This window comes from Genypterus blacodes, unplaced genomic scaffold (assembly GCF_046128005.1).
Source record: "Genypterus blacodes isolate CSIRO-AG114 ecotype Tasmania unplaced genomic scaffold, CSIRO-AGI_Gbla_v1 ptg000064l_1, whole genome shotgun sequence".
NCBI classification, from domain to species: domain Eukaryota; kingdom Metazoa; phylum Chordata; class Actinopteri; order Ophidiiformes; family Ophidiidae; genus Genypterus; species Genypterus blacodes.
The window spans coordinates 149827-212500 of NW_027466876.1; the positions used below are offsets into that span (position 1 = coordinate 149827).

General features: G+C 41.7%; 2 protein-coding genes across 2 annotated transcripts in view; one reads left to right on the plus strand and one right to left on the minus strand.

Moving 5' to 3' along the window:
- Positions 1 to 5386: 5386 nt before the first annotated feature.
- Positions 5387 to 43182, minus strand: fndc1 (fibronectin type III domain containing 1). Its single transcript, XM_076154870.1, has 22 exons — positions 43110 to 43182; positions 35389 to 35583; positions 33455 to 33523; positions 28017 to 28262; positions 27753 to 27851; positions 27491 to 27608; positions 27153 to 27340; positions 25698 to 25805; positions 25397 to 25585; positions 22482 to 25097; positions 22133 to 22245; positions 21689 to 21800; positions 21254 to 21592; positions 20003 to 20077; positions 18886 to 19056; positions 15383 to 15619; positions 13089 to 13197; positions 8558 to 8637; positions 8144 to 8173; positions 7732 to 7893; positions 7506 to 7628; positions 5387 to 6181 (listed from the first exon to the last, which is right to left on the minus strand). Exons 1-22 carry the CDS (start codon positions 43180 to 43182, stop codon positions 6066 to 6068), a joined length of 5568 nt encoding a protein of 1855 aa, XP_076010985.1. The 3' UTR covers positions 5387 to 6065.
- A 3358-nt stretch (positions 43183 to 46540) lies between these two features.
- otofa (otoferlin a) overlaps positions 46541 to 62674 on the plus strand; it is a 61543-nt gene continuing 45409 nt past the window's right edge. The window contains exons 1-3 of the mRNA XM_076155129.1: positions 46541 to 46862; positions 51088 to 51146; positions 62080 to 62168. Coding sequence (XP_076011244.1) covers positions 46781 to 46862; positions 51088 to 51146; positions 62080 to 62168 — 230 coding nt within the window. The 5' untranslated portion in view covers positions 46541 to 46780. The remainder of the gene's footprint in view (positions 46863 to 51087; positions 51147 to 62079; positions 62169 to 62674) is intronic.

Sequence of the window (62674 nt, forward strand, 5' to 3'; positions counted from 1 at the left end):
AAGTCCCAAAACTGAACTGACCCACTTGCTCTAGCACTGCTGTGCACGATGAATGAAAACGTGCCACTTGAAGGCCTCCCTCCTGTTGAGCCCATTCATGTTTGATTGGCTACCTGCATAAGGGGGCAACAGCCACAGACTAAAACCAAAACCAAACAAACCCTCACAAGCGGGTGTGTCTAACCACGAATGAAGGCAGGGAAATTGCCTTGTATTGCATATAGTGGTAAGTGTGTCACAGAAGGAATGCAGTAATCAAAGACAACTCAGTTCAGGACCTTGATGTAGAGCCAGCATCCTGGCGCAATACCCCCAATGTCCAGCACTCAACTCTTTCACCAGGTTGGCTATGTCATCACTCTTCCCACTATCCAGATCCACCGGGCTGCCTCATAATTCCGCCATGGCCGATTCATCCAGGGCCATCCAGTAACTAAGTACACTGAACGCATTAACTCTACTCTGTGTCACTGGAATACCCGCTGTTATGGCAAGCAATAAAATGGCCTAATAGCGTTCTCCTCAAACTCTATAAAACTAGAATTGTTGTATAGGACAGAAAAAACAGGAAAACTGTTTTCCGTGTTGTTTTCTTTTCCTTTCTATGTTTAAACTTTTTTTGGAAACTTGGAACCATATGCTCATTGTTATGTCATCTGATACTGTCTTCAATAAAAATACTTGATAAGAAAGAGAGGCAGCACATAAAATCTGTCTGGTTTTGTTCAATCTGCACAGTGGTGCTGCACCATGCAAGGGTAGAAGTGAGTCAGTGTGTTTTTTGTGTGTTAAAACTGGGAAGTGGATTAGTTAAATAAAGATTTTGCCATGAAATACATCTCATAACATGAGAACCAGCGATGATAAACAAAAGTGAGAACAGATTAGCTGAAGGTGGATGAAATGATGTATGACATTATTTGTAACATCCTTGATTTTGAATATCTATTTATTTCTCTCTCTTTTCTTTCCCCTCTTCAACCCTCAACTGATTGTTTGAGCGATGATTTAAGCTCTCTAGAATGAAGTCTAAGTTTTTCCAGCCCAAAGAGCGTGTGACCCACTTCTATCAAAAAGAAACAAAAAGGCAGCATGTGGAAAACACTTAGAAAACCTGCATTCTTTCACAACCACCACTTTTTTTTCCTTATATGACTTTGATGTCCCTGTAATTAAGCACATTTTGTTGTTATATTCAAATGGAGGGAAATTAGGTTTTGCTAAATAAATACAATAAAGGCAAAGTAGCTTGCTGGCACAGAGGAGCTCATCTGACATTATAATGTAAGATCCACGTGTGGAAAGTCAGCCTGGCCTGGACTCAATCAAGCCAGGATGGTCTTTTGCCCTTTTTTTATATAAAGGATCTGCAGTTTGCTCGCTGTGCAGACCTTGACTTCTACTTGCATGAAAACTCTTACAGCAGATCTGACACATGCTGGAAAATAGCGGACATGTGATGTTTTAATGTCATTATGGATGGATGTCATAGATTTAACTTAGGCTCTGCAAAATGAGCTTCACTTCACAAAGACGATATTTTGTTTATATGTGTGGGTTTGTATGCGAGTCTGAGTGTTTGTGTGTGTGGGGAGGAGCTGTTGATGTGGATGGCAGTCACCTTTTCATTCTCCTGTCTCCTGAAGTCAGCTTTCGGTTTCACATCCTGACCAAAACACATGCAGTGACTCACAATTCAATTACACATTCAAAGTCCAATTCTGAAGAATGGTAAAGTAAATAGTTTTATGATAACCAAAAACAGAATGTGAAGGATTCATATTTACAATCCAAATGTGGTTCTTAATATTTTTCACAACTACACGCAATGGGAAGTTGATATTATCGAATCAAAATGATGTGTATTCATAAGCAACTCTTGAAAGAATTACAGGAAGTCTCTAAGACTGTGGACTTCTTATTGTAGTTTTTAGACATTCCGATCAGTTCCAACAATGTCTTACTCACCAGCATAATTGCTGACATATGGGGATGTGACAGCACTGCTGAAAAGTCATCTAGCAGGCCAAGGAAGACTGGTGTTCAGATACAGGTTGTAAACAAACTCGCAATTAAGCCATATTTAAACCAGTTGTTTGGAAGGAAAACGTAAAGTAATCATACCTGAAATGTCAATGTTATAGTCCGTCACTGTATAGAAATGTTTACATAGTTTACAGTCAAAAAATAAGTATTATTTCCTGTGTGCAAAGAAAACGTATTTGAACTTGTACTACTACTATTTCTGTTTATAAATTATCTGATCATCTGTTTACCGGTGTAATTTACGAAAGATATCACTAGATGGCGCATTGGTGTGGATGGGGATTCTATATGGAGAGCATAGTTACCGGTGCTGCGCATGCGCAAGCCAGGGAGCAAGACGTTAACCCTCCGTCCTCTCCATATTGATCCACAGGTACGATCATTTGTGCGTGTATTGTGTTGAAATTGGACCTACACGTAATGGGAAAGCAGTAGTAATGTTTTGTGAATGTTTTTGCACGTTTAAGACATGTTTTGGAGCCTAGTATCAAGTTACCAGGTGTTCCCATGGCTCATTAAGTTGCATTGGTAGTGTTGGTCTCTCTTAAAATGGCGGCACTGCGCCATATTGTTACTCGGAGGGCAATTGAGAGTTTTACACGTGGTGAGAAAAGAGTTTAAGGTAAATGTGTTATTTACTGTGTTTTTTTGTTCATGTGGAATGTATTTGAATTGTTTTGAATCACTTGCACTCCATTTGTTACATTTGTTTTTTAGCGTGAATGTTTTACAGTTGTATCGTTTTGGTTACATTAAAGGTCGAGTGAATTCCTAACGTGTCATGATTGGAAGTGAATTATTGGGAAGCACTCAAAATCTGAAAGTCTATGTATGAATGATCAACGGCTGGAGCAAGACGGCAACCCTCCTTCCTCTCTTTGTTGTGCGGTAACAGTAAAAAACGTACTAACTGAACTACCTTAAACTACTTTAAGCTTGATAGTAGCTTTTCCAGTAACCTGTTATATTTTTCCTTTAGTAAGAGTTGGGTCCTGTAGTGTAGCTGACTATTTTATCAAGAAAGTACATTTGCTATATCTAAACAACTTTCAATCAAGAGTTGCGTATAGCTTCAGAAGCTACTCTTTCAAAGTAGCTACCACAACACTGGTTAAGTTAATGCTCCTCCTGCTGCCTTTGACCAAATTACAAGGCCAGTGGTTCTCTCCCCTGGTCCTTGAGTAGCCACAATACAGAATATTCAACTGTGGGTAAACATAATTTAAAGATCTTGGATTACCTGGGCCATAGTGAATTTAATAATAACCTCAATAAGTTCCTGCAAGCAGGTTTGGATACCAGATGAAACCAATTAACTTCACAGTAGGGGGGGCTGTATATCAGGGGCTCACAGAGGACCAGGCTGGAGACCCCTGCTGTATAAAATCATGGACACATATATTTTTCTTGGGAGTCAGGATTCCCAAACCAGAGATACAATGTCTTATACTGGACTTATATTTGACAAGTAGCAAGAAAAAGGACTCTAGTGGGATGCTCATGTTGCTCCACTGGAGGTTGAAGTAACCCTGAGCAAAACATGCGAGTAGAACTTATAATGTTGGTATAGTAGGACAATATAAAGGTTTGTCACTTGAAATTAAGTTGATATAGTAGGACAATATGAAGGACTGTCACTTGAAATTCATTTTGGAGTCTACATTCTGCCCCAAACCCCCCCAAAATAGGCTTAATATGGCTTTCAACAAGACATGCTGGAGCCTTCGAGTGTGACAGTTACAAATGAAATTCTTTTAAATGGTCTCCCTGAAGTAGTTACTGCTGACCAAAATGTTATGGCATCAAAACCCCTTTGCAACGGATGGTTATAGTTTTACAGGGTCATAATGTTACTTTGAGGCACTGGATTCACTGGCACATTTTATTTTATTACGATGAAAGTCTTTTAAAGCCCTCAACCAAGAGCATTAGAATCAGATTGTGTTACTGAGGCCATGAAATAATGCCTTTGGGAAGCCGAGGTTGAGTTTGTTTCCTGTGTTCCTGCTTATCTCTGTATCTTATTGGTTATGGTTTTATCCTGATCAGGACACACACAAACACAAATCCAGGCTGAAAAGGCCCAATGGTTTCATCCATTTGAACGCTGATTGTGAATGTTTTGTTTGTCCTCCTAGCTCTTCCCTATCGCTTCCTCTTGTCCTTATCACTTCAACTCAAAGTGAATTGGTTTATTATGTAGTTTCTCATGCCAATGTCCATCTTGCCTCTTTTGGTTGGAATTTTTGTTCAAGTCGAATATTCCTATTCTCTGCTCAGGCACCGCAACAAGCAGCCAATCAAAACATTTTGGGTGCACAGAGAGGCACATCGCTCAGTTAAAAGCCACGCTAACAGATGTTTTCATCCACACCCTACCTGGGAAATATGCATGAAATCTGAGTCATCCAGCAAAGTGTTGACAAATCCTCTGCTCTCTTGCCAAAAACAACCAGTATCTCTCCATTACTTCCCCAATAGAAAATACTGTATTATGTTCCCTGAATGAGACTGCCATTGCATATCTGAACCCTTCCTGACAAATTACAGCCTGAGCACGGCAGATAAGGGATTGCAGGGTGGAATTTGATATTGTGCCCAGGTGGAACATAAAAGTTATATAAATTAACCCTCAGGAGTGTGAGTGTTTGCCGTTCACTAAACTTTTTATTTGTTACCTAAAAAGCTGCATGGTAAAATATGGACATTTAGGCCAAACTGAATTGAATGCATTTTAATTGTACCCCTCCCTCTGTATTTCTTTCAGGAGCCAGGATAGATGAACTCTTGACTGTCAAGGATAATGAAAGGTCGCTGCTCTATTGGATCATAGAAATCCTATTGGGTCCCCGGAGGAACGATGAAGGATCATAACAATGATGAGTGAGTCTTTGCTGTGCACTCGACCTGTGTCCCGTGTAGTATCAAGGGGAAAGCTTGGCTGCGACTGGAAGCCTTCAATTCGTCTTACTGAGGTAAGTCAGTGTTAATGAATCTGTGTTGTGTCTTGTTCTTGTCTTGTTGAAATCAACTTTGTGTGTGTGCATTAGCAGTACGTTTATATCCGCAGTAGCTGGGTTTATAGCACTGTCCATCCTACTGGCACGCTTAATGCCACAATCTCGTCCCCCTCCCTAGCACATTTCTCTTCAAAGTTTGTTGTTTCTCACATTTCATCGGACTTTTGACAGTTGCTACTCCAACTGGCTCATCCTGAAGCGTGTCTCTTAGTCAGATCTTCCATTAGGTAGACGAAGTACATCTGGATCACGTGTGGAATGTTGTGTGAGAAAAGTATGTGGCAGCGGGAGAAGATCATATGATTCATGTTTTTGGATCGCTGTGGTTTCCATAGCACCTTTATTCAATCTCCCACAGTTCCTGAGCAAATATTTGGTCTTTTATTCTTTGTCTGTATACATACAAAACTTACACGTTAACTTTTAACATAATCTTGTGAATACCAAAAGGCTTTAAAAAACAGTATGAAAGTTCAAGAACACAAATACAAAGTAGCTGTCAAAACCCATTACATTATGTTGTGAAAAATAATTCTCACAATTTCAAATGAACAGACCTATACACACCTTAAGTGCCCATTCTTACAGTTTGCTTTTCAGTTTGTGCTTTGGTCCAATGTCGCTGTGTGTGTGTGTGTGTGTGTGTGTGTGTGTGCATGTTGATGAGATAAATAACGCTGGGTTGGGACCTGTCTCTGGAATATTTGGGAATAGTACAAGGACACTTTCTGATAAGAGTTAAACTAAGCGAGAGCACACATGCTTCTTTTTCCCCTCATATACAGATTGCTTTATATAAAAAGTGCATTTTAATGAAATACATAGAGTTGTTTAAAAGTAATATATTCTCTTTTTGTGAAGCTTTAGTAAGTTTGTAGTGGTGTCTTTTGTTGTGGCAGGCAAAAGTCTGTTTCTAAAGGTGGGACCAGTGAGGGTGTGAGTCTGCAGCAGGATGCAGATGCGTTGCCCTTGGTAGCAACGTCTCCTCATTCCCCTGTGTTACCACTTCCCAGGGATGGGCACCCCGCATTCATACCAGCCAACAAAAGGATGGGGCGTACGTCGGCCAATAACTCCAAATGTCACAGGCTCCTGTCTGTATGCCCGATAATATCCTGCAACACAAAAAATGACAAATACTGATCAAAGCCATTCACAGAAATGAGTCAAGACATAATGCAATAATCACTGAACGTAGTTTATAATATAGTTTAGTTTTCGGGAGACAGACAGACACTTAGAACAACGAGGGGAGGATTTCACCAAAACTTGAATGCTTGTGTAAAATAAATGATCTCCAATGTCTGAGTGCTAGAAAAGAGTTTAACAGTCACTGAGATGCTGCAGTTTGTTTTCCACAATGACACGAGTGAAGAAACGTGAGTGAATGTCCATTGGACTCTGTTTCAGTCAAGTACCAGTAAATTTCGGTTGGTAAAAGTTGGCCGAAAAATTGTTATTTTCAGCAAATTGCCTCCATGCAGACCCTCTAATATGGTGAAACGTCACTAAAGAAATGCTCACGGCACATTTGTTTGCTTCATTGTAATCCCTTTTTTATAAACAGAGCAGTTAGATGTGTCATTGTGCAGCTCATTGTGATCAGCTGAGGTACAACAGTTTTGAGTTACGTGCAAGTCATTGATTGCACAGTTAATTGTGTGTCCTGTTGTTTACTGCTGCTACATTTGTGCAAAGGTTTCTCATCTTTTGGCTCTGGCTGCTTGGTGTGAGAATGAACATTAAACACAGGACAGCAATAACAATATTTGTGCAGAGCTAATGGTGTGTTTGACACCACATGAACTCTTTCAGGGAGCTCAAGAACTTCATTTTACTTTTTTAACTATAGTTCCCAGCCTGGACTTTAGAAGATGGAAAACCCCTGTATTATACTCTTTACCTGTGTTATATTCCATTAAAAGCTATTGATAAGTAGCACATTATCGAGCTTTATCGCTGGGAAATCAAACCTGGAATACATGCAGTAAACAAAACTTAGCTGTTCATTGTTAAAAACCCTAACTTTTGGATTTCACCCAAACATACCAACAAAGGACCATTTTCCCAGTCCCACATTCCCTGCTTGCAGCTACACAACCACATGATATTAATGTAACATTGACAAAAAAATAATAACAAATAAATAAAGCCTAGATGTTTGCTGTGGTGAATTATTTAGATTTATTCTGTCAAGATCTGAAACCAATTGCCTCCAGGAAGTTAGGACATCACTCTAAAATGGTCTGTAGTAATGTGAAGCATATGGGATTTATAGTTAATGGCCTAAAACGTTTAAAAACCACCAGTACAATCCTTTTAACTAGCCAGGCAGCCAAGAGGCAGACCATATGAGAAAATGAGATTCAGTTATGAATGCCACAAATGCAGCATGTGTACGCAATGTGTTGTTGTTGTTCTTCTTCTTCTGCTTCTTACCTTGTGCTGTAGGCAGATGGCTGGACAGGTAAGCAGGGCCCGTCCTCCCATCCCTGTAAGAGTCCACAAACTGGCAATGGTCCTCTCCCTGGCCAAAGGTGTCTGCTATACTGTAGAAGGGCTCTGTGGAGATGAAAGAGGCGGGTGGGTGATAAAGGCTGATTATCTCCAGGAACAGACAAGGGGAAAGGAAATAATACTGATTAGGGATTATGTGATACGATACCTCTAAGACCATCTCCCATGAAGATCTTGTATCGTAGAGAGTTACACAGAACCACGCCCACAAACTTCCTGTACCAAGTCCGTTTGACGTACTGGCTGCCCTTGCAGGTGCTGTGGGCCGAGTTGTACTTGAAGCTGAAGGGGATCCAGATTGGCTCTCCACCTGAGCAGACATCACATTATTGCACCTTGTAAATAAGCAATACAGGTCACCAACATGGTGTTGAAAGGGATTTACACAGGTTTGTTCTTAGCTTCATTTGGGGCTCTACTTTGAAAACATTGCAATGACTTAACCACTTAAGCTCAGAGGGAAAAACATTTATTTTACACTAAGATCGACTTGGCTGTGATAACACATGGATTGCGTGGACCTTAAATTGTAATTGTATAGTCAGTGTCTATGGACTTACCAGGTGGTCTTTCAATGAGAAGGGGATCGTCTGAAAGAAAAATGGGATCATTTCACCAGGGAGGAAAAGTGCACAGGCAGAACTGCAGGTCTGATGTCTTCACCTGACTAAAGGCATGATGGACCCATAATGCACCTAATGTAGTGCACATCTGGTAGCCTGTTTTCACTCCAAGGACGGTTTTGAATGTGAGACTCTTGCATTGTAATATCACCTTGAAGTGTTCTGTGAGTGCTTGCACAGTGCACATTTTTGCAGAGCACAGAAAGGAAGTCTAATGGACTTATGGCTGAAATGTAATAAATAATGCATCTAAGGTTTACCATTACATTTTAACAGTCGAATTTTGGCCTCGTATATCTGAATTACATTCACTTGAATTGGCTTTCTCCCAGGTGTTGACAGAATACGCACCTGATTCAGTCACATAGGTCAGTGTATCGCTGACTGGTCCCAAACCAAACACATTCTTGGCCTGGACTTTGAAGTAGTACCTGAGTGAAAAACAAGACAGAACACAGGGTTTAATGAGAGATTTAGTGCCATTCTGCCAGTTTAGCTATGAGTAGGTGAAAGAAAGGAAAACGTTAATCTCCCTAACAGATGACTGAGCACACTTTAGAGTCAGACTGATTTAAGAGGAGTCTGGTTTATATTCCTGTGAATCCAAAGTAAGCACAGCACAATAAAATGGCTATATGGATCGTGTTGACGACGGAAGGAGAGCGAGAGAGAGCCGAGAAAAGGAAAGACATCTGGACACGAGTAGATTAACAGATAGAACGAGGAATAAGAGGATCAGAATGAAGGGCAGAAAAAAGGGACATGGAAAAAGTCAAGTGTGGGGAGGAATGTGGAGCGATGAGTGAGAGGGATGGATAAATGAGACGAGGTTGAAAGAGATGCAGACTCCACATAGCAGAAGGAGAAGTTTTGCTGTATGACTCAAGATCAGTGGACAAAGAGCAGAACAGAGTCTGGCAGTGATCTCACTGTGGTTTAACCCTCTGGAGTCAAAAGTCATTTGCAGATTTCATTATCCATTGAATTTGGCGTATTTGACTCCTAAAAAGCTAAAAAAAAAGAACCTCTTTACGAGACAATTGTGTATAGAAAGTATCAAATTTGAGAAGATGCACCTGATTTTAGAAAAGCATGGGAAACAAGAAACTGGAGTTATTTCCAAATTAATTGAACAAACTAAAAGTAATTCAGATAAACAAGATAGATTGAAAGGAAAGGAAGTGAGAAATGTCCTGGTCAAAGTCATGTGATCTGTTTTTGAGTCCTTCACACTCTCTCTCTACATTTCTCCAAGCTTGAGAGCTGATCGAATGACGTGACGTCAACTTCACAGACGCTGTGTTTCTTTTTCTAACAAAATTACTTAAAAGTCACCTTATTTAATCAACACACCGAATGTAAAAAACACATTTGTGTGTCTTGACTCCTGGCCTGTGCTGTCACGGCTCCTTTTTTCAGACCAACAGCTTTGGGGGGCCAAAAAAAGTAGCTCGGAAAACAGTTTTCACAGCCAAGCACCAGTGTTTTTGAGGTGGAAATGTACTGAACGATCCCTAGTGTGACCAGCATCAGCCTCTGGTGGAAAAGAGATATCTATGCGCCACAAACAAGGCCTCCAAGACTGTTGTTTTACAGGCCGATTCTCAACCTACATTTGCAATCCTGTCTGGTGACGTATTTTTTACAGTACAATTTAGGACAAATTCTCTGAAAGGCAAATTTGACTCAAGAGGATTAAACACTGTGGAGTGAAAACATCATGATGACTTCAAGAGCCTGTAAACCTTTCGACTCGAGTATGTGTACATGTATGTGTGTGTCTTCATTCATGCAACATTGCATATGCATATAATCTTCACTCTGCAAGGTCACATACAGTAAGTTCACGGTCTGGTAATTCCTAGCCGAATTCTTTCACCACGAGGCCTGGGTCCAATCATTACAGCCACGTGATAGCTTTGACCAAAATAAACGTATATCATCAGAGAGGAGGCGGGTGGAGGTGGGGGTGCAGCTGGAGAGTGGTGATGTAATGAAAGAAGAAATAGGAGAAGAAATTATAGCAGGTCGAGAAAGTAAATGGGAGCCAGCATATAAAAAGCAGATAATAGACCGCAAAAGTACTCGAAGACTACGTCAAGCCGTATGAAAGTTTGAATCCAGAAACCCCACAGCATCATGGGTATCGCTCTCTTCTCTTCAGATGAAAAACTATATGGCAGCTGCTGCACGTGCTGTAGGTCTTCTGCAGCGCTCAAGCCGAATCCAGCCTGGTTAGATTACATGCCCTTCAGCAAGCGTTTTTCACCATGAAGTCATTAGAGAAGACAGATGCCTCAGAGCTGCAGCGTCGCCCCACTGAAAACACATATATGACATTAAAACTTAGCTCTATTTCATTTTCAACACAAAATCACAAGCGAACCAAAAGCAACAAAGTTCATCTACGTCTGGCCCATCAAAGCTGTAGTTTACTTAATGCTAACACTACAAACTGATTCAGATTCTATTCAGACTTGTTTGGAACTGAGTCTGCACCCAGGTATGATTTTTTGTGTTTGGACCTGCCCAAACAAATCTTACCAAGGGAGGAAACACACCATGTGACATTGGTGTGATAGCAGAAGAAAGTTAAGAAGCTTCAGAAGCACAACACATGTATTCAAGTGTGTGTAGCATCATCCTTCAGTCTCTGTCTATGTCGGTGATTTATGTTATGAGCAGGAAGAAGCATGTGAGTCTACGTGTATGTGTGTTTAGTAGCTCAGGCAACCAGGACGCTGGGAAAACATTACCAGGCACACAGCTCTGTTGTTTGTCTTTGGCAGGTCTTTGGTTCTCGTAGCCACAAATGAGACATCTATAGTCACGCGTGACACACACTCATCCTACACCTCCACAGACTCGCACATCTGCAATTAGTTAACTGCCAGTCCATGTTTTTGTTATGTTTATAGTAACCAATAAGTGAGGTTTTCCACAGCAGCACAATTCAGTTGTGTGGTTAGCTGTCACTCACAAGACAGAACGACTTTAGGGTGTCATAGAGTTACAGGATGTCAAAAGAAAATCCCCCGGCTTTTGTATATTATTAATATCGCAGAAGACATGAGGTGCAGTGGGTGAATGACAGAGAACAACAATTAAAAGTGAGTTGGAGCTTGTTTGAACAGCAAAACCCTCAACCTCTGAAGACCTTTTCCTCATTAAATACAGTTACAACTACAGAAGACTACAAGTATTAGAAACAACACATTGGAGGGAAAGCTAAAGAAAGAATGTGGTATATGTGATCAATTCAAGAAAAGAGATTTGAGCCATGTATTTTGGAAAATGTTCTTAATGTTGTACTTGTAGTAGAAAAAAAAAATCAATAAATAATCATGGAATTTTTTGGTACACTGCAATAAGACGATATTAAATAAATTGACTGATAAAATGTGAGCTAAGATTTGATATTAATCTGTTCAACACATTTAAGAGAGGGAGAATGGTTTGCATGACACTGTTTGACGCTCCTTCCTGACATGATAAAGCTGGCAATGTGTTATGAATTACTCCTAATACGCATAAACAACCAATAGAGAAATAGATGAGGAAAATATATGATGTAACATCTGCTTTGACCTCCTTCAATTCACTGTGCAAAAAGGACCTGTACTGCAGTGTATACAGCAGTAAATGGAACTACACGGAGGTTTAAATTAGTTTTTGGTAAGAAATCAAAACATTGCCTTTGATGTCTTGAATTCACATGCTTCACCCTGTTTTCCATGCATTTATTTTGAAAACCGTGACCCAAAATTCTTCAGACACGGTTTTTGGAAACATACTCCAATAACTGGAACAGGACCGTGTGATTGTATCTGTGTGTTTAAGTTTGCTGCAGTTATGTTCCATTGTGTTTTCCAGAATCTCAACAGGGTTTCCAAACAACTTTGATTGACGTTTCTTAACCTGCTCCCACTATCCAAAGTGATTCTCTTCACTGTGAGGAGTTTCTCCTCTCATACAACGATGCCAATATCACATTGCATCTCTGTTATGCTCTGATCAACATCAGCCCGCTTTGATAACACACTTTTTTTAAACAACAAACCGTAACAACACCAGCAAATATGTATACATGCATGCATGAAGCCCCATACACACGCATGGATCAGACACACATTCTTTGTCTTATGCAGTGAATGAAGAGATAATTGTATAAACACAGTAATAGAAATAAACACTTCCAAGCACCTGAGCCCGCGGCAGACAACTAATCACAAACATTACACACGGGTCAGGGTAAAGGATCACACTCCCAAGCAAATCTCTGTTTGTAAGGTCACGTTCTTGTTTTTCTATGACTCCCATGTGTGAGATGATAATGTGAATCACTGAATCCAGAAACGTTGTGTCTACTGGTGTGTGTGTGTGTGTGTGTGTGTGTGTGTGTGTGTGTGTGTGTGTGTGTGTGTGTGTGTGTGTGTGTGTGTGTGTGTGTGTGTGTGTGTGTGTGTGTGTGTGTGTGTGTGTGTGTGTGTCAACCTGCCAGCTCTCCCATGAATAAACACAACCAAACACACACTTAAGGGCCACATTTAAAACCTTTGGCATGTTAGTGCGTCAGGCTGTCTGACAGCAGCAGACCAGTTTGACCGCCACACAGTCACTCCCACATTATTGTTCCATACCTTCCCTAAATCTCATTTCACGGCAAGGCAACGCAAAGTAGTGTGTTCCTGTATAGTCTGCTCCTCTGAAATGGGCTTTGTGACATTCTGTTCCTTAGACAGTGTACTGCAGCGTTTACACTTTAAGTATTGATACCCATGTCAGATATTTGATTCGGATTTAAAAAAAATGTTTACATAGTTTAGACGTGAAACTAACTGAGACGGGGGTAATCAAAACACAGCAGCACAGAGATTATTACCTGGAGTTGGGTTTGAGATTCTCCACAGCCAAGTGTGTCCCACTGGAAGATTTGTCAGACCACCTGTTATTGAGGACATCATCATACGAAGCACTGTAGACCTTGTAGCCTGCACAGAAGAGTTTATCAGGGGTTATAGGAGTTGTTTTTATGGAAAACAATTGCATAAACATTGCTAGATATCAGTCTGAAAAAGTGCCATTTCATGAGCATTTCAGGGATTTTAATGTGTCAATTTTCACCTAAAATTCTCAGTTTTATTGTGTTAATTTGTCTCTTATTGAGCTGTGAAACTCTTTCTTCAATTAAGTAAGAAGGTTCTGTCATTGCACTGAGATTATTTCAAAACGTTTAAAGGAAATTTCTAGAGACATTACATTACTCAATCACTTCAACACGTTAGACATAAAGAATATCACAGTCCCCAATATTAGGCAGGGTCCCTACGCTGGACTGTTGGTTAAATTCCTGAACTCTTCCAAGGTGTAACAAGTAGAACAACGTCATTTCAAACACGCTTAAGAATTACACAAACTTGTAAGATCACCATACACACAAGCACGCCCTGGTTTCCTAAGTGGATGTGAGAGCAGATCTTGAGGAAATGAAATAGTTTCTCTAACTGACATTTCACTGTTTTATTCTGAAGAAAAACTGCAACCTGGTATTTTCTGCATCTTGTGCTGAAAGCTTTCCAACCTGGCTGCCTCTGTGCTAACCTCCTCTCAGTCACGCACACTAATCTTTCAAATCTGGTGAACAACCTGAGTTCATAGAGCCCCTTGGTCATTTCCTTCTAATATAATGGAAACTAGCGCCACTGCATATCAAACTCATTCCTCATTAGATGTTTGAGGAGTTTTCTGTTTTTACTGGAGCCACACCAGCACAGCTGTCTGCTGACAGGAGATGAGAGGAATACTAGCACAGACACTTTTTTGTTTTCATGCTCTATTTTTTCATTCCTTCTACATTCTGCATTGTTAAACTGAGGTTTCCATGCATTAGCCTGTAGCTGCTTGTCTTTGCCATCTGCCTCTGTTGTCCTCCCTCTCTCCTCCTCTCCAATTCATGCATAAACTCACCAAGACAGTTGGTGGTGGATTCGCACGAACGCACCACTTGGGATTCTCAGTGAGACATGTTTGGATTTTGACCACAACCTTCATGAGACCGCTTGCTCATGTAAGGTTGTAATAGCAAAACACTTGGTTTCAGGTAAAAAGTCAGAACATTTTTCTTCGTCTCTTGGGTCTGAGTGCTTAAGAGTTATTTCCATACTCTTGTTTTGAAAGCAGTGATCCATAAGCTGTGAGACATGGCTGTTTGAAACACACCCTAATAACTAAAACAGTGATTATATTTACATTTGTACATTTACATATATGAGCAAATGCTACACACAAACAATTCAACAAATTCCCACAAAACTTCCGGGAAATAGGAATCAAGTGGATAATAATGATGAATTATGATGAAATAAAATGATTTTCCATTCTTCCTGATATGTCTCAGGATCCATTTGTGTCTTAGTTTGTCAGTAGCTCTTTGAACAACAAACCAATTCATTAACTCCACAGCTTTTTTTATTGAGTACAGGCTTGTGAAGCATGTCAAGGGATTGTCAATTGCCAAGACAAGGACTTTAGACGTTAGACATTATACAAATATTGAGTGAGAAGGGAAACACCAAAGAGAACAGATGGAAAGAGAGGGACACAGTACAACCCACCTATCTGTTTTACACATCAGAGGCGAGGCCGGCACAAAGCCAAAGACAACACACTGCTGACCAGGCCGCGATCGCTGATAGTCTACCATGTGTCACACTGAACTGTAGGCCGTTATCTCTTCCCCTTTTTCCGTATGTCTGATTCTAGGTCATAGGAATTTTGCTTTTCCCGGAGAAACCTCCGTGGGAGCCGAGGAGCCCAGTTCCATGTGTTCAACAGTTTGTCTTTTCATGATTTATTTAGAGTAAACAGCTGGAGTGAGTTCTTGAAGTATGACACTGGAAGAGTGATGGTAACATGAACCAAAACATGTAACAACATGTCTTCAATGACGTACAATGGAGTATTCAGGTCCCATGCAAGGAGTAAACCTCGAAGGGAGTAATTTTGGATCATTGTGATGATTTTATGAGGTATGTTTTTAAGTTTCTCTTAAGTTTTTTTCGCTTAATCGCACAACCACATGACAACCTGTTTGAGGAGTTGTCCCATTCCAGTCCTACATTAACTCTCGAGCAGTTTGTTTTCATTTATTTAGGTCTTTTCTGTATTCTGTCTCACCTGACACCATGTCATCTTTCAGTGGACGGCCCCAGTCCAGGATGATGAATGAATGGCAGCCTTCCATGGCAACCACAGTGAGGTTATGGGGCTTGTTTTTTGGAGGCTGGTTCTGATTGCCAATCTCAATGTCTTTCTGCATCAGGCCCTCCAGCACGTCCACCTGAAGGTAGTCCAGAGCCTCTGTTAAAGAACAAGGAGCGCCCGGGTCCTTCTGGATGTAGTTGACGTAGGGAGCTGATGGCAAGAAAAGGTAACAGGATGCAGTGTTATTTCTTTTCTCCAAACTATATGAATATGAGGAGATTTCATGGTTCATTACATTTTGTCCCCGTTATTTAAACCTATACTCTCAATCATAGCTAGTTTGTTCTGTATCTTGGACACAGACTGGTGTCTGTCTTTTTCCTCCCCCTCTCCTCTCGTCTGTGTTTTTGTTTTCTGTGTCTCAGGCATTGCCAGCTGGACCTACAGCTGCGTTATCCCACAACTCCTAGTCTGACTGGGATTTGGAGGGAAACAGCGGACCCTGGAGTTGCTCCCGCCTGCCCAGATGATTGGCCCTCTACACAGAGTGGAACACGTGTCAGTATCTACACATCAACACACACACAGACACACATCTGCGCAGAGTTGAGTAGAGACTATTTCAAGCTCTAACGCAATCTATGCAGTCACATGGCTTATGTTTTACACATTCATTCGTTGAAGTATGTGATCTGTCTGGTTACATTTAGTTCCTTTATGGCTGCTTTTCTCTGTCAGAATCACAATGCTGCACATTATGACTGTTCTTCTGATCACTTTAATATTCATTAAGTGTCCAAAATGCAGACAAAAATTGGCCTGTTTGAGCCTGACTTGGGTTAAATATGACTGGAAAAGCTCAACAGGAGAGGTTACATAATGTCAATTGTCACTCTAGTAAATCAAAAAGCCATATTCAAATAGTCTAAAAGTACTCATTTTCTTATCCAATCCTTCTGGAACTCGAAGCAAATTCACACAACTGTAACAGATTATTAGTGAATACTTAGAATCCTTTGGCCCTTGGCTTGTAAAATTCAAACCGAGTGAAGACCGGCCACAGAGGCGAAGGGAAGTCTCTTTGAGAGCAGACGTCAGTGGACTGGCACGCTTCTGAACTGGACCTGAACGTATTAAACCAATAAATATGAAGAGACGACGTCTCCACATGAAGCCAGCAAAGGCGATGCACTCTTTGCTGATGTCAGCATGCTAAACTTTATGATTCCCAATTCTTTCTGCTCTTGTTCGTTTCATCTTAGCATAAAGTAATAGCTTTCACATGGCTCGATTTGAGGTGTCTGATTACAAGATAGTCACTGTTTACTAAGATAGATGGTGTCTAGGGTTAGCCATGTAATTATTCAACTGTTGCTTCTGGCACGATGATCCTGATAGTTCTGACAATTGCAGTGATAACGACACATAAATCTCCTCCCTTAGCAGGCTTTGAACATAATTCAATAAAAAGTGACTATTTGCATCTGTTCAGAGCCATTACTCAAAGAGGTATGCACAGTTATTGGCCACTTACTGTATCTGCGTCCAGCAAAACAGTGTAATTTCTCCATCGTCTCAGTCGGCTCCATTCAGTGCAAGGGAACAGCTGTACTACTCTGAGCTTCCTCCTGATGTTCAATCCCATTTTTGATGCTTCTATCGGAGATCTCATTCTTTCAGTCACTAACCGGTGATCATGACCATATGGGATGGTTGGAACACATATCGACTGGTATGCTGTGAGCTTCACCTTAAGACTTACATACGTAGCTCTCACTTCATCCCGACACTCGAGTGCAGATGCTACAAATCATCATCAATCTCTCACTCCAGTCCACCCTCGCTCGCTTCTTTCCATGGGATAGTAATGCTCTATCTACCTGACAGGACGAATCCTGGTAGCATGGCCTCAAATTTGAAGGTGCTGACCCTCATAGTAACAGCTTCAAACACAGCTGCGAAGGGCCTTATTGGAGGCTAGAGGTCACAGCCAAATGACATCAACACAGCTATACCAACACAGGCTCCACCTTGACAGCTCTGCTTTAAATTCATCAATGCCCCATTCACCACCATTCTCAATACCTCATGACAGATGTTTTCTTATTGCAGTCTACTTGTAAGAGCAGCAAATTAACATGAATCCCAGTATCTACAAAGATAAAGCCAACTCAAACTTTCCACGGATAAGTGATCATGGCGTAAGAAGAATAATCCGATGTGACTTGTATTGTTATGAAAAATAACAATAATATGTAGTGTTGGTGGGTTCTTCTCTTTAAAGTTATGCTGCTATGTTTGCCAAACTCCATGGTTCATGATAGAATACATCATGGGATTGGATCATAGGACTATGCAGCACAGCAACAACCAGAAGAAAGTGGCTAATGAAGCGCAGTAGAAACTACCCCTATTTTTTGATGTCTCAGGATGCTTCACAGTGACAAATCTCTTGCTTTAAAGTTCCATTATATAAGAAGGTAATTCAATAGCTCAATAAATTAGTGGATTTACTATCTCATTTATCTTCGTGTAAATGTTTAAGCAACACTTTGTAATTAGTTTATTTTACAGTTTTTGCTCTGAACAAAATTGAAGCCAATGTCCATAAAGGCTGTATTATGAAAGGTAACTCTAACATTAATAGCAGTAGTTTTTAGACAGTTCTGAGTCCAGTAGAGCTGGATTTATTTCTGTCAATTTTCTAGTATGTTTATGCAACCAGATGAGGTGATATGTTTAGCAGAGGCCAAAGCAAGCACATAAGAACAGTAAAACCACAGCATGGGGCCAATGTTTGCTGGGGTCTGCAGTCTGAATACCCTCAAGTCTGTCCTCATTGAACCTCTGTATGCTATCAAATAAGCTGAGATGGAAACAAACTTTAACACAGGGATTCCCTTATTGACATTTCTCATTCATATGCGGTTGTTCAGGCACCATACTCCGACTGTAATGGTGGCCGTATTATGATAAGGTTGAAGAGGAAAGAAAACATAAACTTACTGACTATTTTCTTTGCCTGTAAATGCAAACTAAACAAGACGCTAAAATATTTATGGTATTGCTGGGAAAACAAAGATGGAGGTGGTGATTTATTACTTGTACATAAAAGATAACAGAACACCATAAGAAAACAGAATGTCATGCTTTGTGGCTTGTGCTTTGCTATTTGTTATGCTGTTAGGTAAATAAAATATCATATTTTCTCTTATTTTAACTCGATTATTCGGGTTATAAAAATATGCAAATTCCTCCATTGGTCCCAATCATAGCTATGGTAACAATTTGCATCCCTTTTTGATACCACTTGGTAACCATGTTCAGAAGAGGTGCACTTTTGGAGACCCCTCATGATAAAAGTCTTAGAAAACTTGCTTCTTTAAGTGTAACAACACTTTAAATACATTTGCACAGCCATCAGAGGAGTGGAAAGTAGTTTGTTGAAGTAAGGTAAAGAAAATCATTTACTGTACCTGTGAATCGCGTCTTCCCGCTGAGGTCAAACGCAGATAATGGGCCTTTGTTTGAAGATGAGGTGTCTGCAGTCGGGACCTCGGTGGTAGTGGTGGTGGGGGTTGTGGTTGTGGTGGTTGTAACGGCTATAGTGGTTGTGGCTGGCAAGGTGGTCTTGGCAAAGAACTCGTCTGGCAACAACACACATGCCAATGAGATTTGGATTCAAATACATTTATGTTATTTTAATGCTCACTCATAACATGTCATGTCACTGCCATCTTTCATCAATCCACTCAAACTGTCACCACCACCAGTCAATGTTATAAGAGTGTCAAGGGATATAATTAATGGCAGGCAAATGTGTGATCTCAGTGCAAATGTGCCTATTTTCCTTCAACAACCCTAACACATACTTTCCATGTGAAGGAGGTTATGAAGATGAGGACAGAAAGACAAACAATGTCCAGGCCTGAAAAATGAGCAGGGACTCAGTGGGTGAAATTCAATTAGTTCTTTCCTCTGCATTCACAGTTTTTTAGCCGTGCAGTATCAATGGAGCTTGACATTACATCATGGTCTCCACACGCTCATACGCTCCACATGCATGAAGCAGGGAAATGCTAGGAAGATACGCTAACACTCAATGGGATTTTTCTAGCAAAACCCCAAAAGTAAAAAAGAATATTAATTGCTCACAGGCTGCACATTCCCTGAGGCATTCAAGCACCTGTACTGAAATTACAAAGAGCATAGGCTAACTTTTACCAAATGGTGCACTAGTCCATAGAGTCCATGTTTGGCTAAAGCCAGGGGTCCATCTATTAGATTGCAAAACAACAATGGCGAAAAGCAAATACATGACATAAATCAGCATTCTCTTCGGCTTAGTAATGGAGTTCAGAGACAGAACATGTCCAGTTTTTGGAATAAAACAAGACCAAGCACAGCTTGGAGTGGAAAAAGTCCAAAACTCCAACACAGACCCTCGATCAAGCCAAACAAACATACAAGAAGAAAAACTGTACAAGCAAGGCAAAAAGAGAAGAGAAAAGGAGCAAACAGAACTGTTAAAGCAGTTACGTCCATCCCAGCCTGGTGGCGGCAGGTCAATCCAAAGCCAAACTCAGCCAATACCTTCCTGAACAGCTAAAGCATCAGGCAGCACGTTCCCTGCAACCATGAAGTCCGTTTCCATTCCTGAGGATTCCTCTGTCAGGGAAGCAGCACAGGCTGTAGCATCAATCTCAAATGACTGTACTGTACTAATACACCTAAGCAAAGCATAGACACCCAGTCATCCATACAGTATGTGCAAAAGTACAAAAAGCAACCAAATACTTTGTACAAACTAACACATACTACCTAGGTGATAATGTTATAAAAATGGTTAGATAACATGTCTTGGATGAAACCCAATTAATTAATGAATAAAAATGTCTTCCTACAAACATCAATCTCAACCTTTGCTCAACCTTTGACGCTTCAATTATTACTTTTACAATGAATGCTTAATGGTGAGGTTATGCCCACCTTTAATCATTCATTTGTGTCTTTCAAATTATACAAATCATGCAAAATTAACACTGTTTTAAGGGATTACAAGCTTTACCTTGTTTTTACCTCTGGATTATGTTTTACTGTTTGATTTTCTTTCAAAATCAGTACTTTTATAGTTTTTATGACTTTTTTTGCTTTTTTGTGTGTGGGTTGTCACTGTCGGATAACTCTGTGTCTAATGCCTTGTGTGTATGGAGCAGTAGACAGCAGTGTGCCCCTGACAGTTGGGAGTGTGTTTAAAGCAGCTTCACTCTGGCCACAGCCAGGCCCCAGATGTGGAGCCTCACATGTGGTTCTTGTGGTTCCACATACACACACACACCAGATCACACAGAGTTATAGGACACTGTGGGAGCAGACAGGAAACTCGTATGGCCTTTGCTGGGATAGATGTGACAAACAAGATTGAGAGACTTTGTGAAGTCTGACTTATTTACATTGACTCCTCTGGCTCTTGTATGTTTTACTGAATGTGACCTTAGTGTGGCTATTCACAGACACTGCAGTGTTTTCTGTTATTCTTTCAGCAAAAATATCTAATTTTTGCATTTTTACATTGCACTGCATTAAGATTTTAGACAGGATGGCAAACTGCCTTATGGACATCTGGACCTTTCTATTAAGATACAAATCAACAGAATGAGTGAATGACTCCACCAAATGGAGACACAAGAACAAAACAAGAAAATTCTTACACAAATTCCACATTGTTGTGTTTTTTCTCTTTCTTTCTTTTTTTTAACCAAAAAAGCATAAATGGTTTTGGACTACAGAATGCTAAGTCCTTAATGTTTTATACATTACAAGTGGTCTTTGTCAAAGGCTCACCTTCTGGGTAACAGTCCAATATTCCTTCTGAATCCGGTATCGGATATCCATATTCATCAGTTTTAGAGAAGGTTCCAGGAGGACAGGTTGGATATGGGGGTGGAGTCGTAGACTCTTCTAGCCATTCTATGGTAGTTGGTTCAGGTGTAGTGGTCAGAGCTGTTGTGGTGGTGGTGGTAGTAGTGGTGGTGGTCCTGTGGTGAGGCTGGTCCAACCCAACTACAGGTTTTCCCCCAACCGTGAGGACCTTGTCTTTGGGGTTGACCACTGGTCGACTGTCTCGGTTGTGACCAAACAGAGCCAGACCTTCCCCATTTACCAGTGGACTTCCCATGTGATCTGGTGTTGTGTGGGAAGAGTAGGCAGGATATGTAAGAGACAAACCCTTACCTGTGTTCAAACTGTTTGTGTAATGCAAAAGCAATTGAACTTTACCAAAAATGGTGCGTCCATCTTCTCCAAGCACCACTCTCTTGGGTCTCCCCTGAGAGTCCTGAAGAATTTGTCCGTCCTGGTTCATAAGAACCCCCTTCTCCAGGTCGACAACCTGAAGAGAGGGACATTTTTGACAAATCTATAGAGCAATATTTACAGGTAAAGCTAAATGTGCCAATCACGACTATGAGATTGAAGTGATTTTCCTGAGTTCACGAGTTGCTACTTTATTTGCTTTTGCTCAAGTTTAGTTTGCGGAGTTTAGTTTGGTTTCATATAAGATAAGATGCATGCAATTCACAGCAAATCGCATGCGATTGAAATTTAACTTGCAACAAGATAACTGTCACACATTCCTAGCTGAATTGATGATTAATTTGTTTTGTTTTTTTATTTTCTGTCAAATCTAAGATACCAACTTTGTGCAGATCTACACATACTTACCCATTTGGTTCCATCAGGCCCAGTGATGAATCTTTGACCATTGGACTTTGATATTGGATTCTCATTCCCGTCTTTCTCATTTGCTGCTGTCAGGTTGGGTCGACCATTTTTACCTACATTTTTGTATCATCATGTATAATGAAAAGTAAAAAAGTTACAAAACACTGTCCATTTGCAAAATGTTTTGACCAAGGGTTGAGAGAGAAAGATTTTCCATAATGAAGAAGTGCATTCTCCTGTTCTCCTTTTGTCTCTTTCCCCCAGTTTTGTGTGATGCTATCGTCATGCTTATCCTCACATCTAACACCTAACAACTTCCATTCACACACACTACACTCTATGACTTTACCGTGTCCATTGGTAGGTTTCAGTCCACCTCCACCGTTAGGTTTCCCTCTGAGGTTTGGATAGCGAGACCTACCCCCCTGGCCAACAAGGCTGTCTCTAGGTGATGATGGCAAGGATGATGATGGTGAAGATGATGAAGACGATGAGGTGGACTGAGAGGTGCCGCCAATCAGCCCCCCTGTCTTTGTCACAGTAGTGCTGCTGCCAACCCCACGATCTGAGGTCAACACAGTCTGGGGCACATTTGCAGAAGAAGGAGATGAGGAGGAGGAGGAGGAAGAAGTTGAGGAATCAGATGTTGCGGAGCCCAGCCTTGTGCTCTGTGCTGGCTGTGGTCTGATTGAGAACCTGGAGCTGCCAAACTGCCTGTTGGCCAGGGGAGAAGACCGTACCCTCCCGTTACCCCCAGCAGCAGGACGCCGGTACAATGGAGTTATTCTGGATGATGAGCCACTCCCAGTCCTTGATGAGGTTTCCCTCGTGTCCACACTCTCATTGTCCTCTGGTGTTGTGTGGGAGTCACGTGAAGTTACAGTAGGACTTTTGGAGGCTACTGTGAAATCATGGACTTTTTCATTTTTTCCAAGCATTTCTGTTCCCCGCTCATCATTGTCCTTGCTGTGATCATTATCATTTTCATTAGAGGTTCCTCTGTGGATAGACCGACTAGAGTCTCTGTTTCCACTTGAGGAAGGATGGGAATTAGAGTTTGAAGAAGTGGATGCTGAAGAAGAAGAAGAAGTGGAGGAGGTAGAGGGGTTTCTATTGCCAGTAAAATCTGTATTTTGATTAGTTAAAGGTGGCTTCAATGAACCCACCCCTGCCTCATGTTTTAGTGAGTCTTGAGTTACAGGAGTCTTTAAATCTTCACTGGTCTCCTGGATTGACGACACTCCTGCAGCACCTGCGACCCCTGAGACCCTAGTTGGTGTTCCCCGCAACACAGGTCTGCCTGACCCCACGGAGGATGATGTCCTGCTCAAGGGGGCCCTACCATCTTGCCTGGAAGATGACACCCTTGTCCCTGAACCAACCCTGTTTTGGTAACGACTAGCTAGCCAAGGGAATCTTTCAAGCAATGCAGGACTAATTCTGGAGGAAATAGCTGGTTTGTTATGACTGTTCTCCTCCTTTATTTCCTCCTTCCCCCTCTCTACGTCTGTGAGTCGTGTAGGTGCTTTAGATGTGGTGGAATCGGTGCTTGGAGTCAGTTCAGCACTGTTGGTAGCATCTGTGTTCTTGTAATTATTGTCATCTTTTCCTTCCCTGTATGTTGTGTCTTGCTTATCTGTCGTGTGTGAACTGTGTGAATCCTGTGTGTTGTGTGAGGTTGCAGAACTGTGAGATCTTCGGTGTGAATTCGATTGAGAGGAGCCAGAGCTGGATGGCTGCTCTGAGCTTCTCTCTGAAGGGAGTGTTTTTGATGTTGTGGGGTTGGGTAACCTCGATTGGGAGTTGGTTGTTAATTTGTCTGCATTATGTGTGTCTGACGTTGCTCCATTATGTGACCTTCCTGCTGATGTTGACCTAGACGTTGCCGAATTGAAGGTATTTGATGTTTCATGGTTCGGAGAACTGGCTGGCAAATTAGCTGAACTACGTGTGTTTGTTGCTGCTTGGTTCTGACTTCTGCCTGGAAGGTTCGACTGGGCGATAACGGGTGACGTTAACCCCGGTTTATAACCATTTGGCAATCGAGTTGAATTACCTCTTAACAAAATCCCATGATTCCTTCGTCCATAACCATATCTGAAACCATGCCCGCTGGAGCGCTCTGCTGCAGAAGAACCTCGACCTACAGGTGGAGTCCCTGTCTGCAGCTGTGAAGAGGCTTGCTTTGGGGCTGGAGTAGAGGGTTTGGTATGTGTTACGCTGGGTTGAGAGTCAGAATGTTTGCTCTCTCTGTATGTAGAAGCTGTATTGTCCTTTTTACTCTCAGCTGTCTCTTGAATTTGAGAAGAAGGAGATTTTGAGGTAGTGGAAGGTGAGGAAGTGGAAGGAAGAGAAGCAGAGGAAGCCTTGGAGGAATTGTCTCCAGAAGAAGAAGAAGATGAGGAGGATGAAGAAGAACCCTTAGAGGTGGGTCTTTGATGGACCCTGATCTTAACGGGCCTCCTGGGTGGGGGATTGAGAGATTTGTGAGCAGGTTTAGTTGGAGAAGGAGTCACAACTTTCAGACTGGGAGTCTCAGGAGTCTGAGGTTCAATCTCTTCTTCCTCAGATTCTGGAGTAACATCATTATCTGGTTCTTTTGTCTCCACTACAGCTGCTGCTGTCGTAGTTTCTTCTGCTGGAGGTGGTGCTGTGGTTATAATTTCCTCCTCCTCTTTTTCTTCATTGTCTCTATCTTCAGTTCTTCCTCTGGACAAACTACCTCTGTTCGCGCCATTCCTGACAGATCCTCTGACCGAAGAGAAGATGCTGTGATAAGAGCGAGTCTGGGAGAGGGGGCGTACACGCCTGGCTGATGAAGCAGGAGGTAGCTGAGGGGATGTGGTTGGTTCTTCTGTCACCTCTGTTGACTGGAGGTCAGTTTCTTCATTGTAACTCTCTTTCTTTGAAGGGATGTGGCTAGTTCTGTGGCTGGTTTTTGAGGATGCCGAGGCAGCACTGCTGGCTAGCAATAGACAAAAAATATTAGTTGAATAAAAGTTAATTTAGATCGGTAAGAGTCAGAGAAAGGGTACATGTACAGTATGTTTAGATTAATGTAAAAACTTGGATTATATTGTGATTAGACAATAATAAAAAAATGTTCTAACATCGTGCAAACTCATGTAACAGATCCAATGTGTGTAATCGGAGCAAGCTAATCCTCATACTTGGAACAACTACATGTAGAGTAGCTTCGGCTCCACATTTATTCCCTATCCCCCATGTCCTTTTTTGAGTACATTTTTGAGTTAATTTGCTTACTTCCTGGCATGGCAACACTTAAGACTTTGCTCTGAGGTCCCTGTCCCCTCCTGTTGGTAGCTCGGATTTTAAAGATGTAGCGGTCTCCAGGTATGAGGCCTTCTATGGTGGCGGAGCTGCTGCTGCCACGGTATGTCACACTTTTCATTCCAAATGGCTTCATAGCAGGAGCATAAGACAGGATGTACTCTACAAGTAGGGATAGAAGAAATAGCAGTTTTCTAGATGAGTGGTGTGACTACGGGCCATTAACATTCCAATAATAGTATTTGCAAATCTGAACTTAATCTCCTCATCTGACCTCTTATTCTCCCATTGGGTTCTTCGGGTGGATCCCAGGTTGCAATAACAGCAGTTCCTTTCCCTCGCAATGGCTTGACTTCAAAGTTCTCTGGTGGACCAGATGGTGCTTGGAAGTGAAGAGAACACAATTGAATGTAAACAAATAAAAACATTAGCACTGGAGGCCACATCATGAGAGAACAGAGTGATGGAAAGTGCTACTTAAGAACATGGCGTCAAATTAGGAAAGTATTGCTGTCATACATTTTTCAGTAACCTCCCCTTGAGATCATCTATGGAGATGTAGAAGTGATGGAGATCTGAGCCATATAGTAAATGCTGACATCCCAATGACCCCTGGCTCAGGAGCTGCCATGACATAGTATAAAAGCTGCAATCATGACAGAAGCAGCCAACACTAGTATGAAATATCCAGTGGGAGTTGCACATACTGAACATCTAGAAATAAATAAGTGGCGAAGACTAAACAGACAGGGTTACGCAACATTTAACTCTGTTATGCAACTCTGAATTCAAGGAAAATGTAAAACTGAATATAGACATATTTGTTTGACACTAGAGGAAGTAATGATAGAATGCAGGCCTGTTGAGCCCCATATCTCATCAAACAGGCATTTAATGCATGATAGAGATTACGTTATTATTCTTTCCTATTGGACACCTGGGACATGCTCAGAGTGCACAGGTTGACACTTGAGGAAGAGGCACAGTGCAAACACTGGAACGTTTGTGAGATAGCACAGATTTCCATTAAATAAAGTGATTAATCAACTCAATGCGCTTATTGATCCAATTTACTGATCACTAACACATGTGAGGTAAATCCAGATTAAAACATCATCCAGATGTTTACAATCAAACTGAATAGCTGTTAATTTCTGTGTGAAGGCATTTTATGACTATCTTAAAATCCCGGAGTCCTCTTTCAACACAAATGCTAAAGCAGGCAGCTAACATCATTTTATTTCAGTAACCCTGTTCTCTCTGCCACATGATGACCCATTTGGAGAGGTAGCAAGATGAAATGCTGAACAAAGTAACACTTAGTAAGGAGGGTTTTTGTCTGTGTGGTATACATATAATAAGTAACACTTCAAACACCCTAGTGACCATTCTTGGTCTATGAGCCGTAAATATGAGTGAAAGACATTTTTTGTTGCCCCTAACACAATGTGCCTACAAGAAAAACAGATGATGAAGGTAATTGTTGAATAACATTAGATCGTAATGTAACACTAGTCCTGGCAGAACAATATGTAAGACTCTGCAACACTGCAGCTGATGCATGATTAATATTATTAACGAGTGCAGCTGTAGATGTAGACCTGTTTGACGTGATACAGAAAAACAGAACAGACTATAGTTAGCAGTTAAATTCTAATCAGAAATGACTATCAACTGAACTGCGGTTTATAAAATCACAAGTTATAAACTGTTCTTTGAAAACACATACCAGACTCAGGGGTCCTCTGAAAGACGGACACGCTCCACTTGCCGTGGTTTTCTCCCTGAGAGATTCTGACAGAGAACTCATACATGCCATCGGCTGACAGTGTGTCTATCATCACTCTCCTCTGGGGGCTCTCCTTATACTCCCACCGTGCTGATTCACCCTTCTCTCTGAATCTAACTGTGTAGTATCTGGGTCAAGAGAAAAAGGAAATATTTTATTGCATTTGCAAGCCTTACATTTGGGAAACTCATAAAACACCAATTGAAAGGTTACAACACATACTCTCTCTTTTTCCTTATTAGTACACACACACACACACACACACACACACAGCCCACCTGGATCCCCCAGGGGTGATCTTCCCCATTTCGATAGGAGGGTCAACCCAGGAGATGAGAACAGACTGAGGGGACATGACCCTCACACCGATGTCCTGGGCTTCATACTCCGGTGGCTCTGAACACACACACACACAGAGAAATCTCACTCTGTATTCTCAAAACTAGACTCATTTTAAAAATGACTCAAAGTACTACTACATTAGGTTGAGCAGGTGGAAAAGAAAAGCAGTGTAGTGATTCATTATAGACCTGTAGGTACCTGGTGTGGCTGTTTTGGTTGCGACCGCTCTGTTGACGGGTCTGCTCTGGCCTGATGCTTTCTGTGCCTGCAGTGACACCACATGAACGGACTCAGATGCTATGAACAGAAAGGGATACCAAGCACGGCCAGGGTTTACACTATGGACACTAAGATAGTACAAACTAAATGTATACATTTACCTCAATGTAAAAATAATAATTTACTACAGCCTAAAGCTTTGCCTTTTAAATCTAGTATTGTGTAGAATGTGGGTTGTCGTACTTAGTTTGGCGGTATTTCGGTTCCTTTGGTCTGACTGAGGCTTGGTGTTGTGGTAACGTCTCCTCTCCAGCGGGGGAGTTCCTGCTGAAGCTCTCTCAGGCTGTCTAGGGCCGGAGGAGGACTGAGGGGGCCTCGGGTGTGTCCTGGCTGTGGACACACCTGATGGGCGAGCTGTTCTGTCCACTCGGTTGGCCCGCTGAACACGAGGCTGATTTCTGGCTGCAGTTCGTGGAGACAGGGCCAGACCTGTTGGAGGACGATGGTGGAGTCAAAGTGCAACAAAGTTAAACATATTTTTATTACCACGACTCATTCATTGTTTGGGTTCTGTGCAGTTTGCTGAAATTGTAACTGCTGTGGAAAATCATTGAACGTAACTGCCCCCCACTCCAAACAAAACACATTACATTAACCGATAAACACATAATTGCAGGTCTCGTTCATCAAACAATGGCTGGAAACTTGCCCAGCTGTCACAACTGTGCTGTGGGACCACACCATGCCCCCTGTCATCGACTCCAACCTCTGCTCTTTTGCTTCCTGCTATAATTGGTTCTAATCCCACTCTAGTGGTGGCTCTGTCTTTGACAATGACTCAAACAACCAGATGATTTTCCTCATCTTGGCCCTCTGGCTGCAGCGCTCAGTGAGGAGTGGCTACATAACGAAAAGCTCCCCTGTCCCTTTCACTCATTTGTCCTCTCCTCCCTCTTTCCCTCCCTAATCCCTCTCTCATAATCACTGACAGATGAATAGGCTCTGTTTCCCATCAGGCTAACTGTACGCACGTATGGGTGATTCCTGACTCGTCTGCTGATGTCATAAAGCAGATTTGACTAAAGACAAAGGAGTTACAAGATCAAATATGATTTTAAAGGAGAGTTTTAGAGGTTTTAAATTTCTTATGTGGTGGTGCCTTTCCCTTCCCACAATGCCATAGCAAATGTGTGGTGGAAAACTAATTTGAGATGGGACAGAATGGATTTTAAAATGACAAGAAATGGGAGAGAGGGAGTTCAGAGTAAAACAAACAAGTAAAATAAACTTAGACACTAGAAAATGTTCAATCAAGAAGTGGGAAGTTTTGTATCAGCAAGACTTGGCAGCTTGGTGTTCCAGTTCCTCTGTGTCTATCCTGCTGTCTCTCCTGCCAGCACAGCTGAGTGGATTATTTCCCTTTGGACCTGAAGAGAACTGGCCGATACAGATTAGCTATTTGCAGTGATGACTGTTTGGTGATTCTCCAACTCCATGTCTCCTTTTCTCCACATCAATTTTTTCCTCTCCAAATTCCTTATTTTCACATTTTCTCTCTATGGTTTTCCATTTGCATTTCCTTCACTAAGCAGGCCTGTCAGGTCTTCTTGCTTGCCTGCCAACCTGACAGCATATCTGTCCATATGTCCATTAAAGGTGTTTTAAGTACAAATCTTATTCTACAGTAATAAACTAAATTCCCAATCAGAAAAATGAAAATGAGTTTAGCCGGACAGATTTTTGCAATACTTCTATTCACCTTGTTCTGAATGTGCATCCAGGCCTGAGCTGAGGTGAGACAACACCCACTGACACACCCCCAGGTGGGTCTAAACAGGCATGTAGGTTGGTAATGTGTGTTGGGAGGTCAGGTTCAGAATCTATGGGTTTGTCCTACTGCATTTCCATAGATGTCAATCCAGTTTTAGCAATGGTCAACACAAAGGACTTACTTACTCTAAAATAACAAAAAAGTAGAAGAATATGTCCCCTTTGAATGATGCAAGAATCATCAAACAGACAATGAAACGTGTCAGTTTTCTGAATTTCCATCTATTTTTCTAACGTCAGTGCTGTTGTCAAGATGGTGTAAAATGAACTTGCAGAGACCTTCGACTTTGTTGAAACAGGCTATCCAACATTATGTTTATTCATGTGTCGTTTGTCAATTGTACCTCATCATTGGGTGGTAATGAAGCTAAAAGCACAATCTGTATTGCATTAGCTCACAGCAGTAACATAATTCTGATCATAACAAAAGTAGACACAAAGTTCATTGTGATGGATGGCATGTCTCAAATTCCATGGATCTACAGTTTGATTTGTAGACCTTAATGACATTAACTTAAGCCAATGTTGTAATGCTGTTATAGTTTTGAAAACAGCTTGGGTTTGAAATTGTGCAAATACACACATTTAAGCAATTATTACATCGCATGCATTGTTACAACTCTTGCATAATCCTGTGTCACCACCCACGTTTGCATCTCCTCATGCTGCTTTGACCAGATTTTCATGATCTTATTGTCATTTAATGGATATTTAAACATCAATCTTCCTCTACTCTGCTGTAGCACCACTGTGCACATTGAGAGAACCCAAGCAAAAAGCCACCCTGTTCTCATTGGCATACTTTGTCAGGCCTGATTTGGCAACACCCATAGACTGCAAAACAAGGATGCATGGTCGAACCCTCACCCATTAGTCCCCAGAAATGTGGTGATCAATTCAAATAAAGAATGACGATTACCCCTCCTAGCCCAAGCTGTAATTTGGCGAACAGTCAAAACTCTTGTGGGCTGTTCACAGCCAAACCTTTTAAAAAGGCTACAAGATCCCCCACTGTATGCTCAGTCAGGCTCCTCCACTACTCAGACCAAGTCTCAGCAGACTGCCGCTGTTGCATCACGCAGATACATGCTAGTATCAACATCTTTCTTCACTGCTTCAAGTTTAAGATACTGTACTACAATTGCCATAATTTTTAAACTAAAGTAACTTTAAGCTCTTTACTTACACATTGTTTCTGTCAATTCCATATAACAAATTCCTGGTCACTTTTCATGTTCTGTGTTTTTGTTAGTTAGTTTTGAAGTTTTTTAGTTAGTTTAGTTTTTGCTCATATCTTTGGGCCTTCAAATGTAAGATTTAGTTTCCTTGCTTAAAAGTACAGATCAGTTCTTAAACAAGTTTTTCCCTTTGAAACCCCCTTCGTTTCTCAGTATACCGACTTTTATCAAATTAGCTCAGCTCACAATTTTCTGATTGAGTTATGACTATTTGTTTTATCAATCATTCCAGAAGAAATTACTTTTAATTGAACACAGTTGTCCCTACTATATTACCCCATAAAATTAGGGAAAATAACAAAAAACATAATATGCCGTCTGTAACTGCTGACTGAAAACAGAAAAAAGCATATGGTTTTAATCAACGAGCTTCTGATTTTCCTTATTTTCTCCTCCCTTTCTCTCTCTCTCTCTCTTTCTGGAAAAGTGTCACAGTGCATAGTTTGGCCCAGGTTACAACGCCGCGGACCGCTAAACCGTCCATTCCACAGTTTGCTCCCTGCCAGATCCTTGCTGTCTTTCCTGGAAGCTCGATGGTCTGAGGTGCTTCCAGACAGTCATGCCGAACTACAGTGGACACCCACCACAATGTATGCGGGCGGAGACGTGCGTGTGCCGCAGGGTAAACTGCCTGACTTTACACACCCTCTTCTTGGACATTACCTCCAGAAACAATCTAAGCTGCTGCCATAATTTGTTAGAATTTGGTTTGATGATGATGAGGGAGAGCCAGTCATTTTCAGCCTACCTACTGTTCAAGTTAAACAAACGTTTCTTAGAATGAACTGGCGGAAGAAATAATCAATTCAGACTCAGTAACTTAGAGCCAAAGTAAGCAAGCATAGCCTAAATGCCAAAAAAGGGGTTAAAGTGAAAAAGGCAAAATCTTGCTTTTCATTAATTTTTGTCTTTTGCTTGCCAGACTTCCAGTATAATAAAAGGATAAAATATATACAACAGTCCTATTTCCATTCAATGCTTTATTTTAAAGCATCTCTGAAAGAAACACGTATCCATCCACATCCACTTCGGCAGCACTGCTGTGGTTTGGGTCTAATCTGACACTAAGCTTTCAGGGCAATAAAAGACCTTTATGGTTACTGGATGCATCAGGTTGTCAAGTTCTGAACCTTGAATGAATGTTGAAAGATTGTTCAAAACATACTCTCAAAACTATAAAACGAGGGATAAACTTGGAATATTACTGGAGTTAATTACCTAATGTACTAGCTCTATCTAAATTCATAATGCTGAATTGCTGGTTGCAAGGTTTTTACTTTTCTCCAGGCTTCAGTCTTATGTTACATAGCCCGAGAGCAGCAGTTCTTTGGCTCCATATATTGAGGTTTAATGTAATACATTAGTTTTGTCTCCAGAGAAGCTGTGCTTCAAAGAAATTCAACAAACTGCAGAACAGCACTCTGGTTTAGTGGTTTACCCTGTCATCTCACAGTCAGGAGGTCCTGGGTTCAGTTATTGGTCTTGATTCTTTCTATGTCTAGATTTTGAACGTGTTTCCTCGAGACGCCCCTGCCACAGTGCAAACATGCCAGTCAAGAGGTGCAGAAACGCATGATAACTCACAAGAACAATCTGAGAGTTAACTGTGTGATAGACACACTGGCCAGCTGGAGTCTTCCACTGGAGGAATGTTTCAAAGCTGTGGTGCTTTTGCTATGGTCTGACTCAACCAATGAGTTGTTACGTTTGTTATACTCTGTTCGGTGTGGTTTTAGACAGAAGAATGATAATGCTCACTCAGCTCATTGGTCAGAATAACTGGGGTTGGAGCGAACATGAAAATGAAAATAGGAACCAGTTTATTGTGCTGGGTTAGCAATATGAGACGGTAACAACAAAATGATTGGCATAAGTTTCTCGTTTCTTATTTGGGCCATACACCAAGCAATTCTCTGCAGCACAATGCTGAATTTAAATGAACCTCAAGACAACGTGGAAGACCACATATTGCTTCACATTAGGAGACAACCTGCCTCTAGATGGGTAAAAAAGAGGATGGAGCACATATTTAGGATATCCATTGACATGCTAATCTTCAACGTGAGGAAAATTGATGTCTTCCAACTTTTTCAGTAGGAGTCCGAGTTATAGTTTACTCGGTAACCATGCATACCTAACTGGCTCTCTGGCTTCATATCAACCAATTTGGATTGTCTTCTACAGTAGTTTGTCCACAACTTGAGCTGTGCCAAAGTGGAAAATGCACCAGAGTCCAATTCAAATGCAATAGACCGCGTAGCTGTGAAAATGCCTTTGAATAATAGTCTGTATTGATCCAACAACAATTACAAAACCTGGCTAAATCATGTGAATCTATACATCAGGCTACACGTCTACACTGCTGCTGTGTTTCCCCCGCCGATCCCACAGAGACAGAAGGTGCAATGAAGAAGAAAGGCAATGAAAGGAGAGTGAGACATAGCTCTGTGAATGATTATCACGTTAGATAAACTTGCTCCTTTTACGTCTATGATGACAGCAGATCATTTCAGGCAAACTGCTTCATTTCAGCAGAGGATTTTTACATGGCTGTTCACTAACACGTACCGCTCCTGTGCGTTGTGGGTAAAGATGCCTTGGGATCAGGTTTACTCGCTGATGAGTTGCTGACAGGTGCACCGCCCACCACAGCAAAGCCATCCAGGTTAACCCATTCAGGATCTAAAGAACATGTAGGTTTGCAGTTTACATTATTACATTATCAGTATTCATTGGTATGCATGCATCAAAGGAGAGATGTGTCGGCACTCTATTAACTCTTTGGAGTCTAAAAGAATTTATGAAATTAGAGTTGTTATTGTCTTTAACACATAAAAGCTGCACTGTAATAATCGTTCAGTAGACACATTGTGAAGTGGATCACATATCCATGATTTTCTTTTTCCACATTAACCAGAATCAGATTTTTGAGAGACCAAGGTTTGTTTAAGACTTTTATTCATTTTCCAAATTTCTACAATACTTTTGGTTTCAAGAATTCAATTTCCTTCTGATGGCGAAGAACTATTAGGAAAATGACTATTAGGAAATTGAGACTTTGTCCAAGAAAATTTTCTGTTTTTTTTTTAAGTTTTGCAGCATTTTCTAGAATCAAATAGAAAAGGAAGAATCAAAAAATTGTTTTCATGTTGTAGAAGTATAAATTGTTGTACCGACTTGTTAAACTACCCGTTACTCTACTCTACTACACTATTAGTTTTACAGGTGCAAAATGAAAACAATTCCAATTCCAAAAGTTCAACTGTACAATTACACAAAACTCCAAAGGGTTAAAAGCGCATTTTTCTGCTTCAGAAAGAGAAACGTGGGTGTGTTTCTGTCTGTCCCTCTCCTTTTACTGTCCTCTCCATCTTATTTCCTCATTGGCCCTCATAAGTCCTCTTACTTTGTTGCTCTAACAGGGGCTGAGCAGACACATTAATGAGGTGAAGGCCGGCAGCGTGGTGTTATTTATGATAACTGATTTTGCTTGCATGCTGCCGAGGGAACAACACAGATCGATCTGCAAGGAATTTCTGGAAAGTCAACACCGAGACACAGCTTGGCTGCCAAAGATTTATGGCACTCTGCACTGGAGCTGGATAGACCACAAGGCTGCCACAGCAACACACTGGGCAGCACACATACAGGCACAGAGCGCTCTCTCTCTCACACACACACACACACACTTACACTCAGACACGGCATCTGCAAATGCATATTTAAATTCATTAACACTCACATATGCACATAACATAAGACAATGCATGAGTGCAACACTTGGCACCGCCCTATTTCACACCACAACACACACACACATACAGTGACCACAACACAAGGGATTGTGTTATAGGAGCTGGGTTGGGTTTGGTTGTGGAAAAGAAGGGTTGGCTGCAGACTTTGAGCCGCTGATGAAGTATTACTGTAAGATGCCAAGGACAGAGGAAAATGGAATAATGACAAAAGCAGGCTAGACTGTGTCAACACTGCAAACTCAGTGTGTATAGAGCTGAAGGCCCAGACCAGGGTTCTATTAAGCCGGCTTAGGAACTAGCAGAGAGGCTGCTGAAACCTAAATATAATGTCCTGTGTTAAGATGTAAATATCTACTGTCTGCTTGGCCGGGACGGTGATGGCCACTCATGCACACTTCCTTCACCAGAGCGCTCTGTTCCCACACATACAAGTGCGTACAATCAATAATTGTACACAGCTTTGCTTGTCCCCTCCTCATGCTTGGCATTTGTCTTGAAAAAGTGCAGAACTCTGGGATTTGAAAACACGCTCCAAAGTTTAAGCCAAACCTTTTCTTTTTTCTTCTTCTTTTCCTCCGTTTATTTTCCTCAATTATTTCTTTGGTGCAACAGTGCTACCAGCACTCCTCATGTCCCTGAGAACACACATACTCATTTGTTCCCAATTCTAGTGGTTACATCACTAAATTTCAAACAGCCCCACAGCGTGTTCCTAACTCGGATGAGCTCATATCTCAAGTCCTCCGCACTGATTTTCACCTCCTCTTGTCTGTCTGTCTCTTTCTCTCTTACCTACATCCTCCAGTGGATGCGTGTGGTTGTCCTTGCCCATTTTAGCAAAGCGGTGAGACCTCATGGGTTTGCTGGAGCTGATGCTGAAGCGTTCCACAGGTTTTCCATCCAGATGGATCGGAGGCTCCCAGCTCTCCCTCAGGCTTTTTTCCACAGATCCTTGTTTCCCGTTGTGTGGCCTCAGGGGCTTTTCTGCTGCAAAACAAAGAGGACTGTATGAATTTCAGGATGTTTATTTAAACAGTCCTCTGCCCATAATGTAGTTTTGATTGTCCCCAAGTGCTCAGTGTGAAAGCCTATTGTCCTTACACGATGCATACCACTGAAGCTCTGCAATTCATCAATATAATTCTACTTCAAATTCACCAAGACAATTGTTTCCTCTAAATGTATCAAACTTGGCATTTAAACTGGCACTGATTCTGATGATGAATGAGTTTGAGTGCAAGACAAGCCTGAAAAGTAGAAACTAATCTAATGATTAAATAAATAAACGAGAGTCTGGTTGAATGCTAAAGGAAAGGCACAATTACAAATCTTCATTTTCACTCTTGGCTAGATTCATTCACAACAAAACAGAAGCCATGACACCACTCCGTTTGGGGAACAATCTCTGTCCTTGTTTCAGTTTGCACCCAGTTTGCACGATGTGTTACAGGGATGATAACATAACCTTCCAACACACCAATAACAAAGGCAGATAAACTTGTGCTTTTAAACTGGCTCCATCAGCTTCGTCTTGACACGTTCATCCATTTTTCTAGTTGTCACGGTGATTTTGCTCCTGACCTCACTTGCCATCACAATCCCTTTCATTTTTGCATCCACATGTGTAGTTCACATCAATAATATATATAATTCAGGCCTTACTTGTAATTGCTAGACTCTAATTACAGGAATAGAGGTTTAACTGGATCACAAGGCGTTTTAGGCGTGTCTTAAAGTATTGTAGAAATCGTTGGCATGCCAGTCATTCAAGGCTGTAACATGTGATCGTCAGCATCGTAGTTAGGTCGTCTCGTAAACAGCTGGTCCTTATGACTGCCTGTGCTGACCAAAGGTTTACAGCAGCAGTTTTGGTTTAGCATCACCACAAAATCATTCTTTATCACTTCTAAATTCCTATTGCCTGCAGGTGTGAGCCCAGCTGGATCTGCACTCTCGCTTTGTTGCCACAGGAGTTTGGCAGATAAGCGCTGCTCTTCAGAATATCAACATGCTCAAAGCTTGTCTCATGGCTCGACTCGAGGCTCGTCTCAAAGCTCGTCTCACCGCTGCTCCTGGGTACTGATGCCATCAATCCTGGGATACAGACTGACATCACACGGAGACTGAGCGCAGGGACAAGTGTGAGTGTGTTTACACAAAAATTACACAATCTCTGCTCATTATTTGCTCATTAATGCAAGATTACGCTGGTGTCACTTTTATCAGCTGTTCCAGGCAGACTGCACTGACACAAGTCTGGACACACTTCAATCGCTTCCCCCCTGTTTCCAATAAAGCTGTGTATTACGTAGGAGGGGATCTGCTCCGCCGTCCAGACATCAATCTGTGATTTGGCCTCTTTGGAAAATTTATGATCCAAGAGAAAAGCAGATATTTCTGATTAGTTCAAGGCTCTTTCAAGAGCACTGCATGCAAAATCCCCAAACAGGAATAAACAGTTTGGAAAGCAGGTAAGCAGCTGAGTCGCTGCGACATCATAAACATATGGCGGCAGGAGAGAGAGAGAGAGAGAGAGAGAGAGAGAGAGAGAGAGAGAGAGAGAGAGAGAGAGAGAGAGAGAGAGAGAGAGAGAGAGAGAGAGAGAGAGAGAGAGAGAGAGAGAGAGAGAGAGAGAGAGAGAGAGAGAGAGAGAGAGAGAGAGAGAGAGAGAGAGAGAGAGAGAGAGAGAGAGAGAGAGAGAGAGAGAGAGAGAGAGAGAGAGAGAGAGAGAGAGTTGTAGCTATGCAAAGAATGAAGGCAAGAGGCCTGAGGGGTCATTCTGACTGACTGACTGACAGACAGACAGACAGACATGGTATAGGAAGCATGTGCAGGTAAGCCCTGAGGTCAAAGTGTTCCTGTAAAACCGTTCTAGAAAATACTTGCACTCATCGAGTGAGCTCCACTTTTACAAGAGCCTCTCACCCAGTCACACACACTGACCCACCATTCACCTCCTGTGAAGTTTGCCATTAAACCCTAATTACTGCCTTCTACCCCAAACTCCCCTTAATAACGTGTGTGTGGAGGAGAGGGTCCGCTTCAGAGTAATGACAAAAGTGCCAAGTTCCTGTCACTCTGCCCTAGCCTAGCAACAGCACTGCTACACAAACAATGGCAGCAGAGGCTAACCTGCAAGCTAGCTGGCACATTTAAAGTTAAATTGCACATTTACATTAATTGTGAAATGCTAGATAGTGAATAGGACGTCTTCATGGATGTCAATGTTGAAGTCTTTGCACTTTTCAGTTTGAAAACAATGACACATCGTCTTGTTTGGTAAACACAAGAGGGCAACGCTAGTCTGAATGTTGGCAAGCTGCTGCCAACACTTAGTGATACAAAGTAGCTAGGCTATGTGAAACAGCTGCTAACAGCATAGTTACCTAGACGACTGATCTGTTATCATGTTCAGCAGTGATTATTAAGAAAATACTTAAAAGAATAAAACTCTCTTATTGTCCAATCAGAACTGTGTAACATAAATTTCAATTTTGCATTATGACCAGAAATACATTTCACTGCTACTTACAACCTGTGAAACAAACAACCTGTTTTCATTCAGTATTCACAGTAGTGCTGAAACAAGGGGAAAATGAAGCGGATACAAGGTTTCAGAATAAGAACATGGAAATCTGGGTGTGTCATCTTGGATGGGAATCCTTCTTCCACCACTGCAAGTCAGTGATATCAAAGTTTCCACTTTGATAACTTCGATTTTTTTCCATCATTGCATTACAACAACAATGCGTCAGATGACACATGAAACCTCTTCAATCATGCAGGTGTTTCCTTTATGGATTTCCTCCATGTTTGTTGCTGGTATTTGGGTTCTTTATCTCTTGCCAATAAAAAGAAAAATACTTGAAATCCAAACTGCAGATCTATTTTTTTAGATTTCCACTTCCTCATTCTCATTTGGGGATCCGTTTGGATCCCTTTGCAATAATTTAGGACAACACATTGATACACATCTGCTCCCCTGTGCTGCAGCAGTGTTGTGCACGATTGGTGAAAACAGGTCATTTTAGGTAACGGCTCTACTCAAAGACCCCTTTCCAAGCAGACCGCTCTGCTCTCTTTGGCCAGTTATCAGCACGGTTCAGGGCCGGTGGGTTGCTCTTACTTGATGCATTTCTGTAGATTTCAGCCTCAAGTTAAAGATAAAACACTAAATTACACTGAAATTTTTTGGGAAAATAACACAAAGCACTATCTGGCCCCTACATGTTTAACAATAAAACTGATTTATGTAATTGAACACAGTTTTGTCAATATGTAGCAAGTCACAAAATTCTTGTTGCACCCCTGTCAGTCCCTAAGGTCTCTGACTTCTGACCCTCACTTTAGTCTCTCCAGTATTCCATTCTGCCATAAAGCTACAAACAAGACTAAGCTTAGGACCAAGGATGATTCTTGACCTCTGACTGCTGTCAATCACACTGGAACACCTGTCGCCTGTATTCTATGGTTGATGGTTAAGTCTTATTGAGCAGCTCAAAGTGACTAAGAACTCATTTTTGTTTGAAATATCTTCCTAACATGATGCTGATTAAGCAAATAAAACGATGTTGACTTTTTTTTCAGCAGTTAAGGATTTAGATCTAAACAAATTCGGTGTCCATTTGCACCAACATTGCACAGTCGATTTGCATGCTTAATCTTTTTACACATCTGATTTCAAGGTAATGAAATTCATAGGTAAACGTCTGGATTTAAACTAGCAGTAATAGGCTCAATCAGTTGGTTTAGCTATGTGCTTCTTGGGTGCTCTCTAGTTACAAAAGATATGGAAGAACCTCACTGTTTCTGTTCTAACTACTGTTGATTTTTGATTTGGTAAGGTAAAAATGTTTTCAATAATATTTAATATTATGACAACACAGTATTACTGCAAAAATCTAATGGATTTAGTATGCAGCCACACTTTAATTAATAAATCTTAATTTTTGAAGAAATTAGTGCAAGAGTGCAATCTTTCTAATTTCTTCCCTGAAAAATAATAATATCCAATTACAAGGATTTCATGTGTGAAAATCCCTCATTGACAAATAATTGTTAGTCATTAAGTCAAAGTGATTTTTGTTATGAATTGAGCCATTTTTGGATTTTAATTCTGTCACTCTATACTCGGAATCATTTTACATCTGGGACACAGCTTTTGCGTTCTGACATCTACTTTGCTGTGACAGGTGTGATCACACGCCAGGTGCAACCTGTTTAAACAAATGGAACAGTGATGACATCATGACATAAGACATGCCGTTGCTGGCAGGTTTGAAATATAGCCAAGCTGGGGGTCAACCAATGTTAGGTGATCAAACCTCAGTTTATCTTGCATTATGGAAAATATTAGAAATATTAACTGTGCCCTCCTTGACGTCACTCTCATATTTTCCCTATTTAAAAGAAAGAATTCCTAAAGCTCTCTGTAAGATCTGTCATGGGCTCATCCTGCATAATTCCAACATGTTAAGTGGAAATTAAATTCCACTGGCCTGCAGGGACATGAATCCCTCTTTCCCCTGACTCCCTCTCCAAATGATTCTCAATTCTCACTTTGCAGCAGTCAAACGATTGTGGCTGTATGTAAGAAATTGACATCATCAATCATAATCATGAAAAATCTTTTTGTTGTTTTTACACTTCTCTCATCTATAGTGTCCAGATATTCCCCCTATATAAAGTTTGAAGGCTTTAACACTCACAAAACTAAGGAGCTCAACGGCTTTATGCGTCTTTTCATAAATTATATATCTTTACTATATTTAGTCTTGTGGGTAACATAAATGTCTATAAAAAAAATAAAGGATTTTCTTGAGAAATTCTGCTTAAGTGGCCAAAAACAAATATAGAACAAAATTGTAAAAGCATGTTAATTCTCAAAAATCCATCTGAATTTGAGTCTGGAAAAAGAATATAATTTAAAAACAATATCACAAAATCAAATTGCAAGAAAAAAAAAAAAAAATCTAAATTGAACAATTGAAAACAAGAACAATCACTGTAAATGATCATTCCTTGATGATTTCTTATGAATCAACCCAAGAAAAATAACCTTTGTCCACATTTTCTGCGATTTGTGAATGCTTTCTTCAATTTTACTGAACTTACTTTTTTTTTTAATAATTATGTCTTATTTTTTTTTTAATCATGATTTGATTTGCAGAAACTAACATTCTGTGTCGAAATGTCAGATACTCAAAAGCCAAAATTTGTCATCCTGCCTCACACAGTGCAGCTTTTTCAATTGCAAATGGAAGCCAGTAAACATTAAAAGTGTAAAAAGGACTTCAGAGGGTTAATGTGCTACTAAAAACCTTCCAAAACCAACATTTTCCCATGAGCCTAATATCCTCACCAGTTTCGAAAGATTTCAGACTGACAAGCTGATGACATGCTGGTGGAGAAAATAAATGAGTTACACTCTGCACTCCCTCAATAACTATTGTCAGAACGCCAAAGTGGAAGGTACTTAAATGCAGAGCGAATCAGGGGCCAGCAGCAGTGAACTGTGGCTACATCAACTAGCTCCCAGGTGTGAATGTATGTAACTATATATACAGTTTAATGTAAAGCAGAAGCATTACATGAGCTGTCAGTGAAGGCTCCCTGAATGAGGTACAGTGGAAAGGACAACAAGACACAGAGGAGAGGATCACAACAAATAGCAGCTGACTAGCCATATACAATGACCTCATACACTAAGTACTTACAGTTGACAGCAGTCAACCTTTCTAAGCGGCTGCTCAGGGCCCCGCAACCACCAGGGGGATTGGTTTTCTTACTCACAAACACATCTTGATTGAAACTATTCAAACTCTTTGGAGTGTAGATGCAAAGGGGGATGTTTGTTTATGACGTGAGCACTTTTGGCAAGAATCATGTCACCTCAATAAATATGTCTGAAATGAGGAATGAGAAAATACTAGGAAAGAGAAAAGAACATGACAACAGTAAGTGTTCTCTTTCTGAGATCAGCATCGACCTGTAACCAGCTGCCATAGACTGATGTGATAGCGGCTTTAATACAGTGTGGGAAGACAGCTAACTTTACACCGATTGAACTGAAGTGGCCGCAGGTCCATCAGAGGACTGACCCATAAATGCAGACCAGCTCATTCAAGCAACTCAGTTTCCAATTCACCCGATCTGTGTGGCTGACGCAGGAAAAACATCCAAACACCACACAGAAAGGATGGAGGGTTGGATGGATGGATCTAGATAGACTGACTTAATTAGTAGTTAGATGTTCAGTGAACTATGATATATGACACTGTGTTATCATTTTATTAGTGGTTCCTTAACTGAAATTGGCCCTGGATAACAGGGAACAACATGGAAAAGATCACATAACAAAATAAGTGGGCTGACTAATGACAGAGAGAGGAGAGGGGAGAGAGTGTGGCTCAGATTATTCCCTTTCCAAAATGTCAGAGACTTTATGGCACTTCTGAAATTTTGGATATTTTTACAGTCTGGAGGATGTGGGCATCTTTCCCTGAAAATTGATTTCACAAGCAGAGACCGGACTGGAAAGAGAGTGCAACGTAGGTCACTGTAAGTCTCTGTATTCATCCAAACTGCTCTGTCCATCATTCATCCAGTGATGGACAGAGCAGTGAGTACAGTATTAAGCACATAGAGTGGGTGTAAAGTGAGTTGGGCTATTTTTTAACCAGAAAATACTTATGAGAGAACCCCATTTGTAATAATTTGTCTGAATTTCCAATCATCTGGCGGACCATGTACCACCACATGTTGAGCACCACTGGTTCAAGGCATTTTTTGAAACCCATGGAGCAGAACAAAGCTTCAGTTTAGTTCCAGATACCTCAGGCGTAGTTTATCCATTCCTGACTAATGGTTTGTGGTTAGTACGAGAGGCAAAAGCATGCAGCAGAACAACACTCAGGATGTGTGTGAGATGGACAGAAATCTTCATCACATGTCAGCATGCAGCCTGATCTTTGTCTTTTTTTTTCCTCCCCTTATTACCGATCATTCCCTCCAGGATGTGCCCACTCTGATGTAAGGACATATTCCATGACTGCTGCTGGGAGTCCTGCATCATATTTTCCCTCTATGAAGTAACAACCGTGAAAAGATCCACTGTCAAAATCCAAAATTGCTCATTTAAAAATGACTCCTTCACATCTGCAAACAGTAAATCAAACCAAATTAAATACTCGATTACACTCTTAATAGCCACAATCACTCTATTCTTCATGCAAAATGACATCTGCAACATCTGGTGATGTGGAACAATCCAATGCTCACACGCACAGGACTACACATGCGCACACATGACGCGCTTCCCCACCTTTAAGTGCTGAAATAAGACTTAGGCTTCCTAGTTTGGGTCAAATATACGCAACATAACAAATACTTCATCAACTTTTCATCTTGTTATTATAGGAATAGGCACCAAGCAAGAGTAATGAGCTATCAAACGCCAACACAGCGGTAATATGCGTGCACCTGCTCTGGAGAGTACAGATCTCCATTCTTACCTGTCCACCCGCACCCCGGTGCGCAAAAGGTAACGAATAGCGCCAAGAGCGTCCTGCTTGCGCCTAATGCCATAGTGAGTATGGTGCGTTAGTGCAGCGGAGCGCAGCAGCTGGATGCGGGGGGCTGGGACACCGCAAAACCTCCTCCCCTCCCACAGGTCTCACTCACTGCTCCGCTCCGGCGGGATATCTGCGCGTCCGGACGAGAGGAGGTTCAAGTCATCTTAGTTCGTTATTGCTCTTCATTGAATTGTTGCCTTCATTTGCAACCCAATTAGGTAATAGGCTGCAGGAGGAATTTTGGCGACGTGTGTAGTCAAAAAAATGGATTAATCTCTCCTTTTCTTGTTCCTGATTCATGACTTTATCAAACTTGTTTAAATCGAAAATTTTTTAATGATATTTTTACTGCAACGAGTGAGTGAGGGGGGAGAACAGATCAAAACCTCCAAGAGCCCGATAATAAATGACCTAATTTGTGGAGACGAGTGCAATTACATCAAGTTTCCAGTGGATTTTATATTGACCACTAGAGGGGGCAATAGGATGTTTTGTTTATTTATCGTTATTTCAATCAGCTTGAATTTCCATCATTATATTGAAGTTAAACAGAGTAGTTATGAACTAAGCAGCTGGTTTCATAGTTGCATTATATTCTTCTATTCGTGCACAATTATGATGGTTTAGATTTCAGAGAGGATCTATGAGCTTGACGATGAAATCGGACTTTGTCGGCTTAAAACTAAATGGAAACGTGAAATGTTTTAGCAAGTAAGTAATAATTATCATTACGCTAAAGTTTGGCCCAGAATTCTGTTATGGTGAGTTATTAGTTTTGCTTGTAAAACTTGTAAGCGTATATTTTACATTTATTTAGTGCAGGATAATTTCAGTATGCAAGTATTTAAAGCTAATGTACATATTCCACAGTCTGAATATACTCCATATACTACATAAAAAGGCACTGCCCAAATGTTCCTCCAGGTGTCGTTAGGTGTTTACATATGGCTGCTCTGCCATCTAGCGGCCTTTGTTGAACACTACAATTATTGCTAATGTCAAACACACTCCCTTGCCTCCATATATCATTTCATTACATGGATCCATTTACTTATGAATGTATTTAACTCTCAACATTGGCATTTTACGCAGCAGTTTATCTTAATTTATACCCCATTATGAATCTCCACACTTAGTTCTAGTGTGGGTTTTACTTTTCTTTCTGAGCTGTAATGCATTAAATTCCAGTTAACCTCAGTTTTAAATAAAAATGACATATTTAGAGGCAAAGATGGGCAATTTGTGCCATACGTCCATACTACAAGTACACGGGCAACACATAATCTGTCCTTATAGAGCCTTTTGATTTTAATAACGTGCAATATTTGAATAGTGAATGCATAATTTCCCATTATGGCCAATATGTAATGAAACCAAATGCCAGATTTATTAGCGCTTAACACAGAGAGTGAAATCTCTGTTATACAGAACAAGATGTTGAATATGGATGGAGAAGCAAATGACAATGTGTGATTACCATACTGAGTGAAGAAAGAGCAGCTGGAATTTGGGTAATAGTCCCCTGTAGACGAAGCATGTGCCTCAGCTGATCACCTGAGGCTATATGTGTCTATTGGTGCTTACGAGGTAATCATTGTCCTTGGGCAGTAAAAGAGAATCCCCCCCAAAATCAATATGCAAGTGGTTCTGTGGACAGCTTACAGTGTTTTTAGAGTATGTCCTGAACCCTACAAAGGCTTTAGCAGCAGATCAGAATATGAAGTGATGAGGTCAGAGGCAAGAGTTTTGATCAAGTCGAAACGCGAGAGTAGAAACAGGTTTTGTTTCCTCTGCCAAGGAGGTGATGTGTCTGTCTGTTTGTCTGTCACTTGGTTGGTCTGAATTGATGAACTGATTGTCACTCAGCTTGGTGGAAGGGTCAGCCAGGGGTCAGGGAAGAACAACATTACATTTAGGTGCCAATCAGAGTCCAGGGGCAGATACAGATGTCCCTTTAAATAATGTAAGGTTCAAGTAATGCAGAGAGAGAGAGAGAGAGAGAGAGAGAGTGTGTTCTGGTTTGTGTCAGAGCTTATTTGTGAGAGTGAAGAGACAAGATGTTTGGCATGTAAACATCCATCATCTCTGCTGATACATCTCTGCTGATCTCATTTCCAATTTGAAGATGCCCAACAGTCAGTGAGTGTGTATGTGTGTGTTTGCTAAATAGCAGTTAATCACATTTATCCATCCATCATCGATTCCCAGAAGATGAATCAGTGATGCACATCCTTTAGTACGTCTGTTTGGTGCCGTGTTCTCTGAAGTGGTTCACACAAAGATGGTACAAATGAGTGACGGGCTCTTTACCTCCACCATCATCCCTGTAATGTTCCATCTGTAAAACCAAACAAAAGTCAAATTTAAAGATACGGTTGAAGGAACTCTGTTCTTTTCTCGGAACAGATCCACGCATGACATCACAGGGTGCACTGTTTTTGACCATCATGCCACATTACCCAGGCAGAAAGACCAACGTCTGCCCAGCACCACACCAGGACAGACCATCAAAACTCATCTGACCTCTGACCTTAGCCTTGAGCGACCCAAGAGAAAAGGAGAAAAGAGTTGGACGTGGCGTTGCCTGGTAACAGCGTTTGTGTGGCATGGCTCAGGATGGTAGAGTGGTTGTCTAGGGACTGGAAGGTTCCTGATATGATACCAGGCTCCTCCCTCCTCCTGTCAAAGTGCTGTTGAGCAAGACACTGAACTGGTCACTGCCATCAGAGGCTGAAAGTGAGGTCATTCTTAAGTGCTTTGTACTTTAAGTAGAATCCATATACTGATCAAGACTTTATGATAGTCAAGTGTGAGAATTTCTATTTTTTCCAGATTTCCTTTATGGTCCCTCTCCCTTTACTTGAAAATGTCTGTAATTGTTATAGAACTTTTTATTTATTCCTTAGAAAATCAATCATTCAATACAATTAACAAGCCATTACTCAATTTAGCAATATTTTTTTTTCTCAATTTTTCCCATTTCTGGAACATTCCAAAGATCGTTTTTCTTGTTTTTTACATTTTTTCCCCACTTTTTTTTTTCTGCCAATCATATATCTCTACCATATAGATATTTCTGACTTATAGAAAGTTACATTTGAAAAAAAAAAAGATGAAAGTACAAAATAAATAAATCTTATTCAGATCAAAGTCCTGATTAATCCCAAATCTTCTTCTGTTTTGTGAAGACGGAACACGGTGTGACACCCCAGAGTCCCTCCATGTCCTCCCGGGCTCGGGGTTGGACAGAGAGTCTCGTCCCCCCCTCGCCGCCGGAGCCGGAGCCGGAGCTGCTCCCCGCCCTCCTCCGTGACGAGCAGAGGAAAACCGAGCGGCAACCCGAAGACGCGCGGCACAACCCGGGCAGCAGCGTCAGAGGAACTGGGGTGGTGGTGGGTGGAACGCGACCACCGGAGCCTGACCCGAATACACACACTCACACACACACTCACACACCCACACTCACACACACTCACAGGGCTTCATTCATGGGAAACAGCTTTGACGCAAGCAAGAGGCTCGGCTGTAGCTCATTAAGCACTGATTGCGGCGAACAACCATCAAGTTTAGCGGGAGTGGAGTGACTCGCTCCCCCGGCACAGCGTGGACCAATGATGGCGCTACTGGTTCACCTGAAGACGGTCGCCTGCCTCCGGGGGAAAGGTGACAGGATGGCCAAAGTTACGTTCAGAGGTAAGGTTGTGTTCCGTAGCCGGTGTTTGTTTGTTAAATCGTTTGTTACACGGTTTTAAATCTGCGGTCCTGACTGCGTTACAAAAAGTTTGTGGACCCTCGTGATGGACGCGTGTTTCTCTGTAGTGTTGCACTGCGTTTATTTGTAATCCAGTAAAGCAAAGTGGATCATCTGTGTCCATCTAATCCGACTTTATATCTGTAGTGATAACTGCGTGATAACTGCGTGATCAACAGCTGCACAGTGGGATTAAGCGGGTCTAAACAATGTGCTTGCACGGTTATGGGATTATTGGAGCTGTTTCATCGTCACAACGTTCAATAACACGAAGGTGAAAGATCGCTAATGACGACACACATACACCCACACACACACGGACGCCACGCGCCCCTGTGACATGAAAGTGATCGATCGCTTTTACAGTGATTTTTGTCATTATTCTCCTGATACAGTAAGGTCAAAAGGCCGCTAATGTCACGATTGACTGAGAAACCGATGTGAACGAGTGAGTGTGTGTGGGTGTGTGTGAGAGGTTTTATAGCCCCCTGGAGATCAACACCAGAACCCGTCCTCTGTGCTCTTTGTGGCTGTTTGTGTGAGTTTGTGTGTGTGTGTGTGTGTGTGTGTGTGTGAGAGAGAGAGATGCGGGGGGTGTTTGGATTTCAGCACCTTGGATAGCGATCATACTCCGACAGCTTAACCCTGCATCCTGTCAGAGAGAGTGTGTGTGTGTGTGTGTGTGTGTGTGTGTGTGTGTGTGTGTGTGTGTGTGTGTGTGTGTGTGTGTGTGTGTGTGTGTGTGTGTGTGTGTGTGTGTGTGTGTGTGTGTGTGTGTGTGTGTGTGTGTGCGTGCACGCCCATCAACTCCACGATTTGCAGTGAATTCACCAGGGTCTTGGTATTACATGTCCAATACCTCTCAAACTCACGGATTACAATCAACTCCTCCTCTCCCCCATGGGCTTGCTGTGTGTGTCTGTGTGTGTATGTGTATTGGTGTTAGTTGAAAATAGTTCATGACACTTATATCATGCACTATAAATGATAATGTGAGAGTTTATTAACAAGACAAAGGGCCAACATGAGCACTGTCGGCTTTCTCTCCGGTGCAGAACAGTGATAAGTCTGAAGCTGATGTCATCTGAGGGTTTTTTAATTAAATCTTGAGCAGATTTCTCATTTCCAAACTCACTAAATTTCCAACTGAAGAGCTTTAGGGTTGAGTGGTCAGGGAATTCTTCATCTTCATCTTAATAGCTCTCATATTGAGCCTCAAATGAAATCAATGCGTTGATTTATGGCTTTGAGCTTCGGAAATATTGTTTGATCCTGCGTTGTGCGCTTAGCGGCGTGCGTGTGGAATGTTTTCCCACATGTGAAGGCGGCCCTTACATAACGGCTGCCCACCAGGCTCTCCACGGGCGATATGAGTGGGGGGAGGGGCATCCTGGTGGAGCCCTTCCTCTCTAGACAGGAAGTTGTTTGAGTAGGTCGCACTCAGGAAACTGTGGAAAGCCTGTAGAGAAAGACTAAATGTTTATCAGCGAATGTGATAATAGATGACGAGGACACATTGACTTGAAATAGACACATCACCAGACTCTGACGCTGTTTACCGTCTGTAGGACAGAAAGAAGAGAAGGAGCTGAGAATGGACGATTGGATGCAGGCTTTCTTTTTGAGAAAAGATTAAAGCAAAAGGCATAAAGTAAAGTTACCATTAACCCTCTAAAGTCAGTGAAATTCTTCCAATTTTGAAAATACAAATAATTCAGAAAAATCCTTCGACAAATATCACCTTCTATAGTATGTTCTAGAAAATATTAAAATGCCTCAAACAAATCTTGACAATTCAATTACAAAGAAGTCATTTTCCTATCAGATCAATGAACCTCTTCCTAATGAATCCTGTTCTGCTGGAATGGACGTTTACTGTACCTTTGGGTAAGAGCCATTGATCCGAGGAGAACACTATACCTGTCTTATAAATGAGTTTGGGGAGAAGGAATGGACGTGCAGAATGGAAGAAGCATGACGAGTTGCTCACCTGCAGGCAGGAGGGTTTGATTCATGTCAGATTGGATGATGAATGCCGGGTGAGTTATCTTCCTGTTTATTCAGATTTGCAGTTCATAGGTTCTAGTGTATTCTATAGGTTATAGAAGAAGTTATGACTTGTTTGGGACTTCAAATTCAAACAGTAGGACTTGTGACTTCCCGTCTCACTTGGGACTTGAATGTTCCGACTTGAGCTTAACTTGTGTGCTACTCCACTCGGTTTCTGTGTACAGTAGACGTGGGTTGTTCCGATTGTGAGATATTGGGACTAAATAGTGGCTCTGGTTGGACATGTCTCATCTAGGACCATCATTGTTTGGACTGACGACCAACGACTTCATCACTGTTCTCTCACGGCGGTTAAGGTTGGCCTCTCCCAGCCCGCAACAGCACAATCTGCAGGAACCTTTAGTTTCCTTTACCCCTCAGTTTAAATGGAAGTATTGGCCTGACAATAATGTTTCTATTTCAGATAATGTGGGAGGGATGTTGTTTGAGTGCCAGTTATCGTCTAAATTTAATACTGTAGGGTTACTGAGTGGTTGGAGTGGAGAAATAGGTCTCTGGGGCTTATTCACCATTCCACCAAGTGTTTTATGTAGCCTAGCACTGGACTATTGAGGGTTGCTGCCCACCTTACAAACCCAAATCTCCACCCCTGGAGAGTTTCGCTGAGTTTCAAACACCATCATCACCTGTTGAACCATTATGAAATGTGGAAACTCTTTGGAACGGATCGATCTTTGGTGTGCAGGGGCAAAGCAAAGAGGCGGATTTTACACCAGTGAGGCTGTGAGAAGCATGATACTGTCTCTGACGTTTCTGAGGTCAGCGGCTGTCTGAAAGAGAAGATCACATCACCGCAAGAAAGAAAGAAAGAAGTGGGATCCTTCAAGTACCCAGACAGAATCTGTTAATTCCTATTCAAAGTCATTATTAATGACTGGAGCAGTAAATACCCCTTTGTGTGTACATATGTGTGTGTGTGTGTGTGTGCGCATCGCTTGCCCGCGTACAACCAGGCAGACAAAGCCTCAGACACACAAAACAAACAGATCTCACAAAGCAAAATGCACACAATAGGTCGTCACCATTCATGAGCGTCACAAAGCAGCCAGCTGAGCTACAGCACACAGGAGTGTATCAGCTCCGTCTCAACGCATAGAACCCTGAACACACACCACACCAACACACCATTAATGTCAAATACATAGGGTGGAATCAGTACATTGTGTTTGTCCTCTCTTTCTCTCTCCGTCTCTCTCTCTCTCTCTCTCTCTCTCTCTCTCTCTCTCTCTCTCTTTCTCTCTCCGTCTCTCTCTCTCTCTCTCTCTCTCTGCTGTTGCTTTAAGATTTTAGGTTTTTTGATATTGGGACCATTTATTTGTCTGCGCCTCCTGTCGGCCTGTCTCATTTGTGTATTTCTCTGCAAATGAAGTCATCTTTTACTCCTTTAACCAACCGTTAATATAACAAATGAAAATAAGATTTGGCACAGAGAAACCATTTAAAGGGGACAAATTATACAATTTATACAAAAGTTTCGTCTTTCAGTGGACTTTTTTGATACCCCTTGGGTTTAGAGAGAAAGAGAGAGTGAGGGAGAAAGGGAGAGATAGAGAGAGAAACACACACAGAGAGGCACAGCATCAACAACAACAACAACAATAGCACCAGCGTAAATGTCACTAATAACATTAATACAAATAGCAGGACAGGGTCTTTATCTCTGCAGGAAGCCGTCAGGAGGTGATGAATTCTGCCTCTAATCGTTCTAATTGCATCATCAAACGGAGCTCATAAAGGCGTTACTAGTGAGAGCTATGGGGATGCATGGGTCAATAGTGTTATGGCTCTGTGACAGCCTGGCCAAAGTGCTGAGAAGGAACCGTGGGTTGTTTTTGTTCTCTTCTACTAAAGATGAGTAACGGGTAGCTCAGGGAGAAGATTCCGGACTTGGTTCAACGCCTAGAGAGCATGTCGAAGTGTCATGGGGCTAGACAATGTCCCCTAACTGCTACTGGTGTGAAGCTTTGGCGCCGTTGCATGGTTGTGTGCTTTGGATTAAAGTGCTGTATAATTCCAGTTCATTTACCAATTAATTATTTCAAGTCCTTGCCGACTCACTGAACCATTTTAACCTTTAACATATCTGTTCCCTTTCAGGTTTGTCCTTCTACAGTCGTGTAGCAGAGAGCTGTGAGGAGGTGGCTCACTTTAATGAGGTCAGTAATATTTATCCCCTGCGGCTTACAAAAGTACATCCTCATAACTCTTAATAACCAATTAACTTGAACCTTAATGGAAAGTGCAATCTCCTCGCCTCCTGCAGATAACAATAAAATGTACTCGGAGATTTGGGGGGGTTTATATTAATGACTAGGTGGGGAGGCTCTAATAAGCACTCGCACACACTGCACTTAAAGGGTTAGTTTTAATTTAAATCTGTTCTCAAGTTTAAGTGATCACAAGCTTTAAAAGTAGAGGAGCACTCATGAATGTACAAACCTCCGCCAAGGTCCAAGAGTCCTCCAGTTGGGACTCTGTCATAAGGGTGGACATGTCATCAGGTTGATTGATGTTTAAGTTGCACATATCCGCATATAGGTACAAACAAATGGAAACACAAACCAACCAACACAGGCAAAAACACAACATTTCAGATTTTCAGTGGAATGTAAATGTAAATGTTTTGTTGTGAGATGGAAATGACGCATGCTTCACCGCTGTGTTGATAATGACTCATCAAATCCTTTGAATAGATCAATCCAAATGAGGTTTGCATCATTTCTACAGCTCTGCACAGGGAATTAAGGCCAAATCATCATTAAGAACAAAGCACATTACCGGTTCTCTTCCTCAGAGTGGGACAGTGCCGTTGCTATTAAACAGCGGGATTTAAAGGGGTTTGCTGGGATCCCTTTAGTATTTTATATCTTATTACATTTTCACATTAGGTTGTATGGACATGCTAGATCGGTCTGCAGCTGCATCTTTGGCACCAACCTATAAAGGTCTGACTCTGAAACCAGCACATGGACTAAGTCTGGATATGTTTTGTGATACTGAGCTCAGTCAGTCAGTTCATGTTTAGATTTCAAGATTTGTACATTAAAAAGTCTTTTCCTCGCAAGAAACGAGGCAAACGTTTCACAATTTTAAGGATTACGCAGGACAAAATCTCTCTTCCTGTCAAACCCTGGAGGAGATTTTCCTGAAAAAGTAATGATTTCATTCCCTGGAGAGTGGAGCATTAAAATGGCCACAGAATATCAGGTCCTGTCACCCCATTATTGGTGTTCATAGTTAATGGACCCTAACCTACCAAGTGTCTTCTAATGGCTCTGTCCTGTTCACTGATGGCCTAACAGGGCCTGAGAGGGCGACAGGGGAAGAGGCGTCCAGTCATGCGTGGTTAAACCAGACGCTTCACACCCGGATACTGTGAGAAACGTCAGCCGGAACTTTATGCAATTGGAAAAGAAAGTATATAAAGTCAAGTTTGTAAAAATCCCATATTTTGAGTGAAAACAAAAGGTTGAAAACGTTTTCCTCTCTATCTTTTTGCTGTGAGCGGTATGGGATATTGGGAAATGATCCCGGGATCCCTGCAGCCGCTTGTCAGTCTGGAAACCGAACGTTATGAGGGATTCATGGAAAGAGTCACGGCAGGGCAAACGAGACGAGCGAGGAGGTTTGATGGACGAGGGGGAGAAAGCAAGAGAGAAGGAAAGCAAAGGAGACATAACAGAGGGAGGGAAGTGGAACAACGAAGCCGGGAATTAAAACACAGCAAAAGGCAGAAACTGAGGGACGGCCGGCTTATAGCTTCTAGAGAAAATGGAGCAAAACAGTTTGCTTTGATGGGCTCACAGGCTGCTTCCTGCACTGATAACCAGGCTTTTGTTTTCAGTCTAATCAGGAAAATGGTTAAATGGCTCTACATTAAAACACACACACACACACACACACACACACACACACACACACACACACACACACACACACACACACACACACACACACACACACACACACACACACACACACACACACACACACACACACTAAGGCATTCTATAAGCTTGTGAACCTTCACGGATATATAAAAGAAGCGATACAGAACATCAGAAGTTACCGGCTAGCTGCTATTCTTTGTGTATGTGGATGTAAAGTATAGTGGTTGTTAAGTGGCTGCTAGTGTGCTTATCTGTGGTGTTTTGGTTGTAGTGTAGTGTGTTTGGGGTGTGGGTGTGCAGGAGGAATGAAACACTTGCACTTGCAGAGTTTAATAGCTTGGGTGAGGTTGTGTAGGGTGGTCGCTTGGTCGCTTGCTTTGCTGCCTTATGTGGTCGACGAGTTTCAAGCCTGTAAAGACCCCCATCTGCTTTAAACAACAGTAAGATCTGGGTCTGATTCAGGAGTTTTTCTAATGCCAGACTGCTCCTCAGCACTGCTTTCCAGTAGCTGGTACAGACCAAAGGGGCAGAGGATGACGTGTGATATCTTGTGACATCTTCACCCAGTGTTCTCCCGCCGCTCCTGGTCCTCCGCCTTAACGCTCGGGAGCTCGTTAACATCATTCACCATCAATAAAATATCCAGTCTTCCTTTAGGATGACGAGCTCTTCCAGTCTGGCTGAGGCTGTGTTGTGTGCGTGTGTGCGTGTGTGTATGCAGTGCCGGTGCCCATGCATATACAGTACATAGTGTTTTCCTATCAAATCCATCACCACACATCCTACTCATCTGTCATCTTCATCTTCATTCTGCATGATTTCCATGGCTCAGTGAGCTCAAGTCCAGCCCGGGAGCACAGAGATGAGCCTGGTGTTACATGGACTCGCAGAATGCCTTTGAACTCGTATGAGAATCTGTATTCATTATTCATTCGATGTTGGGAGTCGGCTTTTAGCTGCGGCTTCACCCCCACTCGTCAGACATAACTGGGGCAACGGAAGGAAAGACGGGCACATACTGTATGCAGCCAGGGGGGCTGAGTGGGTCTGGGTCTGCAGTGAGTTACCTCTGTAAGCGTGTGTGTGTGTGTGTGTGTGTGTGCTGGATGTGTGTTCAAAGTTCCGATGCTGTTTATGAATGTGTTTCTGTTCAGTTTACAGACAAAATCAATTTAACAGATGCATTTATATTCTTCCTCTAAAATGCGAAGCCTAAGATGTACTTGTAATACTCAACTTTATTTATCCAGTGCCAAATCATACAGTACTTTACATTCAGAGCCTTTAAAGAAGCCCAACATTCCCCCATGAGCAAGCAGGGGAAAAACTCCCCCCTCCACCTCAGGCAGAACCGGGCTCTAGGTGGGCGGCCATCTGCCGTGTGTGGCAGCGCAGGCGTTTAGGAGTCAGGTCAATGCCAAGTTCAATAAAAAGGTAAACTACAACCTTACAAACCCTGCCATACAGCAAACACAACAACTTTGATGGAATGCAGGTATTACATTGCATATTTCATTTAATCACATTCTTCAGCAAGATTGCAATAATGTGGTACATTCTGTCACTGAATGATGCAGAAAGAACTTCTCCTTGACCGGTTGAGAGAGTGTAAGAGAGAGAGAAAGAGAGAGAGAGATGCACATGTACTGAGATGTCTGTACACGTGCTTCTGCATTCTGGACCAACTGGAGAGTCTTTAGAGATTTATTAGGGCAGCCTGATAATAATGAATTACAACAATCCAGCCTAGAAGTAACAAATGCATACACAAGCCAACATTTGTCTTATAAAAATTGTTAATCACAAGTCTGTAAACAGCAATTGAAACCTTGAAACTTTGTCTAAGGGGGGCTCGATCAAAAGTGATATTGGAATCAATCGTTTTTGTATTCATTAAATGTTTTGGTGATTCTTAGTTCGTATGATTTGTTTTTGTAATCAAATAGATATTTAAATTCTCCCTCACAATTTGTTCTCCCTCAATGAAGGAAACAGCAGGAGCAGTCGCCCCTGAACCAGAACCCGGGTTGGTTAATGAATAAATCCAGCAGTAAAATTTCTTTATGAACTTCTCCAGTTTGGAAGTTTCTGGACTGCTGGAGGAGGAGGAGGAGGAGGAGGAGGAGTGCTTTCTCCTCTCTGAGTACAATAAATAAATAATGATCTGTGCAGGATCTTTTTTGTTGCAGTGAAACAGAAAAGTCTCTTCTGCCCAAATCAGCACAATTTAATCTACAACATGAAGATCTTGTAGAAACTCATTGAAAGCAGGTTTATTGTAACCATAAACATTTGGCTTGTGTATGCAGGTTGTCTGTACAGGTATAGGTTGTGATTGTTGTGTCAGACTTGAGCTTTGCCAGCCCTTTGAGGCCATTCATGGACTGTAAAACACAAACACTGGCTTAACACTTACTCATTAGTCTCATACACGACGATTGCAACTAACCAGGGGTATGAACAGCTATGATAAAACAATCAACCAAGCGGAAACAACACAAACCATAAAATGTCCCGTTTGCGTCTTCCACTTTCCTACCTGCTGTTCATTTAATGGGAACAATTATTGGGAACATAAGTATCAAACTATAAAAAGGAGGGGGACTCACACACAACACTATACGTTCGCTTCAAAGCCCCTTTTTTCTTTAGGCGACGCTGTTTTTTTCCCCCCACTTTGTTTCTGTGTGCGCTTGGAAGATAAATCCACAGTATTCCCTCCAGGAATGGCAGAACCCAATTTAGTCTCTCTGTGCTTCTGTGTTTGTGCTTGTGTGCTCATGTGCAGCAGCATGAAACTGCTCTGCATGTACAGTCGCTCCCTCCCAGCACTGGCGTGTGCCTCAGGAAAGTTCAACCACAAGAGGAAAAAGAAATAAAGAGAAGCTGAAGTAATCCTGGGGAAAAAGTCCCGTAACCACAGAACGATCATCAGGTTAAGAAACATTTGTTCTGAGATTATAAGGAAACCAACACAAACAGAAGCCAACTTGGACTGAATCAATAGATTTCTCGTTAAGTTTGTATTTAGCCGTTTTCTCACCTGATGGAGAAACAACTTAATTACCTGACACGATTTCTGGCCTGAAGTCGTCTACACAGAAAACACATTAAGCCAAACAGATTTATTTCCACAGTCCATCTAAGAGGAGTTAAGTCACAACAGACTATTGGCCTGAACTAATGACAAACATTTGTATAGGTCAGTGCATTTATTGAACATATTCTTTAACTATTCACAGTCCTGTCTGGTAGAAGTACATTAATCAGTCCCGAATTATTCTAAAATTAGGATTTGGCCCAGTCGTTCCGGCCGTTTTCCGGTGTTTTGTGCGTGAGCCACTATTGTTTAAAAAAGAAGGGGAAACATCCGTCTCAGCAGAAGTGTTTTTAATTGTGGAGTGAGAATCCCAACAGCGAACTGTCTGTTTGTCCTGACTTTGGCGGTGTGGAATAATGCTCTTGACAAGTGCATTGTTCATTATCTCCGCACCATCTGCTCTTCCTCAGCAGAAACTGGGGATCTAATTACATTTATATTAGGGTCCATCTTTAAACTCAATGTGACGCCACTGAATTAACAGAGTAAAGTTTCTCATACCTGTCTGCACACTGCCATTCAGTTTCCAAAGAGGAAGAGGAGCTTACATTACAAACAAATGCTGTCTGCTCTTGTATGGAAGAAATACTGAAGGGAAGATGTGGAGGTTTGATTCCCTTACAGCAATACAGCGATCAGATGTGACGATAAGTGACAGCAGGCAATAATCTGTGGGCCCAGGATATATAATCTGACACCTTCATTATCTGGAAATTAATTCAGAATGGCGCCTGTAATCAACAAGAGGGACAGGGATGTATATCTGTGTGTGTGTGTGTGTGTGTAAAGGCATCGGAGTGTGAAGAAATTGACATGAGAGCAACAGAGCAGATGGATTGGAAAAAAGTACAGCGAGATGGTGGTGGTGTGTGTGTGTGTGTGTGTGTGTGTGTGTGTGTGTGTGTGTGTGTGTGTGTGTGTGTGTGTGTGTGTGTGTGTGTGTGTGTGTGTGTGTGAGAGAGAGAGACATACAGACAGGGAGACACAGAATTTCTGATAAGCTATGTCTGCTGTGAAATTCAATCTTGTCCAGTCACACACACACACAGTCGCTGTCCAGTGCGTCTGTCATGTTGAAATATATGGAAATATACATACATCCTGTTAATGTCCATGTGGAAATGGCATCCAGCAACCAAAACAAAATTCACTCAGTGTGAGGAGCGTAGAAAACAAAATGAAGCCGTCTGCCATACTAATTGGTTTGTATTCAATCACACAGAGTACTTGTGTTGCTGTGGGATAAAGAAACAGAGGCCTGGCAGATTCTCTTATCTTCTCCACATGTGGATACTGAGTGTGTTCAGTCTGGGTCCACTCCATCCATTAACTTAACTTCGTCACAATAATGAGCCCTGTGCGTTATCTGTTATCACAAGCCTTCACTTTGGTCTCACATACTCTTCCTTGTTCCTTCCTCCACATTTTAGAGACATTCAGTAGTTCTGAGCTATTTCCACAATTTAGACGGCTACAATCAGCCTCACACAAAAGCAGACGAGCCAGTGCCGGGCTCCCAGTGTGTCTTTAGAACGGGATATGACATGACCCGGGACGTCACAAGGAAAAGATCAGATGGATGAAAGAGATTTCTGAATTTTCACATTTTCAGGAGTAGTTTTAAATGATTTAATACTGTTTCAGGCATCACAGCTCAAATAAAGAGATGAATATCACCTAAACTAGACTCTTATGTTCACATATAAACCTACAACGTTAAATCATCGTGTTATTAAAGAGCCAGACTCAGTGGAAGGAGAAATAACCAGTTTAATTAGAGGCAGCTGAATAATAAAAAAAGAAATATCGGGATATGTAGGCCAGTGAAGCTCCTGCATTTATAATTTACTTTTGCAGAGGTGGACTCTCAAAATAGAAAATCTAGAGGGTTTAGAGTGAAAATCCTTCCCTCTGACTCTACCATACACCATAATCAGAAATGTCTGAATGCAGTCTCGGTGTACGCTGCCTCTCTCAGCAGCATATATCTCTTTCATCCTTTAAGATCACAGCAAAGCCTCCAGAAACCAAACACATAACAAAACAGTGATGCCCGTAAGACGCACAAAACAAACCTGCACGGAGGGAACGACCTAACCTCTCAATGAACACTCTGAGTGAGAAGGCAAGAGTAGATTATTCATTATTAATCACAGAGGTGTTTCTTTCTTTTGTATCCATGGCAACAGCCATAAAATAAAAAGGCATCTGCAGCACAACCGGTGACCCGGTCATCCCTCAGAGATCACAGCAGTAACGTCTCCTCCTCAGCTGAACACTTAGCTCATCAAATGAAGCCACTGTGACCTCAAGGTGACTGCTTGGCTTTAATCATACCTTTCACTTTTAATGAGGGCCCCCTCATCCCGACAATTGGACTGTGTGTCATACAGCTTACCCTGGAGGGCATCTGGGAACAGTGATATGACACCCTCAGAGGGGTTTTACATCCTTTTTTCCAAAAGTAACAGTGACTGTATCACAGTTTTTGTGAGACAGTTCAGTGAGACAGTTCAGTGATCCGCGGCAGGCTGAATTTTTTGTAGTAGTTTTCCTGCAGTGGTTGTGTGTCAGTGTGTGAGCCTCGGTGAATCCCTGACAGCTTCCAGTTGGAGCCGTGAAGTGCTGCTGACGGTCCAAAGTGTGATGAATGTGAATAGCCATTTGTATCCTTATTCACCTTCACACATACTGTATGAAAATGAGTGAAACTTGAAACTTAAGTAAAGATACCGTTCAAGCCAATTTCCTTGTAATAACTTAAGCCAACAGCAAAACTAAGAACTCAACGATACTAACAGGATATGAACGGTCGTCCTTAAAGTCCAGCTGTCTGCATTCTCATGGTCAGCTCCTTCTCAATTTGGCCTCAAGCAACTGAATCAATCAAGAAAAGGAGAGAAACAAGTGAGTCCTCATGGTTGCAGCAGTAAGTTGTATTTGATTTTGCCAGGACGTGTCTCCCCAAAACTGTAATTCTTATCATTTGTTGTCAACATTCGCAGAACAATTTTCCTTCCAACTAAAGGGCCACATCACATAAATAGTTTAATAAGTGTTTATAAATCCGGCCTCACAAGTCGACGTGATTCATAGAAGTGCCTGCATGCATTTGCACCTTTTATCTAATGTTTGAATGATGACATCAAGCTGCCCAGGGATGGAAAATGAACGTGGCGGGAACATTTTCTCAGCAGCATAGCCGTGACATTTTGGTATGGTGCGGGTAAATTAAATATGACATGAGTGTGTAGGTCTGCTAAAAACAATACTTTCTGATACATATGAACTGATGCATTGTGGGATTCATCGTGTGCAAACCTGGCTTCATCATCCAGTTTTCTTAAAATCAGTAAAGAAAGATGATAAATTGCTTAGATAAAGTCACAGCATTTTCAAACCTACATGATTTAGTGAATCAAACTCGTGTACGTGAGCCTTTTTGGTACAAATCATCTGGGTAGGTCTGACTACAACAGCAACAAAACTTGTGACGGAAGTTCCTGGTCCAGTTAATCCGGAGTGCTGTGAGCATGCAAATGAGTTCTGAACTAACTATCTATTGATCTACTGATGGATGTTGAGCCAGAGAGAACTAGGTGTGTGTAGTCCATGCCCAGCAAACTCCACCTTTTGATGAGACGTAGCAAATCTACTGATGCTGTGAAAAGGTTGTTACATAAGTTTACGTAACGCATCTTTATATTTCACGATGAAGGTCAGAAAGTTGCTGTTTGTGTTCTCAGTGTGTTCTTTCTGTCTTGCCTGATTTTACACTTGTATGTACACTCAACCTTTCCACGTGTCCACCTGACTGGATTCTATGCTCTCACTTTATTCACTGTGTGGTGTTCAAACCACAGTAAGAGCTTTCCTCCGTCGTGGTGACTGGGACAAACATTAGCTAGCATTAGCGGTCAACACTCGGAGACTATATATCTCCTGCGTGTGTTACGTCAAAGCTTAGCAGTGTTAGAAAACATGCAAGAGAGTGAGCACAGGAGGAGCAGGGAGATGGATGGATAGATAAATACATAAAGATTAAATAATAGATTAACTTAATCCTAAACACAAATCCCTAAAACATCTTCACAACAAAAAGAATCTTTGATTGATTACAGAACAATTTTTTCATTTTATTTTTTTCATTTTTGGGAAATCCTGAAATTAAGTTTTGAAAAACAAACAAACTGTTAAAACATTGACTTGACTCAAGAATAATACTTCCATATATTATATTCTGTTTTTTTATGGAGCAAATCAACTGCATACTCACTGAAAAATAAGATAACTAAATTTTAGACATCTCCAGCAGGTTCATATGCAGTGGATATGGAGGCTCTGCAGTCTCACTTGCCCAGATTGATCGGCAGCAAACAGAGTTATCCATGGAACATTAACCCCATGCTGCTCTCTCTCTCTCTCGCGCTCTCTCGCTCTCTCTCTCTCCCTCTCTCCCTTTCTCCTGAGATGTGGCTTGCTCTGATCATAGCCAGTAACCTTCATTGTGGGGGTCTGCAGAGGCTGAATGCCACCAGTGAAACGACCACGTGGCAGTGTGTGGTCACGCCTGGCTGAGAGGGAAGAGAAGCCACAGCTTGCAGGGCCTCGGGGGCAGAGAGTAACGCTTTTACGGAACATAAACACTCTAAAGGGCTCCTAAAAATAATGCAAATGTTGAGTTACGTATGTAGTCACAATTATATCACGTTTCTTGAAACAATCAATCGAGTCGCACCAAACCACCAGCTGACCTTTAAGAGATAATTTGATAGGTAGGTTGAAGGTACCGTCTCTTAACTCAAATAAGCTGTGGCCCTCAACACCAGGTTTGAGAAACACTCGTGACCCTTCTCATTTAGACGAATATTCATCATCTAGAGTGATCACCAGTGCCCCACCCCCCCCAGCCACTGCCTTTGGTGGGTTGGACTGCTTTCTCTTGAGAGTAATGTTGCTGGACATTTCCTTCCCAGTGAGTTGGGCTGCATTGGTTCCTAGATAAGAAAAAAACAACAAATCTTAAGACTTTCTTGTTTTTGCAGTACATACTCCGTGTCACGTACACACACACACACACACCTTAAGGGCAGTCTATCAGTATAGATTACATTAGCAGGTGGGAACACCAGGGCTCAGTAATGGGAAACACCTGATGGATGGCTTGTCTGACAGCCTGCTGTGTTTTCCTGAATGAGTGGCTGATATCAGCAGGGGCTGGATGAGTTTTAAATCACCAGCTCAACCTCCACTCCACTCCGCTGTCTCATAAGCTGCTTTTTATGGCACTGGAAGTGGTTTCAGCCTCTAGCCTTCGGAAAATCATTGTGATCTTTATCTTGCTAATTTGAGCTTCAACAACGGGGCTAAGCAGATTATAAAAAATGTATATAATCATTGGTCAATATAAGAGAACTTGACCTTTAAGCCCTCCTTCCTGATGAGTTCAGGCTGGCTAAACCTTATCCTGTAGGGCAAGAACAGAAGTCTGAGTGACCTTCTCTGCGGGGTCTAGGTGAGGTCCTTCATGAGGGCCATGGTCATGTTGACCTCAGAGCCACTGGTGTGCAGAGAGGTCGTACTTCAATGTGAAGTCCAGAAGAATGTGTTTTATCCACATTAAGTAGCAGGTTGGACGTCATCTTAATCACTGATGATGCAGTTTAAATTGGTGTCATCTGCATACTTGATGATGCGATTGAAGGCTCTCTCAGTGGATCAGTTGGATTCAGTAATGTGAGGACTTTGGCAGTTGCTTTGTAGAGTACCAGTGCACAGTTTCACAATATCAAAGCTGTTCTCTGTGTTAAAACATCCAACATCCACTTGTGCAATGAGGTTTCAGGAACTAACATTCATACATCATCAGCTCTAAACTACCAAACCTGTCATCTGGGTAATGAATTCAACTTCCCAGCCTGTACAGATTTTTACATTTGTACTTCCCTATTTTTGATTCGACATCCAGTCCCATTGAGAGCCAGACTACATCTATATGCAGATTCCATTCTATTCGCTAAATGCCACGTGTTTGTGTATTTACACCCTTCATTGACTTGCATTTTTGGACGAAATCAAACCGTGTCTTGTTTCTTGCAGACTTTTCGATGGCCCATCGCCAGCAAGCTGGATGGAAACGAGATGCTGGAGATCCAAGTGTACAATTACAGCAAAGTCTTCTCAAACAGGTAAGATGACACACAAAACCACATTTACCACAGCCGACTGATGTTTAATAAACTGTATTTTAGTTTCTGCCTTGAGCCAATCCAGACTGACATGTTCTTCAGCTAAACACACTTCAGAGTACACGCCTGTATTCCCTCAGAGCTTGTTCCAAATCGACTCAATGGTGCAAAACTGCAAACCACAGGAAGCTCATCAAACTATTACTCTACTACTGTTTTGCAGTCTCATGTTGCTTTCTTCTCCATTCTACTATGATCGTATGCAAATGTATAACACAATGTAATATATGCTGTCTATGTATTCCGCACACGTTAGCATTGGGCATGAACTTTGACCTTGCCCTGTGCCAAGCGTGATCCAAATCTGACACAGTTTGTTATTGCTGTGATGGCCAGACACACCAAACAAACATCAGTGATCCCAGTTCAGCTTGTAGAGAAGGGGACACATGCAGATTGTGGCCTTTTGAAGTCACAGGCAGACGTGAGGGATTGATAAAGTGTAA

What these genes read in the sequence shown, in the direction of transcription:
- fndc1 (XM_076154870.1), bottom strand. Translation starts at nt 43,182, where the DNA reads ATGGCATTAGGCGCAAGCAGGACGCTCTTGGCGCTATTCGTTACCTTT. An exon ending in ATCACCCCTGGGGGATCCAG is followed by an intron (nt 27,341 to 27,490) that starts GTGGGCTGTGTG and finishes CTCTTGACCCAG; the next exon opens with ATACTACACAGTTAGATTCA. An exon ending in ACCCAATGGGAGAATAAGAG is followed by an intron (nt 25,586 to 25,697) that starts GTCAGATGAGGA and finishes CCCTACTTGTAG; the next exon opens with AGTACATCCTGTCTTATGCT.